General features: G+C 39.9%; 1 protein-coding gene across 1 annotated transcript; it reads right to left on the reverse strand.

Annotated features, from left to right (window-relative positions):
* Positions 1-235: 235 nt before the first annotated feature.
* On the reverse strand, positions 236-31,562 carry nedd9 (neural precursor cell expressed, developmentally down-regulated 9). Its single transcript, XM_062436217.1, has 7 exons — positions 31,335-31,562; positions 17,056-17,472; positions 5,403-5,501; positions 4,059-4,196; positions 2,053-3,240; positions 1,798-1,887; positions 236-1,199 (listed from the first exon to the last, which is right to left on the reverse strand). Exons 1-7 carry the CDS (start codon positions 31,344-31,346, stop codon positions 657-659), a joined length of 2,487 nt encoding a protein of 828 aa, XP_062292201.1. The 5' UTR covers positions 31,347-31,562; the 3' UTR covers positions 236-656.
* Between the last annotated feature and the right edge of the window lie 40,527 nt (positions 31,563-72,089).

Here is a 72,089-nt window from a genome sequence, read left to right on the forward strand (position 1 = left end):
TCTAGATTAACAAGGAGAGGTTGTGGTTGAATGTTTTAAATGTTGTTTAGTGAAAGTTCGATATCTAAAAGCTGCAGCAAATGAAACCGATCTGCATGACCAGACCAGAGAGCAGAAGTAACATTCTGCACTCTTTGTGCTCCACTGGAAATTATTTGTTTTCTATGACAAATCTGTTATGTCAGAGAAATTAAAAAGACACAGTCACATGATTAAGAACAACCCTTTACTTTGTCTGTGGAGAAACCACACACAAACACACATCGACATCAACACGATTTACAAGATTTACTGTCACACACCCAGCAGTAAAACACATCGACGACAGTCTACAGGTGAAATTTAAACAACAGGACATCTCATAAGGTGCTTCGTAATATGCAACAGGAATGTTATGAAAAATGTCCACATGATCCTACAGACACCAATACTGCATCTACATATATAGTCATACCATAATATAAAACAATCTACACAAAAATAGAGCAAATATTTACAGAACAGACAGTATTTACAACATTCAAAACAGGCTTAAAGATGTAGAGCAATATATATATATATGTATATATATATAAACTGTAAATATATATATTTATGCTAGATTAATGTACACATGGTGTCTGTGGTGAAATGTACACGAGCGAAACAGCTGAAAATCACAAATTAGACATTTGGAGCAACTGTTCTTTGAACTGCTGTGAGTGGTGTGAGAGATCAGTGACTCTGTCCACCATCTCCTGGATGGCAGCTGTGTTTGGGTAGTTCAGGGCAGCCATCTTGGTTGCAGCCACCACCGTCTTTAACAAGTCACACAGCACGTTACTGGAGTTCATGACCCTGTTGGCCACCTCGGGAGCTGTGGCTTGCCTGGACAGAGTGTCTCCGATGAAGACCAGTTTGTGGGCGCTGAGGATGACGAACTTGCTGTGCGCCACAAAGATGCGGGGAGGCTGCCCGGCACTGACACAGCTGAAGAAGGCGTCCACGGCGCTGAGGAGCGTGACGAAGTGCTGCTCACACTGCTCGGAGTAGAAGCCGAGCAGCTGGCGGTCCCGCGTGCACACATGAGTGGTGGGTGACAGGGAGGAGTCCGACGGGGAGGCCGAGGTTATACCTGAGTGTTGGTGTGACGTCCACTGTGAGATGTCGTTCTCCACTGGTTTGATCACTTCCTGCTCCAGCTTCTTGAACTGATTGATCTGTGAAGGGTGACAATGTTTAGATTATTTTATGACTTTGTTTCTTAGCATGTGTGTTATCTTGGATTTTACAGATATAGGTCACATGAGGTCATGATCTAAACAAAATGGAGCTAGGATTAAAAAGAGAAATCCATTTTAAACAAACAAAACAGGAACAAAAAACAGGAACAGGTTTTGGGTATTTGGGTTTTTTCTCCTTTTATATTAGCCCTCCTATTTAGCATGTATAAGCATACATTTACTTACCATCTAACAAATGGTTTATAACACAATACAATGTAGTTGATGGCAGACATAAGTGTTTATCAAAGTATTTTTCATCAACTATAACTGTGAGGACCCACAACTGGTATATTAACCGATAATTAATTCAATATTTCTGCTTAACTATTTATTAAATGTTTATATAGCCTATCTGCTTATGAATACTCAATAGGGGGACTTAAATTATTTGCTGTGTGTAGGAGTGTTTGCCCCCATGAGACCCAACATGTCAGCAGCTGTGTGTATCTGATATGGTAAATGAATCATGAATATTTGTGTCTGATACCATCTTCATCAGTGCATGACTGTAGATAGGAAGAGAAAACCTCACCTGTTCCTGTCCCAGCTGGACTTGACTCTGCTTGATGATGTTTTCTTTGTCCAACAGTTCCTTCTGCTGTCGTTCAAAGTCGTCTTTGCCCTGTCAAGGAAGATAAGGAAGTGAGAAAAGGCATTCAAATATGCTAACAAAACCCCCTTGAAACACCCTATGAGAATTACATATACTCTTTATTGTATAAAATTAGTGGGAATAAAGCAAACTTGAAATCCTGAAAAAACAGACAGGCTGTAGTAATATTCTTACCTGCAGATGTACATAGTCGTAGTCCTCCATCCAGCTTTTTACACACTTCTCACTGTTGTTCATGTTGTCTTTGTCTTGGCTGGAGGGCACAGGGAAAGGTTTAGTCGGGCCCCCGTAGTTGTCATTGTCTGAGGAGGGGGAGGTGAGTCGGTGGATCATGTTCTCATCAGGTGTGCTCCCGATAGAGAAAGACCCGTCCATGTGCGTCCGCCTGAACAGCAGCTCAGCACAGCTGCCTATCGTGGAGGCCAGCTGCTTGGCGTCATCCGGCACAGTCCTGGAAACCATCACGAAGCGGTCCAGGTCGTCGCTCTTGTTGTGATGCTTACTGCTGGTGGAGGATACCAGCATGTTCGGAGCCCAGTTGCAATTCTCCAGGACTTGGTAGATCTGCAAAAGAATCTGCTGTGAGTCCTCTAGGCGTGCCAGCTGCCTTCTCAGCTTGTTGTGGAGGCTGGAGTCTGATAGAGCTGTAGCGTTTGCTGCAGCCCCTCTACCAAACACAATGAAGTCCCCCAGGGTCGCCCGGACCCTGTCTAGCACTGTGCGCACGTCGTTAGCATGGCGCTCCATGAAGGGAAAAGTCCTCCAGTGAGGGGATGCCACCATGGAGTGTAAAGCTCCGACTGAGGCCTCCATAGCCTGCTGCAGGCGGTGCAACCTCTGCACAGCAGCATCCAAGTCCAGAGTCAGGCGGCCCTCAGAGCTGGAGCCCGTGGAGGACGAGGAGGTGGACATGCTGCTGCGTGTGCTGCCGGTGCTGGAGAACGACAGACGGTTCACGCCATCCGTCACGTCTCCGACTGCGCGAGCATCCTGAGCCGGGATGTCGTACACGCCTTTGCTTCCGTCTCTGTCAGCGTGCAAGGTTTTGTGCTGGGAGGGCTGCATGCCCCGGGGGACGTCGTATACGTCACTGTGACTCTGAGACCCTGCCCCTGAGGGAAGGGTGGGTGGAGGTACGTCGTAAATGCCTTCATTGCCATTGGCATTCGGGTGTTGGTGATGGGCAGCAGGCTCCACGGTGGGGGGGAAATCATAATGGGACTGGGGGCTCTGTGTGGACTTGGTGAGGGCAGGTGGCGGTATGTCGTAGATACCCTCCTGTTTGTGCTTGAGAGGCTGTGGGAAATCATAGTTTCCCTCCTGGAGGGCAGGGTTGGTCCTACAGGGAGGCACCGAGTAGACCTGTGGGCGAGGACGATCATTAGTTTTACAAGCAGCTCAAATTCACAGTAGCAATGTCAGCTGGTTTTTAGTGGACTGAGTTGGTACAGCAACACTGCAGTTAAAGATTGAGGAAGTGAAAGACCTTCTGGCTCATGTAGATACTATATTTGAAACCTCAAAGTTTCTGCTTTTGATTCCTTCCTCTAATGCAATGTCAGAGTGCAGCAAAGCTTTAACCTCCCACTAACTGTGTGTTCTGACGTACATGGCACACAGCATGTTGGGAGAGCAGTGGGATGAATAAAATGGTGGCCTGTAAGTGATTTCCATCAGCCTTGAATTGCACTCTTTACAGCTAGACAGGCTTGCCCAAACTGTAATTAGGAACGACGCAAATAACAGGTCCCAGCATATTTCAGGTTATTACAAACAAACTGATGGCTCTCTGCCTGGTTGGGTCTGGAAGTCTGGTGAAATTTTAGAGGGTCTGGAAAGCAAAGAATTATGTCCTTGACTTTTTTTTCCCCCTGCTGTAGAGTTCAGACACAGAACCATACTCATGGAGTTTTGGTTAAACACTCCTGGCAGGCAAAGCTTTAATTTCGTGCGGCCACAAGAATGTCATAAATATGACATTTGACGTATTATTCATTTATTACAGACAATTAAGAGAAATACTAGGAACTGTATCAATAAACATAAAATAACATTTTCCGGACACAAGCGGCTACCACTTCCTTAATTCAACTTTATTTGACTGAAATAAATGGTATGTTTGACTGATGTGCCTTTTCATTGTGGTGGGAGATCCACTAACTGTTGAAATGTTCTCTTACCCCTTGTGAGGAGGGAGGTATGTCGTAAATGCCTTGTGTCCTGGGGTCCATTTGAGACGGGGGCACATCATAGACTCCCTGGTTTCGGGCACTGCCATGCTGTCCCGAGAACATCTGACCAGGTGGGATATCATACACCTGAAACATGAAAGGGACACAAGATAAACACCAAATAATGAGCAACCCATGTACATTATAGTTGTTGTAAAAGTTTGTACATTTTTACTGTAGCCTTTAACTGTGCAGAGGCCCTACTAGTTTCACTGTAGAAAAGGATATTGTATGTAATGCAACTAACATCAAGACCACGCTGCACGTTTTACTGGTTTAACACAAGATGACAAGACAAAACGAAAACGGTGATAGATCCTTTCTGAGAAAATAAGGTCACACTGCAAAGAAACAGGATATGTGGTAGATAAATGTAGGAAACACTCTGTTACTGTTTGCATGAAACAGTTTTCGCTCTGTTGATTACTGGCATTGTTTGTTTGTTTGACTAATTGACAGCTGCAGCAGATGCAAACAAAAAGGTGCATAAGGGACATTTTCATAGTTTTATCTTACCAAAACTAAACGGAAATTATATTATATATTATAAATATTTTATACTGTATACATAGCCTATCAAGCTGTATTTCCTTAACTACAGATCATCTTTACATTCGTTTCTCTTACAATTCAAGGCAGCAATTGGCTTCCTTTCATTACAGTGAATACATATACTTTTGTCAGTGTTACACTATCTTTTCAAATTAATGCATTTTTATTTTGCAGCACATTATCTCAAAACTACCAACCATTTTTGACATGAAATATTAAGCAGACTTAATGTTTACTTGGTGCCATTACACCAGTAAAGCAAATTCAAGAGGCTGTTAAGGGATTATTTTGTGGTGCAGAAATGAATAAAAACCAAAAAGAAACTGGAAACTGAGAAAAGCATTTAAATTATTTAAAACACAGCAACATGGGAAATGTGTGGTAAATGGGCTTACACATGCAAAACCACTGGTATAAACCTTGAAAATGTAAGAAAAATGATATCAGGAAAACAGTGATTATCATCCCAAATTGTATCTTGCATTTTACTTTTTGCTTATTTTATTCCTTTTAAGCTTGTGATTACAAATGAATGCTTTAAGACTATTTTTAAAAACATATGCAAAAGTTAATTTAAGCCTAAATGTAACTTGCATCCATTTAAAATCAAATCAAAATGTGCCCTCGTGGTTATTCACTTCATTAGATTTACATCTTTATTATTAGATTTAACTTATTTTAAGCAGCCAGAATAGGTCACACTGTTATACTGTACATGCTGTGGAAATATGAGACACCTACCCCCTGTGATCTCATGGGTGGGACATCATAGAGGTCCTGCTGGTTGTGCTGACCGGGGCTGTAGGTGTAGGACTGTCCCACTCTGGTCGGGGTCACCACCTGTCCGATCACAGCAGGGAGAGAGACAAACAATCAGGGCTGCTGTCTAAAAAAACGACACCTGGGCCACAGCAGTGCTCGAGACAAATGCTCAGTATCACAAATTGCAAACACACTGCTCGTCCTGCCACCCATCTCTTAGACTTCCGTACATCTGTCCTGGATCTACGTTGCTTTGCCTGTTTCTCATTCCAAGTCCTCAAATGACCCGGCATAACAGTTAGTGAGTGCAGTTGAGGCAGACGCACACTGACAGCAGAGAGACATCCTCCCTGTTTCAGACTATTTGTGGAGAATCTAGCACACAGAAACCTAGAGCAACAGAGTAAAGAAGGGCCTTTCATCAGGAAGTTTACACTCAAACAGCCAGACTGTGTAACTTTTGCTAAACGGTGACCACAAATGACAATTACAAGACTCGATTCCCCTTCATTTATCAAGATTTTCTTGAGTGAGTTGCTTTGAGGACTTCAGTCGGCCTCAGGGTTTAGTCTGCTGACCATGTAATCACAATGTCCCTGCATTGAGTCCAGCTGGGAACTCTTGCTGCATTCAACCCACATATATTTCTCTCCCTATTCACTGTCTGCTCTACACTGTATACAGTCTAAATAAAAGGCAAAAACAATGAAATAAATACCACAACCATCTCCTGTGAAGTACTGTGTTTATTTATTATCTTATTTTTGTGATAAAAGCAATGAAATGTTCATCTGTAACAAACAAAAACAAAAAGCCCAGCAGCATTATTTATAAAAAAAAGTTTGCTGACCTAAGCGAGAATTTGTGCATATTAGCTCATGATCATACCAGACAGCAAAACCCCTGAGTGCAGTGCAGTTTTATTAGTTATTTTTTATGAGGAAAATTGTTTTTTTTTTTCCTTCTTTCAAAAGTTATAGTCTTGGTTTAAAAGGCCTAAAAGCTAATATATTAAGACAGTGGAAAAAAACCCATTTTGTGACTAAAGCTGGCTAACATTAGCCTGCGTCAGCTGCTGGTCATACTAGACAAAGTCAGACAAAGGCAGCAGCAAAACTCCTTTGTGTTTTGAATTGAGTGAAGGTCAGATTTATTGGTTAGGGGTTCAACTTTTCGGCAACAGTCTCATGAATACTCTTCTAGCTTGTTTTGTATAGATGTCTAATAACTTGTACATAGATATTATCTACTATTCTTATGCCATACTCAAATCGATACTGCTTCATTGTTTGCATACTTGCTGTATTTTAAATGGAAACACACAATACATTTCTTGTTACTATAGCTGTCACATTTCACAAACTTTAAATTAGTAATTTCCATCTTTTAAAATGTTACAAAGTCTCATTTAAAAGGCCTAAAAAATTAAATATTAAGCAAGAGAAAGTGATGAATCCAGAACTAGAAGCTGAGTTTGATGGGTTATTTTAACAAAGAGCTCTACTAGAAAACAGAATTAAGTCACAAAAAAACAAAAAAACAAAAAAACAAATAAAAATTAAGTGGTGCATTTTGAGCAATACAATTGGCAAAAAGTAAAACTCCAGCAGCTCTTTGTGAAAACAGTATTTTTTTCTGGCTAGCACAACCGTCATCTGAAGATGTTTTATGATTAAAAACATATTTGAGAGGAGTTTTCTTTATTATAGTACTGGCTGAAATGAAATGAAATTTTAAAAAATCCAAAAATATCACCACCTGGTGAAGTAATCACTGAGTCATTGGTGCTGATGAACAACCCACTTAAAGTCAGGCATTTTGTGCTGTAGGATTTAATGCACCTTTTAAATATTTTACACTTGTGGTGCAGACAGGCTACAAGAATAATGGAGCGATTACTGCTCGGAAAACAAAACATAAAACTCAAACACATTTCACTGGCTTCACCTGAGCCCGTGACATTTTCGCCCCTGTTAATTTCTTTCTTCACATTCTCCCTCCTCTTTTCCCGTCAGTGCTAATCAGTCCCTCCACACCTCCTAATCCAAATGTTTCCATCCCCCCCTTCCTCCTCTCCTGTCTCGTAGCCCCTAAAAGCAGAGCTGCAGAGCTCCTTGCTGCGTCAGACAGACAGAGGAATGCTGGGAATGTCCTTCCCCAAGCCCAGTACTTCTCTTCTGCCCCCACGCACCACTATCGCCACACTGGAACGAACAGGGTTCATTAACAGGGCTCGAAAATAGGAACCATACGCATGGCTTCCTGGCAGAGGGAAGCGTCTCAAGGGAGGTATAAGACTTTAGTCCCAGCATCCACTTTTGAGTCGCTGTATAGCCGAGTTAATATCCTAATACCATCTCTCATACTGCAGACGTTTATCGAAGCGTGAGCAGTAGGAGCGGTAAACTCAGCCAACTCAGAATAGGATTAATGTTTCTGAGGAAGGAGCAGAATGGGAAAGAGGGAGGGTTGGCTGGTTTGTAATAGAGATTTATGAAAAAAATAAAAAAGGTAAGAGAGGTGGAAGAGGGGAGAGCGAGGGGAACGGAAAATGAGAGTACGTCGCCTAGTATGGGAAGGAATGCCATTCATCTGAGCTGGAGTCTGACTAACAGTAGTCCATATGGTTCTCATAAGTCCAATCTGAAACAAGCCCTTGGTGATTTAAGGTGTTCATTGTTGGCATTCCTGTCCGTGCATGCATCATCCCAGCAGGGCCTGTGGGGTCAGAGCTGAAACATACACTGTAGGCTTTAAACGTGTCAACTCTGCTCTGAAATAAACCAGCGGAGGAATAAATAGCCTCACTGCTTTTGGCTCTTCTCACGCACTGTCGCTCGTACACTCCGGGCTGTTAAAAGCTCTCAAAGCATGTAACCAGACACAGCAGACAGGCAGCTAGCTGTTCACAAAGTAACAACAAAGTGATGCTTGGTAAAAGGTCACTTTAGACCGGCTGCTGTCCCCGCGGGTCGAGCCTGTGTGCTGACGATAAGCGGGATGTCTGGACTCGGCTGCCACATGCAGATGGCAGCGAGGTGTCTCTCAAAGACCTCAGTAACCTTTTCCACAGGTACATGTCATCGCTTTGAACGGCACTTTGCTCATCAGTGGCTCCTCTCAGCCGCCGCCAGATGCACACTGCTCATTTATTTCCCATCTCCGTCCTCTGTTTACCCAGCAGGCTGTTGCTGCGAGGCCGCTCGGCGCTGCTATAATTGCTGGTGGGTAAATATTTACCAGCGTCCAATGAGGTTGACGCTTTCGTGGCGGAGATAGAAAGAAAGGCACGGTGATGACATCATGAAGAGCCGCGGCGACTGAGCAAACATTTGTTCCCACTCAGGTGAGAGGCTCTTAGGATTCCTTCATGGAGGAGGCAGAACAAACTGAGTGAATGAAGAGGGATCAGGTTTAAACTTGTGCCCTGAGGAGCCAAATAGAGGCCTTGTTAACGCTCCTGCGCATTGCGGTGAGTGACTTGCAGATCTTTCAGCATAATACCGTGTTTACTTAGCATCCTGGCAGGCTCAGGTTTTGGCAGGTAGGACTTTTCAGCTTTACTTCAGAGTCATTTGAGAGGTGTCGTCATAATGTCAACAACTACCTCATGAGCTTGTTATAAACTTTTAGATTTTAAATACTGCACGGACAGCACGTCGTACCGTATATAATCTGAATCAATATTGACGTTCACTGGAATCATATCATAATAATATAATCTTATCTTATTGTTCAAAGTTCAAACTTATGACTGTGAGTTTTTGTCACGTAATGTGTAAATGTCAAGCTGAAATGATTCATTAATTACTAATTTGTTGGCCTAGAGAAAATGAATGAACTATTTTGATAATTGTATTGTTTATGGCTTTTTATATAAAAATCAATTTAAAAATCACTTGTTTCAGCTTCTCAATTTTGGGTACTTGCAGGTTATCTTCATCCTTCATGACATCCAAATGATTCAGTTTAGGTTTTGGGCTGTTGGATTAAAAAGCAATTTGAAAATGTCAATTTGAGCTTTGGGAGATTATAAAGTTGGATTGTTTTCACTTTTTTGACATTTAATGGAAATTATTAATAATAAAAAATAACTGAAATGAACCTGATTGTGAAAAGTCTTTGCTTTGATCATCAGTTTGACTGTTTTATGGATGATTTTGCTAATATTTACCATATCAACAGATGAAAAGTAAGCAAAGAAACATGGAATAAAGAATGCAGATGCTTCCATACACAGTTTGATGAGCATGGAAATTATGAAAATAATCTGTTATGGATTTTGTAGCCACCAGATCTCAGCCCAGTTAAACACTTATGTAAGATTTTGGACCCATTGCTCTCCACCACCATCATCAAAACACCAAATGGAGGGTTATGTTTTAGAAGAATGATATTCATCCTTCAGAGATCTATGCCAAGATGTTGTTAAGCTCTTCTGGAGGCTTCATGCAAGTTTTCTTTTACTTATCTGTATATCAGAAAACATCTCTTATGATATTGTGATTATAATCCGCCCAGCCCAGTGTTGGTAGATTTTTAGCTCGATTCTGTGTAGGAGGTATGTGCACCTGTGTGTAGCATGATTTTACAGGAAATCATCATTTCACACCTCTGCTGTGGTTACTGTAGCACACACACACACAACCACTTCCCCCCCTCTAATAGTTTGCTGACACAAATCAACAACCCTAATGAAGCTTTTCACCAAAAGATCTGCTTATAAAAGAAGGCGATAATGACACTGCCGACAATGTGGCAACTGCCCTGTATTGAATTTCATCCATCCATCTCCTTAGTCACACCTCCTCATCTGCTTTCATGAGCTGCCATCTCTTATCCATCTATCTGGACAGAGTCAACCTCTGCCTGTTTCTTCCTTCAGCTCTGTCAGCACAGTGCCGTTGGCTCACCTTTTAATGATTGAGGGTGGGCAGCAGAAAGACTCGGACACCCGAGAGTGCAGGGGAAATGAAATCTAAACCACCAGCTGCTACAAACTAACCAAGCTATCAGTCATATGTTAGTGTAGAGTGTCACTTTTTATGTGACTGCTTCTCCTAAATGTAGGGTGTTTTCTGCTCTGGAATAACCTGCCCTTCTTTGCTTTGCTGAATCACAGCACAAAGACGTCTCTTGCAGTGTTGCTCAATAACATTCCCCTCCACCACTTGGAGCTGCACCAACCTATTAATGTGCCAAACTAATTAATGCAGGTAATTAAGTCTTGAATCCTGCGAGGCCTTTAGCCTTCTCCATAACACATCCAAGTGGCTAAACCCAAACAGACAGCGAGCTTAATGAGGAGCATTAAAAGAGAACACACTGATTTTAGCACGAATGAGGATCATCTGTCATCCTCTCTGATCAAAGCGGCTTCTTAATCCTGTCGCATGATTATACGGAAGAAAAAAAAGACGTAATGTTAAAGAATGTCTGGGAGTCAGTGTTTACTCTCTAAGAAAACAATATCATGAGACAATCCCCTGAATACTAAGACAAAAAGAGGATAATGTGGAATGAGAAATCTCTTTAAAGACCCCTCAGCATAAATCTTATGAGTTTTTAGACATGACAGCAGCTGTGTGAGGCTTAACGTAGGCACAGCGATACTTTGAGCTATATTGCTAATGCTAAATTGGCAACATCATCACAATGACAATAGTAATATGCTGATGTGGAGCAGGTATAATGTTCATAGTCTTAGTTTAGTGTGTTAGCATGTTCGCTAAATGGTAAACATGAAACACAGCTGAGGTTCATGTCATTAGCTTTGATTTGGACACATTAAGATTTTGACCTGATGCTAATGCTGATGCTTTAATTTAGTTTGGTTTAGGTTAATCCTACTATTGTCATCCCATCAACTGCGCAACTTTGGTCCTCCTGGTTTGGATGTTTGCAGCATAAGGTATAAATTATCATCCAATTCTGTAATAGACCTTTTAGCATTCATTCCAACTTATTACCACAACTTTTACACATATTTCTGGAAATTATGTTCAATAGGCCTAATTAAAATAAATTATACCTAACTTTTGAGTTAACGCCTTTTGTCCTCCCGGGTCAAACAGAAGGAAAACAGGAGGGTTAACCTATCCTGAGAGGGGCATGAATGTGTTCACCAAAGATTTAACTCAAGACCACATAACCTCATGGTGGTACTAGAGGAAAAGTTGGGACATCAAAAAAGTAATTAGGATTCACTTCGTGGGCCATGAATGTCTATTTGATCCCCAGAGCTATGTGCTGCTAACATTACTAAAAAATGTCCTGTCCTTTCTTCTTTCTCCTACTTTGGTAAGTTCATCACAGTTTGTGCTCTGAACTTTCAAGGGGTGGGGGGGGGGGGGGGGGGGGTCTTCTCAGCAAGCAAACCACAGAGCAGATTACCTCTGGTGCAACTGATTTATGACCTTGCCCCCTCGGTCAGATCTCATGGGCCAGCGATTCATCACAACTGTGACAATGGTGGGCAGACGGGCGTCTGACAGAGTTGGCTTGCTCCAGGAAGAAATAACTCACTTATCTGTGGCTCAGATCGTTGTGTGGATGATTAGGTAGTGAAAATATGGCCGAGGCAAACAAACAAGCCATTCATTACATATAACCTGGTTGCTTTCAAACAGAAGTTTATCAAGGTAGATGACACACCCATGTAGGCCATAAACAGTTATCAGACTTCCTTGAGTTGTGTGGAAATCTATTAATTAATTGTACTTCTTTATGGCACTAATGGACAGATTGGATCTATAGACACAGTGAATGGAGGAAATGCCCATACAAGGAGCAGAGCTCATGAGCCAGGAAGTGAGGAATGAAAAGGCCGTCTGGTAGGAGTAGATAAGAAGCTTTGAACTCTGAACCCATCTTTGAACAGTGTGACCTCAGCGCCTGAGTCAGAGCGGGGAAGCACAGAGGAAATGGAAGCACAGAGGAGTGAAACAGACACACCTTTCAGAGCCTGGGAAGAAAGAGGAAATCAAGAGCGGCTCAGCCTATGGTGATAAGAAATGGGCTTTTAAGACCAGAAATATAAAAAAAGCGGTATAGGGCCTCCACGTGAGAAGACTCTTTGTGTGACTGAGATCTGTCCCACACTGTCCCAACTAGGAGGCCTTGAAGGGAGGGCAGCTGTGGAGCTCTTTAGCTCACCCTCCCAGGAGGGTTACCCAAGGACAAGGCCACAGCATCAAACCAAACAGCAAGAGAGGCATAGAGCGCCAAACCTCAGTATGCCTTTATATACCAAAGCCCCACACCACATGAAGAGAAAATATCCAGTCGCCAATCTGGATTTGCACTGTGGGGCTGGCATGCGAACCTGAGGACGCATTTTGGAGGATACGCGCAGACAAGAGTGCATGAATGTGTGACCGTGCACGTGCATACACACACATACATAGTGAAGGACATACAGGACCCTTTCTCTGGGAGGGGAGGAAGGCTTTAGAGTAATATGAGAGTGGATTATCAGTGAAGGAAGCCTGCATCAGTCTCCATAATCATTTGGGAAGCGAGTATGCGTGTGTGTGTATGCTCAAATGCACTTGACAACAAGAAAATAGTTGTTTTCCTTCAGCTCCATCGGCTCTTGGCACGTTACGCCGCACATACTGTGAGTCAACACTTTGAGCCTGTAATCAATACTGCTCCGCAAAGACAGGCAGTAGTAAACAAGACTGAGTTTGGTGTTTTGAAGAGCAAAGGTCAGGGTTTGGATTTCACGACAACAAAAATAATCACCTCAAATGCTATGATGCAGTAAAGAGTGCTTATAGAGTTACAACCCGGGAGGAGTGACTTGTTTGTTTGTTTTAATGATATCCTAAATATTCCTCAACATAAATAACTCAGTCGTCTCCTGGATAATTTAACAGTGCAAAGGTCTATGTTAAGACCATAAGTTTTCTTATTTTAACTTTGGGAAATCGTGACTGAAATTATTGAGATTATCTGTAAGTGTTAAAAGACAGAATACTGTAGATATGAGTATATATTGTGTTTTTGAAATTTAGATTTAAAGAGTAGTTAGAGTAGAGAGAGCTGTTATTTCACAGCTAACAGAGTGAACCTGTTTGCTGTACTAAAGCTCATGCTGTTCAGCACCGTCATGAACTGACTTTCAATGCTGAATGTTTTTATCAGGTTTCTATAAATCATAATCCTCAGCTTCAGCTCTCTCATATTAAAACTCTGTTTAGATGTTTCTTCCTGAAATGCCATTTGGGATATACTCAAGCTTTTCTCTTTGAGGTTTTAATCAAACAACCAGATATTTTCAAAAGCACTTTTTCATCTTTTGCACTGAAGAGTCAAGCTAAGGAGATTTATATCCATCCAAGCTGTGGAAGTGCTCCAATTGATGGTCACGCAACAATGTCTGTGCAGAAAAAAAAAGCAGGACTAAAGCTTGATTAATTGATTTGTTGTTTGCATCTATTTTGATAGTGTTCAAATATTTTAGGGATGCAGCTTCTTAAATGTGGTGGTTTTATTGTTGCTTACATTATAATAAACTGAATATTTGTGTCTTTTGTACTATTGGTCAAACACAAATATCAATGTGAAGAGGTCACGAAAGACTCTGGACTGCAATGTGAATTTTTTCACTATTTTGAATGTTTTACAGACCAAATAATAAATTGAATAATTGAGAAAATAATCAGAAAATAAGAAAATGAGAAAATAAGTCTGTTGCAACCCTTCTTGAACCCTGAATGCCTAAAATAACCTCCCATTTGGCAGCAGTATGTACCAACAATACTTGCTGAGTTTGTCTTTTCCTGTGTCACCGCAGTTATTGCTGTTTGGCTTTAACGGGACTGACTGCGTCCACAGGGACTGATGGTGCTTCTGTCCAACAGTCAGACGTCACTGGAAAACAACAGAGCCTTGTCTGGATTTCTAGAAACTCACATGTAGACCCACTCATAGAAATGAATGTGTACATTACACACGCACACACCCACACAGAGTCAAAATCTTTCTATTTAATAGACAGGAACAACCGCTGAAAATTGCACCCACTTTGATAACCACAGATCGGGGGGAAAGTTAAACGTCCCACGACTTAATTTAATCTCTCCAATAACATGATTACAGCACAAAACACACTTTCATTAGAGGCACATTTAATTTTCCATGTTATCACCAAAGCCTTTTTAATACCAGTCTTCAGTTAAGCCTTGCAGCCTGTAAGTGGAAAAGAGAGGTGTTGGTTGACAAGGCTGCTACGTGTGTGAGGTCTGTCATAACCTACTTTCAGGATTTTGGGGGCCAAATTTTGGAATCAAAACCAGTTAACTGTGGATGGCTTGTCCAACTGGGGACAAAAACCATATCTGCAGTTGGTAAAACGCTGATTTTTGAGTCAGTGGTTAATGTTAGGGTTAGAGTAAATCTTCGGGAAATGAATGTAAGTCTATGCGATGTCCCCAAAAGGGACATAGGACAACATGCGTGTGTGTGTGCAGGTTCATTAACAGGTCTCTCTCTTCTCAGCCCCCGTGGCTCTGACTGACTTTATCACAAACGTTCCCGTGCGGTGAATCCCGGTGCCCGCTGCCTCGTAAATACCTTCTAAAATGCACACCTTATCTCATTTCAAGCTCATTTCAATGATGGCTGACGCTGATTTGTTTAAAAAAATACCCCTAGGATATCAGAAGCTCATTGAGCATATAATTACTATCAGTCTCCTGGAGGGATGATCTGGTCTGAGGTGCTAGAACTAGTTAAGCGGTTGAATAAACAGGGAATTTTCCCTTCATGTTTGAGCATATTCTGCTATAGATGTCTGTTTGTAGTGAACGAGCTCACTTTTGTTTAACTGGTGAGTTAAAATGACCTTTCAAGGCAGCTAGATTCGTGATATCACAACATCAACAAGATCACGTGAGAATCTTGTCAGGCTTGAAGTTATGTGCTTGTAACCCTGATTTGCGATGCTAATATTATCTAATGTTAGCTAACCCAAGAATACGAGAGGTTGTGTATTTTCCTTGAACATTTATGGATCAATTTGTTGACAGTTTTTGATTACTTTTTATATTTGTTTTGTCTATTTTAAAATTTGATTTATTGAAATTTGATTTAATTTACATTTTTATCTCTTTAGACATGAAATACAGCTTCTGTTTTAAATGTCTAAATCATTGCCACAACATCACCCCTTCCTTTGCATTGTGTGTCTTCTTCTATGCCACTGTTTGATTTGTTCAAAATGTTTGCACCCATCTCCTGCCTGTTTGAGATGTTAGACTGTGACAATCACAGAGTCTGCACAGTGAAGAATGCGTTGGCTAAAGCATCTGTGCTTTTATTCCCCTGTGTTGTTAATAAATTAGACATAACACTACACTTTGTCACAATAATTCCTCTGCATGTGTTTCATAACCGGCTCATTGGGAAACTGGTCATCACTTTGTGCTATAATGGGCTATATTTACTAAAAAGCCTGAGATATATACTTTAAATGATATACCATCCAGCCAATAAAACAACACATATACATAATGGACACACTTTGTTGAGGATTGTATATATAGCTATACTGACAAATGACCAAATATGTTTGTGATCCTTTGCATAGCATTTAAATACAGAAAAACCTATTTTCAATGCAGCTGGTCTCCACCAAAATCCCAAAAAACTGCTTTGTGCTGTTTGCTTTTCCACAAGTTTTTCCCATATTCACTGCCCTTCTGTGGCTTAGACTGGCTCTGCTACACACAATGTGCCAATATACAACCAAAGCCAAATGGGAACCCAGCACAAAAACACTACCCTGCTCTGTGGTGAGCGCCAGGCCCGGCACACCCTGTCCACATTTCACATCGCAGACCCACAATCTCTCCGGCCTCTCTGGGTTCTGTGTGTGCAGTCACACTGACGAGAGTCGTGGCAGACCGGCAGGATAACAGGTCACAGTGTAAATGCATAAATGCCAAATCCTATCATATCTAATTCTGACACTCGCCAGCGCTGGCCACGCCCATCAGAGTTGATGTTATGTTTTAAATCTGCTTTCATCCCAAAGAACAGTCTCCAGAGGGCAGGGGAACAGACCAATCTTTTCTCCCTCTTTAAACCCTCTGTTTTCCTTTATTTTCGGCTCCTCTGTGCCTCAAACCTCATTTATACTACTGTATTTGTAGGATAATACTTTAATAGACCATTGGTTTTTAAACTCAGTCAAAGTAAATGTTAGAATATCTAATTACATGGAGATTTTCTGTTTTTACATCATTGTAAATTTAATATTCTGGGAATTTTGGACTGTTGCTTGAACAAAACAAGCAATTTGAAGCGGTTAACTTGGGCTCTGGGAAACTAAAATAGCCTTTTTTATTTTTGACTAGACCAGTGATGGGGTATCATGTGCCACAGAGCCAAAAGGCTGCAGGTTTTCATTACAGCCAGTCACCTCAGCGGGTGATTTCAGCTGGTGGGGTCTTGTTAGAATAAAACCCTGCAGGCTGCTGCCTCTCCATTGTGCATGATTTCCAATTCTGGGATTAATCGGCTTTTCAAAAATTTAATTGACAGATTAGCTGATAATAAAATGTAATTAGTTGCAGCTCAATGCAAATGTAAGCTAGACCCTCATTTCTTGCTTTCTTTGTCTCACCTTGCTCGGCGTGTTATCAGCAGCTAGAGCGCTCCTCGGCGGGACTTGGTAGATGTCTTTTCCTGGAGGAACCTGGTAGATGCTCTGCTGGTTCTGTTGTGAACTCTGGAGGGACGGTGGCACCTGGTAGATCCCCTGTGCCCCTGAACCTGCCTTCTGCTGATACGCCGAGCTCTGAGGAGGAGACTGGGCACCGGCAGCGGCGGCGGTTGGTGATTGGGCCTCGAACATCGGCCCAATCAACAGCTTCAGTCGGTTGCCCGGGGCGATGCCTTGGCGGCCATGCAGAGAGCAGAGCCACCAGCCCTCCAGGCCACCCGTGTTCTGCTCAATGACGGTCAGGATGTCCCCTTTCCGGAAGGCCAGCTCCTCCGGGGACTCCGGCATGTTGTCGTACAATGCTTTGGCCATCAGGTTCTGCAGAAAGAAAGATCAGACATTCATCAGATACATTTTTCACTTTCTCGCTTAAAGTTACAGCCAGACGCCGGCGGAAACAGGGTGAGAACACCTTGCCTGGCTCCACATAACCCAGATTTTTAAATTTTTAAAGAAATTAGATATAGTGTTAATAAATGAGCTTTGGAGGTGGATTCATACAGACCCAGGCTAACTGTTTCCCCATTTCTTTATACTAAGCTAAGCTAATCAGCTTCATATAGACCATACAGACATGAGAGTGGTACCCATCTACTCATCTGACACTATTCTAGACATACAATTCATTATTATTTAACACTCTGCACAACTCGAATCTACACACCTGCAAGCAAACAAATAAGCTTACTTCCAAAAATGTCCAACTATTTCTTTAAGACACTTGTGTTTACCACCATTAACGGTGCCCCTATAGCAGTTGAAAATGCTTTGGTGAATGACATGCTGGTGAACTTCTGTCTGCACATTAAATTACCATGCAGGATCACATTAGCCCTCAGCTCCACACCAGATGTCTTTCAAACCAATCTGAACTTGATGGGATTTTCTCAGCTTGTGCCCTGCTCCAGGGCACAGTTACCTAAAGGGCCAGTGAGGGTTGAGGGATAATGACTCCAAACCGCAGATTTTGGAGATAGGAGAAGCCCTGGAGTGTGCCGCTTTTGTGTGTGAGAGAGGCATTTACTACTAATTGCCTCAGTAAATGCATCAATCTTATTCCTAAAGCCTTTATTCAGCCAAGGAAGGAATTAACTGAGCATTAATACTCCTTTTCAGCGGGTTTATACTCCCACATAACAAATATCTTCTCCCGGGAGCTTCCCAGCACACAAACAGTCCTGTACTTTCAACTATGTACAGTAAGCCAGATATAAGCAATTAGGGATTAAGCACGTTGCTCAAGGGCACCTTAACATAAGATACTGAGGGAAAGGTGTGTTTTCTCCTCAGATTTACCAGCTTGTCTCTGTTTCATGCCACAAAACTCTATTCCCACATTTCTGCAATATCACCATCCAATCAGATGAGTCTTGTAAAGACAGAAAGCACAAAACACACCTCTTGTATGTTCAGTTATTGGCTTTGCTTCAGCAATAAAGTGGCTAAAAAATATCTTATAATGAAGATAATTGAGGCTGCAGGATTTAAGCCAAAATCTGCTTTTCATTTCGCAACAGAGTGAGCTGGATATAAATCAGATAAAACAGGATTCCTAATATAACTACACACTACATGCATATTTGTATCAAAAAGACAGTGTGGTGATTATTAGAAACATGTAAATACGTCAGCCGTTTAGGTGTCTTAGGCTTCTTAAAAGGAAAAGTAATGCCTGTCAGTTTCACTTCCATGCTATTAATGCCTCACCCTACTGCGGCTCAGTGTGGGAATCAGGAAGCCCACTTTGAGGCCACAACTGGATTGGGGCTTTCTTGAACAGTCTTTCGCCTTCCTCTTTCCTACCGGGCCTGAATCAGGCAGTTCCCATGTGAAACTCTCTGGTTGTGACATCGTTATCTCTCACTGTGGGCCTGGCCTCCCTGGCTATTGTCTAAGAACACTGTCAGTGCCATTAGCCAGCAACACACGCTGCACAATTACACACCCACAATCATCCCCCTGCTATCAATGAGCTGGCCTACAGGACCGCAACAAGTTTGATTGTGACCACAGAGGACACAGACCTGCATGTTAGCTCATTCCAATAATTTGATCAAGGCTGGCAGTCATCCATGAGGAAACAAAATGCTGATTGCTGTGATAAGTAGCGCTGCACCATTATAATTTGAATACATTTGTGCTGAGAAATGAGGGTCAAGTTCAAGGCAGCTTCCTGTGTGCAGTGATATCAGCCTTGTATTTGATGCTCAGAGGGAAAATCAACTCACTGACACAAGAACAACCACCTTCTTTGTCGTCTTCTTTGTCTCCCCTGATCACACCCCTCATCTAACTAGCAGTCAGATCACGAACACCAGTTTCACCAACTACAGGGACACACAATTAACAAGTACAAACAAGTGCATTCTCAAACACAAATGAAAAAGGTAACAAATAGCACCTTTATTTGAAGAGACCTGCGATGGAAGAAACTGTGAAATTGAAACTGAATTGACTAAACCACACTGCTTTCATGTGTCAACAGCTCAGCAACACATTCATACAAACATATTCACACTTTAACAAACAAACATGCAGACCCCAACTAATTTTAGCACTTAGGACATACAATAACTCTTGCTAAGCTCTCTTTAACAGCTCAAAACAACAGCCTTTACATCGCTGAATCACATTTTAATTTTACAAGAATTGGTTATAAAAGAAGATTTGACAATGATGCTTGAATCTGCACACAATGGATATTCATATGCTCTACATCTGTCATTGAATGTACTTTTTATGTAATCCAAATCCCAAATTAGTCCGTTTGGAATTCTGTTACTGGAGTTTTTTTTCAATAGTTTGTTCACAAAGGAATCTTTATGAGGTCTAACTGACCACAAACACTGCGATGCAAACAAAGGGAATGCACATTTCTTTATGCATAATGCCAGTCAAACTTATTCTTATATATGTATCTTATCACCTTCATAAAATATGCATTTTGTGGTGCATTTAAATTGTTTTTTGTGATTATTATTTATATTTTTATGGACACAGCAGTGGGATCTGCGGTAACTCCAACAATGAGGCAGCAAAGGTGATATCAAAACATGAGGTAGCTAAATGCTACAGCCATTATATTGTTGTTGTATCATAAATTATGATTACTAACACACTGACAAGGAGGTCAAACTGCATTTTAACCACTGTGACCACCACTAGCAGTCAATAAACTACTTTGAATCTGGACTTACACAGTCCAAAGTCTGAGTTTGTGGGGGGAAAAACTGCACTAACACACATGCACATACAGTATCAGCTGTTGTGGTGAGTCTTAAGACCACAAGGATCTCAAATTGGAATTGTTTGACACATTTTCACACACTAAACCCTCATTCTCGCTGTGGTTTACTTTTATTGGGGCTGATCTTGTGGGTAGGTAAACATACAGAAGATATAAATGGGACGTTTTACGGCACCTCTATCAAAAAGGAGTAGATGGGGGAGAGTAGAGTACAAACATTATGACTCATATTAAAATCTTGATAGTAATTTTTTTGAAAACCATACCTCAACTGCTTATCTGAAGGACCATGTGAAACACAAACATCACCTGTAATCATATTGAACAAACAGGTTGTTAGCTGTAATGGTTGACAAGAAACATGCAGATCCTTTTGAAGTGATGCAGAGAGGGAAGATTCAGCTCCTGTTTTTGTTTGCTTCAGTCCGCTGCACCATTGTAATCGGAGCAGGTGAAACTGACTATTAAAGCGGGCGTCAGATCTCTGGCATAAACACTGGTTAGTCACAACACAGTGACTCCATCACTTGCCATTGATCCTCCTATAAACACATGTGTTTGCCATTTGTCAGTGGGTAGGCAGGCAGCTCGGGGGGAGGGCCCCTTCTGCTGCACCCACAGATGAGCACGAGCTTACAGGAAGCTATCGGTTATAAGTCAGTGAGGCAACATGCGTTCTCACGTAAATATAACACCTTTCTGGTCGTGGCCTCAAATCTTAAATGAGATAATGCAGTTCCACAGTAAGGTATAGGGTTGGATAGACAGTTAAAACAAGATCTTACAGATTACTTTAGAGGCTCTCCATTTCCTCTTCTTGCTATATTTGACTCTTAACCTTATATGAGCCTGTGCCTATCTTCAGGTCGGAGTTTTTTGTTTGTTCCTGTGAGCAGACCAAAAAATTGGTGCCACAGACACACATAAAAATCCCCCTGAAGAGTGTCATCGTTAAAATGCAACTTCATCGGAAAGTTGATTCCGATAATGTATTATGCATTTTTTTATCTCTTTATTCATTTTGTTGGACTCCAGTAAGTGATGCGATGAAATCAGCAACAACTTCTCACTTGAACAAGAAACTCTCTTCTCAAAGTGGAGTTTCTTTCTCACAAATGATCTTCAGCTGAGTACAAGCGTCAGCTTGCAACGACCACACAAAACCAACAACAGAGTCGTCTAATTTGATTATCTTGATTAAACGGCGACAGCAATGACAAGCAATGACTAAAAAGAGAAACTGTGAAAGATAGGTGCTGCATTGTGGACTGTTGTTAAGTAGAGCAGCGCTGCAACACTTAGCAGACTGAAAAAAAACACAGTCAGAAAGGATCTGTATATGACCAGGTTCATTTTAGCCAGTACTGATCCATTTAAAACATGTCTGGATCATCCCTGATACAGCTTGTTTGGTCTGGCTCGGGACATCTCTGGTCACTGTGATCGATCAGTATGTTGGTGGAATATTACAGATGAAACTGGCCTATTTACTTAAAATAGATTCAGAAGAAGTCAAATCAGAGTTATAAAACTTTCAAATGCATGTATTTTTTTCGAAAGGGGTGTCCCCAGTCTTATACCGCCCTCTGCAACGCCTGGCTTCAGAGAGGCTTTCATGACCATGTATGTTTTTGTTGTGAGAAAGCAAGAAATCCTGCAAAGCTGAGCTGTCCAGATTCACACCTGGAGCCCGATATACAGCCTGAAGACCCAGCTGTTGGGCCCGTCCACTCTGAACGCCTCTCTTCTCTGGGACACGTTGATGACTCACACATCAACAGGCTTTTTCCACCAGCGTCTCGCCTGAAAACACAAATAGTACAAACGTCCTCTCATTTGTGAGGAGAGCCTGTGCTGACCATTCCAAAAATAAAAACAGGTCTTACGTAACTTCACCGCTTGCAGAAAGGGCCCCACCTTTGCTTTCAGTAAGAGCTCTCTGGGTGGTTTTGGCTTGGCCTCTCTGGGGTATACATCCATCTAATAATAATGAAGGTGGCTTTGGCTAAACAAGCTCACAAATACTGAAGTTCCCCTGCCACTGCGGCCAAAAACACAACCACATCACAGCAGAAATCCACGTCCCCACAGCAACGGGAGCGGCCTGCTTTCAAAGAGACGAGGATGTTTTCAACCCAAACAAACAAAACCTGCTCCCAAAAAAGTGGTACGCTCCGACTGTGAGAAACATCGTGCAGTACCTCGGCAGCAGGGCCGGTGTGAAAATTAGGGCCGTACCACTGCAACACGTGTCCCGGGGTGGTTCGGAGAATGGGTGAACCAGCACACTCATTTGGCCTCATTTCACATGGTTAAATATAGAAAATAATTATAGTAATGACGATAATGAGGACCTGATGACTTTTACGAGCCGTTCCTCTGAGTGCGGCCTGCTGCGGGTGAGAGCCAGTTCAAATAAATGGGCCGTGTGAAGGGCTCTGGGTAGGAAGGGCTCACGGGAAGCGGTTCAGAGCTCAGGGTACATGGTAATTTCTTCATTTGGACAGTTTTCAGGAAGGCTGACCCACTGATTACAGCCTCTTTATAAGCCCTGCCAGTGGCTGTGTATTAACATAATTACACAGCAGGCTCGGTGAAACTTCACCTCCTCCATTTCTGAAAAATACTTGGAAAAGGCAGCATGTCACAACTTTTCATTTTAATCCTCAGCACACAGGCAAACACAACCCAACACATTCATTACAGCTACACACTGACTGATTGATATCTTACGTAAGCAGTTGTAAATCCATACTTACAATACTGTTACAGTTGCGAGATGAGAATTGTAACCAGCTATAATCAATCAATAACTTATTCTAGCCTTGTGATCATCTGCCATTGATTGGTTACATCATAGTTTTCGTCTCTGGCAAGCAGAAATCACAGCATAAATTTGCTGGCTCCATTTTGTTTAGTTTGGTGTTTGGTAATTGTTATTTCTGTTTTCCTTTAACCACAAGATGCAGCAAATCATACTCCACCAAACTGGTGCACGTAGACATGGGTCTATTCATTCAGCCAAGCACTGCATAAAAGACTATTGTATTTGCAGTGTAAATACGACACCCACCAACTTCCCCGCCTCATTTGTGATTCACGAGCTGCAGCGCTGCAAGGAAATCTCCACACCCTGAACATCTCCAGCAAGAGCGTGGCAACTCGCTTCAACAGGATATGATGAGTGATGTGATGTTGTGTCTAACCACACTGCAAGCTGTCACAAACCACCGATGCCCTAACACATCTCCACTTCAGAGCTGACATATATGTTAAATGTGCATGACTAAAACTGTCTCATAATTGTGGAATTCCCCTTAAAATAAAATTTAAAAAACAGAACGTATAGATCTTCTTTAGAGATGAGTATCAAACCTAAAAACTTATCACAGTTTTTCTCCAGCTGCTTATGTTTGGATAACATTAAAATATGGCATTTACATATTTTTATATCAAAGCAAACTGATGTAGTTGGGGAGCTAACCACCAACATACTAAAGCCACACTATAAGCCACAATAACTCTCTGGTTTTCTTTCTATGCTATCCGTGTTTACTCCTCCCTGGCATATTTTTTTCTTGTAATGTACATGATTTAATCATTTAAAAGAGTTACTGAAGAGGGAAAAGTACTAACTGAAGAATAAGTTTAGACAGTTTTGTCTATAAACATTTGCAACATTAACTCCAGTTTCATAACCATCTGCAAATTGTTTTCCTTTTGTAAAGCAGGTCACACTTCGAAAACAAGCGCTAAGTAAAATGGAGAGTGCTAACCAGTTACGATAGCTTCCTCCATCACTCTGCAGTTCTCCTTGCCCTCTAATGTTAGAGCTTAGTATTCATGTGTCAAAGTTTACCAAAGTTTAACTTGATACAAAAAGGCAAACCCACCATTTAAATAATATGCCTTGTATTTTAACAGCTCATTGTTTTGGTTTTCCATTCACGACTAAACTTACTCACTGTTCTCACTGTTCTCGCTAACGTTGTTTACATTTTCCTCGGTAGTCAGTAGAGAGCAAAACGCAGCTAAAAGGAGAGTGAATATAAAGCATACATTATATTTTCATTATGAATTAGAACAAGTAACTCTCTCTCAAAGTAATGCTAATGCTGCTCTGTATTGTGAATAGTTTGCACTCATCAACGATGAAGGTGATAGTGTCTGTGTTATGTTGTGTTTTACCCATTTCATAAGCAGCCAGAACATACCAGTTAATGCATGTTTAACAGTTGAGAAGTTTGGCTTCTTAAAGTAGGCTATGGGTTACTGAAATTCAGTATCATATTGGCAGTGTATCAAAACACCACAAATAATAACCTCAGGGCTGCTTTTATTCCTGTCAAAGTCTGCATGGATACAACAGGCGGAATATTCCCATCACTTTGAATGTGGACTTTGCTTTTGGTGAATTACTCTAAAGCCAATAACACATCAACCACAGCTAATTACAGTTATAAAAAAAAAAACTCTGGTGAAATACAACGTGGGCAGGACACGACTGCAACACTGTACCACAGGCCAGCTGGTTACAGTCACAGGAAATGGATTTTGTAACTTCTTGGTTAAAATGACTGTTCTTGTTCAGCTCCTCCTTAGTCTATCCATTCATCACGGTCATTTTTATTTTTTACTGTCACATAAACTACCAGGTAACTTGACATGACACCCTCCTCTCCTTAGTTTCTGTCCCACTCCTTAGCCTGCAGCACTTCCCGAGAAACCCAGAAAGATCCAGGCTACGACCAACCTAGTCTTATCATTTCACATCTTGGACTCCCTCGCTGTGCTCCTGAACACCAAGTACAACCTATAATTAGACGTGAAAACCACACTGGAGATATTCTCTAAAAAGTGTATCAAATTCTGTGAACTGGAAGGGCTGCTAGGGGAGCATATTGTGCAACGTTGCTTCTCATATTCTGCCAAGTCATTCCAGGACTGCCTGAATGGTGTTAAGCTGCAGGAAGAGAAACTGTCCTTCAAACTGATAGCAAGGATCCACGCTGCTGAAATATCTGTGAGCAAAGCAAAGCAATGACCTCTGACCTGAAAGGACTAATTTACAGCACCTACAGGAGTCGCTGATGCATCAGCAACAACATGAAGGAACAAAAAACAACAGTATGGATGGTATTCATGGAGCTCCAGCCAAGCAGCACTCAGTTTTGGCAGGGGAGAGAGGTGGATTATTTCCAGCTCGGTGTTGATGCCAAATGAGGGCACATGAGTGTGTCTCGGTAGCCCCCGGAGACAGAGACTAAGCCCTCCAGGGGGTATTAGCCAAGACGTAAAATATGTTTCATGGTATCTCTGCAGGGCCACATTGCATGGTTTTACATATAGGAATAGCCAATGAGATGGAGATTCACTCCAATGTCCCCCCGATTTCACGCAAAGCAAAGATCTCACAGACACAAAAAGACAACAATTGAGCGTGCCATCTTCCCCCTTTAAAATATCTATGAGATAAAGGGAGAAGCTTTTGTTTAGTGGACGGGAATATCACATTTTTTAACACTTTAGCACTGCTGAAAATAGCTACTGATGATGTACATTGCATTTTGATTATTTTAGCTCTAATTAGTCATTTTCTCGATTAATCGTTTTTGTCAGTCGAAAACACAAAGTTAAGACACAGAAAAAGCTTCAACTCCTCATTTTGAGAAGCCAGTACTTGCCATCAATGGATTCATTGTTTGGTCTATAAAATGTTAATGAATGTAAAAAGTAACCATCAAGAGTCCAAAATGTCTTATTTTGTCTGACAAGGAGTCAAAAACCCAAAAAACTTACAATGATATAAAACAGAAAAAGCAGCAAATTGTCACATTTTTAAGCAGGAACCAGATAATATATTAAATGTTTCCTTTAAAATGGCTTAAATGATCAAGTTATACAAATAATCTACATATTATTACTTATTTCTGGGGTTTAATGGCAGAAACAGTCTCGTGACAGTAAGATTATATCTAACAGTTAGATATTTGTTTCATTTTCTCAGAAGGACTTCCTTGTCAGCACAAACATTCAAACATCAGACGAAATTCAAATTCTCCACCCACATTAGCTTTTTGTACACCACAACAATGTTTCTACCGCCATGTTTTCACCTCCACAAATGGTATTACACTACAGCAGAAGCAAGAAAGTGGTTAGATCAAAAACAAATACTTTATCATTCTCCATCTTAAAATAACTTCAGGAAATGGATAAAGATGTATAAATAACAGATTTGAAGAATGTGACAGAAGTTTCTTTCCTCAGTCAGGGTTGTAAATCAGGATTATAGCGCATTGACTTGGAATCAAATCTGTTTAGTCACTTTTGAGTTGAAGAGGTGCAGATGGATCATTTTGTCTATAAAGTGTCAGAAAGCAGCTAAAGTACTCATGTGGAGTCAAAAAAATATTAATTTTACTATCAAATACTGTATTTGACAATGAAAAGCAGCAAAAGCTAACATTTGAGAAACTAAAACCGGAGGATGACAAGATGATTTTTATAGTCTGTTATCAAAAGAGTTTCTGACTAACTTTCTGTCAATCATCTAATCAGTTAAATGACTCATGGTTTCACCTCTGACTTACAAGACTACATCACCTGATCGGCCATCTGATGCACCTGTGCAGAAGTTACTGATCTATCTGTTGGTTTATGGAGTGCACGAAACCTGCAGCACGCCCAAACCTAATCACTGACCATCCTCAAAAAGCACAAACAGCTAAGTGCAGGTTGCGTACTGTGGTATTAAATACTTTTCTTCCCCGGTGTTCCCAGCTGTCATGCCTCCTCTTATCTGCCGTGAGGACAGAGTCTCCACAGGGCTGAACAGAGCTGACAGAGGCCCGATATGTCTTTGAGAGATGACCCTGCAAAATAGTTGGCATTCTTCAGGGGAGGGAAGGGGAGGCAAGAATTATTTCCGCCAAAAGGTCAAACATGGAAATGATTATATGCATTGTTGCTGATGTTGGGCAGTCTCTGTCTGTCTGTCTCTCTCCCTCTCTCGGTCTCTCTCTCTCTCTGCTTTTTTTAGGGGGGGGGGGTTAAGAAATGAGCACACAATGTAGTCTGTCTCCCCTCTGACCGTTTTCAAATGTTAATGGCTGGCTCATGGTGCGAGGGTGCAGCAGGGGGGGTGGTGGAAGGACCTCTATTCATTGTCACTGGGGGAGAAGCTCTTCACACTCACTGATAATCTTGCACAGGAGCAAACTTGGGGTAAAGAGACAGGAAATTCTGCACTGAAAATGGTAAAAACTTCAAAAAGGTCACAGCATGATAGTAAGAAATAGATTTTAAACAGGCTGTTGAATAGTTCAATCTAATAAAATTACAAGAAAGGGGAAAAAAAGCCATTTCAGCGCTTAAATGTGGTTTCACAAAAGGGAGATCATAACAAGCGGGATTTCCCTGAATAAACTCTGTTCTTCTTTCAAGAGAATAAAAAGTGCTCTTTCCACACAATGCCACCCCCACACAAATAAATGTGCACACAGACACTGCAAAGAAAAGACGCTGGTATCCTGGTGAACTCCACTGCCAGACTCATTAACGACGTAAAGGGGCACCTTGAAACAATCATGTGCATCTTCTGAACAACCTTCCCATGCACATGCCTGGAATGCTCTCATTCTCACGGGGCACTCCTCGACCTCCCGGCTCCCCTCCCCCCCCATATACATCCAACTCTGTTTGCCCTCTTGTTCCCCCCACAACTTCCTCTCCCTTTCATTTTCTGCAGGCCCTTTCAGCATCAGGGATCCTCCTCCTCCTTCCCTCCCTCCCTTCCACTCAGAACAATGTCTGCTTCGCTCTCCTCCAGCTCCCTCGCTTTTTGGACCAGTGCCTGGAACCTGAACCCATAAAAAAGAAACACTGAGGAAAACACGCACACACACACACATATTGGCCAGAATATGGGTTCACCTAATCACTCTTCACTGTGGTTGTGAAGCTATTTCTGCAACAGTTACATCAGCTATGAAAGAATGAGTTGAAAGGTTGTGGAAGTCTCTGAGCGAGTGTGCGTAAGAAGCATTTTTCCTTATTCTGCACCAGAAAAGTTGTGTCTGAACCCTTTAAACTGCCTCAGGTATCATCTCTTTCTTTTCTTTGTCTGTCAGGCTCTTTCTCCTCAGAAATCACGGGGCCCCACTGACGCTGTAAGAGATCCATCTTGTGTGCGGCCCCATCAGAGGGATTATACGCATTAGGTGACCTATGGAAGACAAGCCTTCCCTTCACACCTGAACACCTGTTGGAAACCATCTCTGATGTCAGCGAGGAGGGCAGTGTTTGCGTCCAGACCGCGTCACCTCACCTCAGGGCATGTGAGCGGGCGCCAACCTCCGGCGTGACCTCGTTAAGCTTCTGTTGAAATATAACCACTGTGCGAGGAAGGGAGTACTTAATATAGCTGTAAATAATTCATTGCAGCTGAGATCAAAAGCAAATGCCGAGATCCGAGAGGGGCGACACAGTCAACTTTGCAACTATTTCACAAATTTAAAACAGACTGCTGATGTGCGGGAAACTCGATGAACACAGATGCTACGCTGACACATGTAGCAATGGGGACGAGGCTTCCATGGCTGCCTGATTTCCCACCTTCCTTCTCTCTTCCTGCCACCCTCCTTTCCTGTAGCAGTGTTACATAATGCAGATATGTTTATCATAAGCAAAGAGCACTGCGATAGGGAGTAAAGAAACAAACAAAAGAAGTAGAGACGCAGTCGTACGTGAGAGAGGTTGCGTACTGTGCTGATATCATCCCTAACAGACAGATAAGAGCCTGGAAACGCTGGTGTTGATCAGGTTCATCAATAGCCACTGATCAATCTCCATGTTTAGGATGAATACAGTGACCAAGGAAACATAGTAACAAGTGTTCCTTCACTATAATCACTGACTCCATGCCCAAACCATAAACATGACCCTCCAGACTGTTCCTGCTCTCTCTGCTCCATGAACTGTTTGTGTACTTAACAGGACAATGAGTCAGTTAGGACCATGACGCACATACACAGAGTGCACGCCCACCCATCGCAACCAAACCCTCCTGAACAGTAAGACCAGGCCCAGTAGACGCTGAGGGACAGGGAGGGAAACAAAACCCAAATTGCACTTGAACTGTGTCAAGTCCAGAGTCTGAGCCAAACTCCTGGCAAGCAGCTACTTCACACTTCAGAAAACAGCCAGTGAAAAAGCTGGAGCCGCTGCCCTCAAAACCCCTGAATCATCCAAATATTTTGCACAGCTTTGCATGAGGGAGCACAGTTTTTGCTTCCCTAATATGGTGAGACACAAGCACATGTAGTTAATGGTGAATGAAATAAAGCAGGGAGATGATGCTGTCTTGTTAAATTCTCCATGTTTGTTAAAAGCTCAAATCATTCACAAGGCTGGAGTCCGGAGATGTGATGGATCAACTTCCCACTGTCTGTGTCCATGTAAAGTCCTGAAAATCACAGTTCAAATCACATCATAAATCAATCCAAAGCTCCCCTGGGTCTCCGTATGATGCTGACACCGAGCTGTAACATCTCAACAGGCTGCCATCACAAAATAAAGCTCAATGACTGACAGTGAAAGACAAGACAAAGACTCTGATTGGCATTTGGAGTCAAAACACAGTCTGAGAGTTTCCAAAGGCCCCAATGAACAGGACACCAAGCAGATTTAATCACCATATGATTCATTTTTAAGTGAAAGTGTTAGTTAGAGGGCAATGTGATACAAGATGCTATAAAGAGGACTATTGAATCAGTGTGAGCGTGTACTGTCAAGCATTTATTTGAATGGATAACCCAAAAGAACAATAACATGCCTGTCTGGTTATTTTAGCCATAAACAGCTTTTCAATGGAGCTTCAAGTATAAGTAAGTAATATTAACAGAAAATCATATTTATCTGGTTCCAGCTACTCAAGTTCAAATATTTGATGCTTTTCTTTGTCATGATGAATGACAGTAAACTGAACCAAAATTTTGGTTTTGGACTGTTGACCAGATAAAATAGGGGACATCTGAAGACGCAACCTTGGCCTGTTAGTGTGCATTTTTCACTACTTTCTGACATCTTATGGACAAGACGATTAATAACTGATGAAAATAATTGTTTTTTGAAGACCTAAGAGATTTTATCTATACTGCCCAACTCCTATCTCAGCTAGAGCCATTAAAACATCTATAAAATGTCAGAAAATAGTGAAAAATGGCTGTCACACTTTCCTAAAGCAAAAAGTGAAATTTTTAAATTGCTATATTCAGTTTACTGCAAAAGAAAACACATTAAAACAACACATCTTGCTATAAGAATATGACTAAAACTAATCACCCAAAGCTCTCAGTGCTAAATAAATCAATAGCCAAACAATAGAGAGGCAATTGAAGAGAACATAGGTGACAGAGCCAGTGCCCATGTTTTGTCTTTTATGCCTACTACTTACTCATTTCACTCTCAGTCTTAATCAGCAGGAGGGGCACTGGATGAAATGAGTAAAATAAATGTTTCTGTTTTTACAGTTTTAAAATGCGGGGAAGGTGCAGTATGGTATGAGAGTGGGTTGCATTTTCACTCTACTTATGCCCCTTGAGTTGTAATGAAAGCACAGACACAGGTGTCACATTGCCATTAAACTATCTGCAGCCTCAAAAATCACACATCAAACCACACACATCTCATCAGAAAAGTGACAGCATCCTTATCTCAGTCTCATCACAACCACCTTGGATACATGTTTTAAAACCAGATCGATTATTTAAAGCCAACCCGGATGCTTTTATTTAAATAACTAACCAAAAGGAGGGTAAAAGTTTAGAAATCTCACCCACTATTCTGACAAAAGCAGCTGTGTTGTCCTAATATTTCCCTCAGCATTACAAACAGCCGAGTTAAAAGTCCAATCTGTTCTCGTCTCACTTACTTTGTATTTCATCTTGCAGCAATGTCAGCAGTGGCTTCTCTTCGCTGTGACTCCAAATATTTTAAAAAAAAATTAAAGAAAAAAAAAAGATGAAGAAAATATCCGCTTTATCGCACCAAAGAGGCGCACATCTGAGTATCTGCGGACTGAGAGGTGTTTTCTGCGCGCTTATAATCAGCCATCCAGAGTATTTCATAAACGGAGAAAACACTCAAGCAGGAATCTCTCTCTGTCTGTCCGCACTGTGTCTACTCTACACCGGGCTGCAGCTCCGCACACTCACGATATACCTGCATTTGCATAACAGGCCGCTGATTGGTGCAAAGCATCTTGGAGGAGTAACCCCACCCCTAAATCCAGCCTCCCTCCTCTGCGGGGTGACGTCATGATTACGATGAACAACAGCGGATTAGATCATCAGCTGAATATGTGGATGTTGGTAACTCCTCAGACATCTATCCATCCTCTGATTATCATGTTTTCAGTGTGACTCACTGCTTTCACCATATCCTCATACTGTTATATTGTAACTATGACAATAAGAGTACAAAAAAAATGGCAGATATGTTTATTAATTTTCTTAGTTTATTAAGAAACATGTTTATTCACAACCTTCTTTCCTCGTTTTTTTTAATTAAGTTTAAAGGATAAGTTCACAATTTTTCAAGTCAGGAGCCCCAAATTAACATTGAAACAGATGTTTCTTGTCATAATACTGATCATTAGAAGATCCCTTCATAATGCACTTACAAGGTAATGATGATGGGGGACAAACTCCACAGTCCTCCTCATATATTTAAAAGTTTATCTGAAGCTAATATGAAGCTTCAGACGTCCAAATGAGTCAAATCAAGTAGATATCTTCCAACGTTACAGTCTTTTTAGAGCCAAAATCCCTCTTTTTGTTTCTATACTTCCACCACAGTTCAACAGGGAAACACAACAAAGGAACTTTACTCTAAAAAGACTTTAAATGTGGCAGATATCCACATGATATGACTAAATCAGACTGCTGAAGCCTCATATAAGCTTCAGATAAACTTTCAAATGACTGTGTGGACACATTTTGGATTTTGGCCCCCCACCACTTACACTAAAAGCACATCTGAAGGGGGATCTTATAATAGTATGAAGAGGATGATCATCCACTGGAATTTAATTGGTTATTCGAAAAAAAGAAATGAAGAAACTTAAAAGAAGAAAAGAAAAGTAAAGTCTCTTGTTCATACAAACAATGTAAATAGCAACAAATCCCTAAAATATTATGTTTGATATAAACATATGTTTGATTAAACATCCAAGGTCAAATAAATTGCCTTTAAATAAATTATCTTTAGGAGTTTTTATGCATATAATTATTTACCTTTTTTAAAACTCCTTTCAGTCTTTTTTGAGTTTGTCATTTAACCAGTTTTTATACTTTATAATAATATAATACTTATATTATGAATATATTATCACCAGCCCTGTATTGCTTGTTTTGTGCCTGAACTACTATTTATTATTATTGTTTGAATAAAGTTTTTAAAAATCATCTGTTAATTTTACCATAAGAATAATTTAAAACGGACTGGATTTGATAAAGTATAAACACTTCAACATTTCAGGCAGGAAGTTCTTGTGGCTATCGATGGAGGAAATAAATGTGCTGGTTTTTCTTTCTGAGAAACACGCTGAGTTCAAAGGAAGTCAGATTACGCAGCATTTTCTTCTGAACGGAAGAATTTTTGCTGGTTTAAAAGAAAATTATAACATCCACTTCAAGAGTTTCTTCTTTTACCTCATACCTACCTACAGCTTCCTCTTGTTATATGAATAAACACACAAATAAATCAAATCACATAAAAAGGTGCTGCACTCCGGCCTGCACAATTTTCTCACCTGCAGAGCTCTGGTGACCTAAACATGTTTACAAGTTTACATGTGAGACTGATACGTGTCAAAAGTAACAAAAATAACAAAAATACTTGTTCCCTGGTCTTTTATAAAATATATCTATTTGAAGGTAAGCAATGCCAGATTTTTAGGATTGACTTATGTTCATTTATAATGTCTACTTTAAACAAAGAACTGTATCAGATTGTATCATATCCCATCGAATCGAATTGAATCGTATCGTAATCGTTCCATTTTAAAATGTATTTTTCCTGAATCGGATCGTACCCCATGTATCTAAATACGTATCGGATCATCTTGTATTGGAGAGATGCACACCCCTACCAGGTATACAAGATGAACATGAATGGATACAGGAAAAAGTAAGAGAAAGGTGTGACTTGTTGTCTAGGAGCTGTATCTATTATTGCTGCAACATCAGAAACAGACAAAATAATTGATTTTGACTCAATACTAAAGGTGCACTGAACCCCAATGATGCAACTTACTGTTCTAGACATATCTTTTAAAATCGTTCTACTACTTTAAAACTGCGTACCTTGTTTCTAAATTCAGCCAACAGCTGCTTACAACTTGGTTCGACTTGATAAATATGAAATGTATACCTTTAACTGGTTCAATGCATGTTTTTCATTGTTAATATATTAACTACAAACAAGACACTTACAGCCAGTGATGGGAAGATATAAATATACAAGAACCACAATGTAAAATCTGAAATGTAACTTGGGTAAAAGTACTGAAAATGTAATGTACTTAAGTACTCATACACTGTGGTGTCTTACAAAATGTTAAATTGTTAAGAGGTATGAGCAAGATTTTAAACTGTTTCTGGTCCACATGAGTCTGTTGGAGTTTTAAAACAACAACAGTGATTCATATCATGAGCTTATAATTTGTTTTGTAACATTAAGCGCTGCAAATTAAGTAGTTTCTAAACATAGTGGAGTCACACAAAAAAGACAATGAGCTCTCTAGCATCCTTTTTTCAGATGACTTCATTCTCCAAAGTGCGCCAGACAATAATTACTTTGGTATTCATGGAGTAAAGTTATGATGAAACTCACGTTAATGTACCGCAAATGTACTTTGTAACTCTAAGCCTCTGCATGAACGTAAATACTGTGATAGCATTTTAATTTAGATCACGTGCAGGAGTGAAGTCTACTCCCAGGTAAACGTGTCAATGCAGCTACAGGTAAACTGAGTCATTTTCAACATGCTGACATAATAATTTAGGTATTTAGGTATGATATCTTCTCCCCCAGAAAACAAAAAATTAAAAGTTATTTTAGAGGGGCTCACCCTTACTGCAAGGAAGACAGAGCTGATGATAGCAGAGATGTCACCTTCATACGCTTGGCTCAGCGTCTAATCGAGGTGACAAGAAACACCCGAATCATTCTCAGAAAAGCCCTCCTCTCTCTGCAGCAGCCTGATCACACCTCCTCAATGCACACGGCTCGTCTGTGCAGAGTATCAGTTCTGCATCTCATAAGATACAAACACAAACCCACCAGAAAACAAGATGAGAATCGTGGCCTGCATTTATTTCTTCTTAAATATTGCTCAAATACAGGCCCGGCGTGGGTTTACCTGTTTGTTATTGAGCCCCTGCCTGCTATCACAGCCGCTTTAAAGAGGCATACATCGCCTGTAATTAGCCTGCCTCTCATGTGTTTCCGAATGCTCTAATTTGTGTCAGCTCATTTATCACAATCACAGGGACCCTAACGGCTCTCATTGTCCCTGGTGAACAGTCATATCCTCATATGAATGCCTCTTGTAAGGGCACTCAAAACACTCGTTTGTGTAATATACACCATGCCCAGCTGGAGCCCATTCTCTAGGCCACAAGTGGGTACGGGGGCTATTCTTTTCTGTGTATGGCATGTGATTATGTGCACACGAGCACCTGTTTCCTATGACAAACACAACTCATTTCCCCATCTGTTTATATCAGTGCTTGGAAGAAAACAGCCTGAAATAAGCCAAAAGAGGTTGTTTATCCCCTTTTCACAACATTTGGCAGGATTGGATCGGTCCATTAGTCTTCAATCTCCAGTGGCGTGTCATTTCGAATGGTTTCAACTCGAGCCTGACATGTATTATCAGCTCGTTGGTAAAAATGAGAGATTTAGATTTAGAGAGCCTCTTGAAGGGAGCACCAGCACTGCTAAAATCATCCATGCCAGCTTGAGTTACAGCCCCAAATCCTTCTTTTGAATCTCGGTGGAGAAGTCAAACAATCAGTGGCCTGGGGAAGATTTGTATTGGCATCTGGGCTTGAGCAGCGAGCACCCCCGGTCGCCATGACAACTGCCACCATAGAGGCAAAATCCGGGGCTCTCACACCTACTGTATTACATGACCAGAAAGGTGGGCTGTCTTTATAGGTGCAGAGGTCTTTCAGTGTTATTATGGCACATTTCAGCACGGAAATAGCCGGTAATAGCGCGAGTGAAAAATGAGCCGGCCGCCTTTCATCTCCGCCAGGTGTCTGTGATGTTTGAGTTACATAAGCGCCCCTGCAGATCTGACCCCAGGTTTAACAGAGGGCAGAGCAGCCATACATCTTCCATAAGTGGAGATCACAGGGCTCTGTGAGATATGACAGCGTGGCCTGAGGCAGAGATCCTTACTGGACGGACAGAGGCAGGAGGTGGTGGCGGCGGTGGTGGTGGAGGAGGAGAAGCCTGACAACAGCTCCTCTGTGCAGACTGAGCCGGAGGTGGCCCCTCACCGCTCCCTGTGAAACACTGTCCCTCAAACTCTCGCAAACCAACTCAGGCAGATTTATGGGCCCACACCCCACCCCCACCTCCACCTCTACTACCACCCTTGTTGCCTAACTCCACAGCCAGCGCTTAAGGCAGGCGAGGCCCCCCGCTCGTCCTCAGTGTCTCCTTCTTTGTGCCCTGTGACCTTGTGCTGCCTTGTGGCCCAGCAGCAGCAGAGAGGAATGCACTGAACACACAAGGAAAGGGAATAAGAGTGAGAAAATATGAGTCTGACACACAGTGGGGGTCATGATGTTTTTGTACCCCATTTGTACCCTAAACGTCGAGTAGAAACACTGGTTCAAAACATCTTTGACTTGTGGATCCTTAAAATCAGGCACTTGACCCAGGACAAGAATGTTGAGCACTTCAACTGAAATTAAACAGTTTTTTCTATGAGTTTTTCATGAGTATGTTTCTTGTTTTTTTTAAAAGAAAAATGCAAAAATCAAATCAATGTTAACATAAAGCAACATTTTGTGTCGACTCACAGGTCGGTCTCAAAACACTTTTTTTTATACAGACTTGGGACAGTCTCCCAGGTTTCATTGTTAAAACTGGGTGGAAACTATTAAGAGTTTTAAGAAAACAGCTTGCAATGCAGAACAAATCCAAAGTCTTTATGGCAGCTCTTTATACTGGGGCGGTGATGTGTAGTTCACTATGGAGCAGAGTGTAGGGAGAACATTGTGTCCGGTAAGGCGTGTCGTTGACAAAATGTGAAGGGGTGAAGGTTTGTTAGCGGTCGTTCTTGCAGACTTCCTTAGGCGGAGATCTCAGATTGTCTGATATCACAAGACTGCATTTTGTGTACCAGATATATCAGTATGACACCAAAAGAAAAAAATACTTCCTCTTTTTTTTACCAGCTGTGGTATCTAAACATATAGATAGATTTAGTTTTATGTGTTTATATTTTGAGAAATCCGAATCTTGGATTTCTGCCACCAACCCAATACAACAGAGGTTAATTGAATTTTGTTTGTCGTGCTCAAAAAATTGAAATAGGAACATCTGTTTGCAGAAACAATGTTCTCATTACTACTTGCCACGAACAGCTGTCTTGACTTCCAAAGACATAGCAGAGTCTTCATTAATCACTCGCTACCTCCAGTGAACAATAAATTGAGATTTTGGACTGTTACTGATAATTGTCATTTTGTGTCATCACTGCCAACTGCAATAGCGACATAATTTTAATTTATAAAATAAAGCAAATTGTCAGGAAACTCTGGAAAGAGATGTTGGTGTTGAACATTTTTACCAAACTGGTTGCCAGACAAGAGTGTTGATGACAAAACCCTGGATTATGTTAAATGACAGTGTTTACTTTTCACGTCCATTGCTAACATTTTTTTTGAATGTTATTCAATTCTAAATCTTTTTCTTTCTTTTTTTAAGATATTTTTTGTCATCTTTGGTTCCTGTGGTTTCCCACGTTAGTTGATTTCCTCATGTGTTTCACCTGTGTCCTCTTTTACTCAGCTGTGTCCCTTTTGTAATTACCCCTTGCGCATTTAAGTCTTGGTTTGAAGATCAATCTCTGTTTAATCCACTGTTAAGTCTTGTCTTGTTTTCGTCAGTCTTCTTTAAGTTTGTTCAGTTCAGCTCTGTACTTTTGGTTTTTGTAAGCACGTCCAAGGGCATAAACCACTTTCTGCAGCCCCGCTTCAATCTCCTGCATTTGGGTCCACCTGCTCAGCTCCCTTACATGACACTCTCAGCTCATAGAAACTATGATATGGTTATGTTTAGGGAATGATCATTATTATGGCAAATAAACTATAGTTGATGCAGTTAAAGTAAAATAAACAAATGTAAAAAAGATGAAAGTTAATGGGACATCTGAGATGGGACAAGATCTCCAGCCTCCTGCAATAAAGTCTAACACTTATCCACCATCCACATCTAAAGGGTACAGTACTCCCTGTATTGGCAGTGAATGCTGTCATCCGATGTAAACCGCGAGGTGCCGAATCGTTCAGTATTTATGTAATCCCCTGTGATACTGGGCTGCATTTTTTCAATACTGAGAGCTCTAAAAACCAAACCTCATTCACATTCTTTGTATGGGGTGACGGCACAAATCTCAACGCAACACATCAGAGAGCCTGGACACAAAATGAAAACTATCTGCATGACTCAATACCACAAAGTTAGAGAGAAACTAATCTGAGGCTAACTGAAACAAAACCAAACTTTTATAGCCACAATAAGTGTGAGACACACTCTCACCCATGTACCTGAAACAGAAATGAAAAGATAACGTGTTTATGCAACTGGAACAAGTCTGGTCCTCCATCAAACTCAGAATGGTTTACTTTTCCTCTTCCCATAAATTCTGAGCATTTCTGACAAAACACTGTTGCCCAATGCTTTGAAACGCCAGACTTGCCTCAGGTATTTATTTTCTTGTCTTATTCTTCTGAAGAACAATGATGCAGAGCGGTTTAGAGAGAATATTTAACAGCGAATCCCCAAACTGATCTGAGTGTGCAGTTGATTGAGTCATGTACTGTGTGTTTTAAAAGCTTAATGAAAGCTCATAAATCCACAGAAACATTGTGATGCAATAACTCTGCAGAATTGGCTGCTGAACTGTTAACCTTATAGAGAGCCGAAGTCATGACATCACGTCGGGTTAGCTTCTGTAACTCAATGCAATCTCTCTTTCTGTGTTTTGTTAGTGTAGTCTGCCTTTCTGAAAAAATGAAGTATAATGTTGCTGGAGTTTACTTTCTAAATTGTAAGACCACTCAAAATCCACTGCAGTAGTAGCTGTCAGAAATTTAAAACATGGTTATTCTTAGCAAACTTAAAGAAAAACCAACAGTCACTATTAAAATAACTATAAGCACGGCAGCGTGGGTACTTCCGTGACTGCAACTTGGTTTTGTCCATGAAACTCCCAAACACATGAAATGTTCCTCCAGCTCTGTACTTTATTCAAACTCATCTAACTCTCAGCAAGAACGTAAGCGTATATTCCCACAGCGATTTTTTTGAAATGATCCTAAATTGACATCAGGCTTTTCAAGACATGATTTCCAAGTCTAAGTTGTAAAAACGGCTCTCTGCTGTGCTTAATGTTCTGAGTCGCACCGCTTAAACATTACAGTAGATTAATTTCCTTCTGCATCATTAGCTGCATTCACCACAGATCAGAGAAAACAGTCACAGCACTATAACACCGCACTCTTTAACAACCACTCCGAGGCTCCAGTTTGACCGACCTCACCAACATGAAGGGTTTCATTTACGTCTGATTGTCACAGTTGTATTTCAATGACCTGAATAGCTCCTTGTACATGGCTAAAGGCTTTGCTTTATTTGGCCTTCAACTTGGCAGTGATATAAGTGATCCACAGCCGCTGAAAAACAAGGCCATAAAAGTCTGTATTAGACTTAGATTGTGCTGCACACGTAAACGCTCACTGTGAACGTGAATTACTCTTAACTGGACGCCAAAGCCATCTTTTTAAAGTCAAGAGTTCAATGTTCACTCTGTTTTCTTCTCTTCTTACCCTTCTCACTTGTTCATTCATTGTACATTGCCTGGGCACACCTTCCCCTGTGAGTAATTTGCCTCTGGATTGGTCTTGTATTCTGCTGCAGAGCCCACTGTTCATCATTCTGTCACCAGCCACTGCAGGATAATGCTTCAGTGTCAAGAGCAGTTTTAAAATTCAGACGACATACAGATCCCTGCATACAGCAGAGCTTTATTAATGGAAACAAGAGAGGTGAAAAAAATCCCTATTTCGCACTTTAAACGTGGGGACATTGGGGTCATACATATGATATTGACACAGTATAGTCTCTAGGTCTTGCTCCCAATCATCTACTCCACTGAACAATGAGTCTGTATATATGTCACTCAATCCACAGCAGGAACACACTTTTCAGCTAAATATTCGGTTCCACACATTTGGTGACATAGTGGCCACTTGCTTGGCTAGTTGGTGAACACATTAGCCAGCTAGGAACATGTTAACTTCTTTCTGTATTCTCTTTACTGCTTTATTAACATTTTATCAGGATTTAAAGCTGTTTTTTATACCAATCTGGCAAGGTAATATCTCCAGTTTTTTATTTACATTTCAGTACTATCATGGTGTAGAGCTGTTCCTTGTGGATGAGGGTGTGGAAGTGGTTGGAGTGCAACTGGTACCGGCAGCCTGGAAACTAGTTACATTACAGCGTGTGCAGATGCAGCAGGCTCAAAGCTTTGCAGCTGAGCAAGTATATTGCCTTGTTTGCTTAAAATTATTTCACCAATTTTCTGCATAAACACCCCTTTTCTTTGAACTAGGGCCCATAATTACATCAAAATAGCAGTATTACCTCTGGATTGACACTGGCTCCGCATGCAATGTGAAAACGAATGTATCTGGTCGTAATAAAATGTTAAGTTTTAACCGAGTCTGCACACAAATGACCACATGATTGCATTGTTGTTTGGTTCTGTTATGTTTTTCCAAGGTCTTGTGTTGAACTTTGGAATGTAATTAACACAATTTACACCATATTCATGCTGTGTTCCACTGAGCCTTTAGGGGGGACTTTGAAAAATCTTATGATAACAAACAACCATGTGTCATTTTCATTATTTATTATAAATACCTTTTTTAACAAAGAGAACAAGGAAATAAATCAAATACAAGCAGACAACACAAATACAAAAGTTAGGAAAAAGAGGGGAACATTGCCCACACCCTGCTAGGAATGTAGCCTGTGCAGCACATGATGAGGTCACATATATAAACCCATAAACATGCTATTTTTATTGTTAATATGTAAATCAAACCGGCCACATTTTGTTTGTTGTAATCACCTAACATGTTAAATCTCCTCGGGTGGTTTAAATTAATAGTAATATTCTTATTATTTTTTTTGTTTCTGATGATACTGGTTTGGTTGATGTGTATCAGCTGGTTTTAATCACCAGCAGGTTCCTGGCAGCTGTTTAATAGGGTGCACACCCACACTTGTCTCAGTTAGCTGAGGAAAGCCTTTGGTTGTTTTCTTGCTGCTGTGCATCATTAAAGAAGTTGTATACACTTATCTGTGAGTGCTGACTACTCTGTTTGTTAATTCTGTGATTTTTCTCTTTTTTTGGGGGGGTTGGCACCCATTACTCTCTTTAAGACTGTGATTTGAGCATGCCAGTTCTTTTGTTTAAGTCTGTGTGCCAGACTTGGGGATCTGGGTAACAATCACAGGACTTCCATACACAGCAGAATGGTATTACCACTCTATGTCCATTACCAAGTGCTCGTTACTGTCTACAGGCTGTGTGTGGAGCTGCTGGTTGCTCTCACCAGTGTTTGGAAGGTCACGCACAGCACTGATATTGTTCCAGATCCTCCTGGCCATTCTGAGGACCTCTTCCTCCAAAATGTACAAATCCATGTGCGGCACATGTTAAGGGCTTGGCCGCAGCACTTCCTCTCAATGTCAGAGGGCATCTCCCTGCATCTCTGGCAGACACACCAGGTTGGCTGACCCTGGACACAATGGGGTTGCGGATGTAGGTTCTCCAAGTGATGAGAGCAGCAGCTGATGCTGATCACTCAAGGTTCAGGACCTGAATTCTCTCCTGTAGTGAGGAAATTAGGTTTCCTCGTTAATCTCATTGTTTAAATAATTGTACAGCTTGAGTCTCAATGAATACCTACCTCTCAGCATTTTGGTTTATTGCCGGCGGTGACGGGAGGCTGAGGAGGCGGCCAATTGTGAGGTTGAAGAGGTCTCAATAAGAGGAATCAAAAGCCAAATGTCTGCAGTTTACCTCATCTTTCGAACAAAGACTCAAAGCCAATGCTTGACGTGAGCGGTGGATATGGTCCAGACATTTCCGCCCTATACAATATGCAAGCCGGTTTTTTTTTTCTTATAGCTAAAACTTCAGTGACCGAGGAGAGGACTGTGGGTTTGTTGCTAACAGAGAAGGTAACAACATAGCATAGCAAGCATCAATCCAAATAATCCCAATGTGCTAGTAGATTTGTGTATTTACGTCTTCATGGCTATAATACCCTTTGCAAATCTTGTACAGACAAATACCGTGATATAGAGCGAACAATGGCTAGTAATGTAACTAATGTTAGCTAAAGAGTACAGAAAACGATGCTTAGTTTCATCTAAAAGTCAATTGCTGAAAAGTAATGGCTGAATATGTTGCTGATTTCAAAAACCTAACTCTTGCAAGATTTCAGAAGGAGACCTTGAGTGAGATTTTGTTGGACACACTAACAAACAGCTCAGATCAAGTGATTGGTCAAGAAAAATGTTGTGGTATTAGTCAACTGGTGGTTAAATAGTCTACATAGGTTGTTTAATAAACCCAGTTTGGTCGAGTGGACGATAGATGGAGTAACTGTTTTGATTCGTGATGGTAAGGCTTTGCTTAAGATTTCTGTGTCTATGTTGATTAGAGATATGGGGAGGTGTGGTTTTTTTTCAGGTTTCAGTAAGAGATTATACCAGTGCTCATGTCTATTTAATGTCAGCAGTTAATCTGTTAAAATGGGTGTTACTAATACTGTTTAAATTGTTGGACCTGTCTAATTATGGGTTAATGACTGTATCTGATTATTATTGGGGAGTCAGGCAGATTGGGAAGATGGGTGAAAAATGTGTGGAGCAGTTTGTACTCCAACAGAGGAGGATATAATAAAAAAGTGAACTTGAGCAACACAGCTAAAAAGTTCTGCTATAGCTTCCTCCATGTTGGCTCTTTGTTGTATCAAAGGTCAGAGCTGTTGAGACAGCGGTGGGAACCTTTCAAATGAAAATCAATCAAACTGCAAACTGCCCTTAAACTACAGTCTCTCATTCCCCTTGGATATTTTAAAGCTTCATTATCTGATGTTTTTATGACTCTTGTAACTGTTTTTATTGAATCTTTGTGGATTGTGGCTGTCTGACCTTTGTCGTGTTGTTTCTTTTTGTTTGCTGATTTGGTTTCTTGTTTTTTTTTCAGGTCTCTTTTGAAAATGAGATCTCAGTATCAATGAGACTACCTAATTAAATGAAGATTAAATAAAAAATACAGTTTGTGTATTTGTGCAGATTTACTTTGTCTTCACAAGCGAATCCATTAACAACAACCAGCTGATTTTGCTTCGCAGTTTCACTTGGTATACTGTATCTGCCTCAGCTTTCATGAATCATTTCTCCTCCTACTATGAGCCCTATCCCTGTGATAAGACGTCGAGGATGTAGAGCCAGGGATGTGATTTGAGAGTGATGATGCCTGACAACAAGTTGACACTCACGTTCCTGCTGCGAGAGGCTTCCCCAGCTGGTTGGGAGCATGATAAGACCTCTAGTTGGCAAGGTGACAGACTGAGTGTATTGACCCCCTCCGCTCTCTGTCTGATTGGAGCATTTGTGTTATTGTGCGCCTGTGGTTGTGTGTGTGTGTGTGTGTGTGTGTGTGTGTGTGTGTATGCATGTGTGTTTACTGTATGTGGTGTGTGTTGTAGGATGTGTGAGCACATGCAGCTTTAATCAGGCTACTAATCCTGGGGTGCTTTCAAGCAGCAGCATTGTGGGAGTGAAATGAGACCCTAAATCAAAATCTTTGTCATTTTAAAGAGGAGCTGCAGCTAAGCTTTAGTTTCATGATCAATGAATCACTCAGTTATTTTTGTGTTTAATCCAATTGTTTAGTCTTGTTACAACCTAGTGGTCTAGAAGAAAGCCTGATTAAAAATATGAGGAAACAATTGTTTTGTTGATGAATCTTTTACAGATGCAGAAACCTAAATCAGTATTGATTCATATTTTCATTGCTTCGAGGCAGCAAAACCTGCTGTCCACACAACATTAACATTTTACCACCTTACATGGTGAACATGTCAGCAAACATTGGCTAATGTATATACTGGGCTGACTTTTACCAACATTAGAATTCACTTTGTGTTTCTGTCCACCTGATAACTGTAAGTATGTAGTAATAATCATTCTCCTTTCAGCTCTGTTTTGGTCTCCACCAACTCATGAGGACGATAGCTTGCTCTTTTACTTGCTAAATGCTCCACTATGTTCAGCAATGAGTTGCTAATTTTTTCTGAAAACTACTTCCTGTTGTGGCCAGAAATGACTCAAGGTGTGTAGTGAAAGTGAAACCAAACAGTAAAGTTGAAGCTGTTAAACCAAAACAAAGGAAATGCTCTGTAATGCTGAGGTGAAAATTATCTGTGAGTTTTTCACTACTTCTTCACATTACACATAGTCATTTAATCAATTGTCAATATAAAATATTTATTGGAGCAACTTTAAATTATTTACTAATTGAGGGAGATCCCAAGCCAGAAGAAAAGAAACAACTAAACAATGTAGTTACAGTTTGTTTTTTGTTTTTTTACCAAAAACAGGAAAAAATATAAGGAAGGAAAATGGTAGCTCAGTACCACAACCTCTGGCAGGGATTCAAGTAAGCAAAACGATATAAAATAAAAACTCAAACTGAGCAATTGTGGCAAGAAAACAAGAAACCATTTGATACAGAAGTAAAGGACCATATTCCTTTTCTCTATTTCAGTTTTAGTTTATTATGTTTGTAAAGAGAGTAATATACAATGTATATATTTATTTTACTATGTATACTAAGCATCTTTGGCACAGAAAACTCCAAAGTGAATGAAGTTCTTTATTATCTTCTCTTAATCAAATAAATGTAAGAAAATATTTTTTAAAATGCTGTTATAAAACAGAAGAGCAATAAATCCTGACACTTTTAAAGATGAAAACAGCACATGTTTAATTCATTAATGACCTAAAGACAATTACACTTATCAAAATGATTTCTGTCTTGATTATTTTGAAGGACTAATCGATGATGGATTCATAAAATAAATAACACGCTCCATGATACATTATATAAACATGTTCTGACATTAATCAGTGTTTGTAATCTTATTTGCAGACAAATCTAATCTGATCCTATTCTCTATTCACTGAAGTCCATGCTTGTATTTCTTCCTTTATTCAAATGTGTGCTAAAGGTTTATCTGGCCGTGTGATGGATCCAGCACATTTAGAGAGCTACTTTCTGGAGCGAACTGTCCGGGGCTTTGAAACAAAGCATGGAGAGAAAAACATAGTGGTTTTGGCTTTGCTCTGGTGGTTATTTATGGAGAGGATCCATCCATCCTTTTGTGCTCTGCGGGCAGGGGCGATGCGGGTGGGAATTCTGGGAAGTGAAGGATCTAAACGCGGCAACAAAACCCCCCCCTTCCCAACATGTTGGTGGACAGTGAGGACCGCCAGTGCCTCTGGCTTTCAAAATACGGCGCTCTAGAGTGCAGCCGAGCACACACACATGCTTAAATATGCACAAAAACACACACACACCTAAACAAACGTGATTTTAAGAGGGATTCCTGACCTTTGCCTCCTCCTCCGGTTCTGTTACTCACCATTTTGTTACAAGACAAACGTTTCTCTGCCAACTGCCCTACTTTTTTAGCTTCTTCTGGCTGTACTGTACACATGAACCTTTCCTCCTTTCCTGCTTTATTTAGCCAACACGTCTCATGTTCACTATGGCTTTGCTGCCCTGCGGCCATACCTGCATGCAAATGCTTTCACAACATAATCCTATCAAAACACAATCAGAACAAAGCACGATCATACCAAAGGGCTTGAGCAAATATCTGAATATGCAGGAAGGAAAGTCAATGATACAATTCAAGCCATCCGTGGTGGGGTCTTTGTGTGTGTGTGTGTCTCTGGTATGGCTGGCGGTGCACTGAAAATGGGGTTCTGGTTTCCTGCATACCCTGCTGACTGAGATGAATGGGTGTAGTGTGGGTTGTTTCTTAATGAACTCATAGCAGGGTGTAGTCTGGGCTGGCGGATTGCTCAACACCAAGTCTAGAGCGAAACTCTACAAATGTAATTGTGGCTGCAGAGAACGGGGTCTGACTGCTTTGATTGCTTTCTGGTTGCCGTTGTCAGGACACGGAGCTCTGCCCAGGATCTGCGGCTGAAAAGTAAAGCGAGTTTTTGGCTTACATCTGGATTTGGTGTTGGCCGTGGGCGGAGGAGACATGATGAGACACGGTGAAATGAGGGACATTTCTGGTATTAACTATGCAATGTTTCTTCGATGTGAAATAGAAGCAAACAGATTACATCAACTAGCTGTAGGAGTGTATGCTTTAATAACATGTCTGGCACCACCCAGCAGGTCACGCTATCTGTTGAACAACAAAAACAGAAAGAGAGACCTATCAAAAAAGATTATTTTAGAAACGTTTAAAGTGAAACTGAAGGATTTTTTCAGATATGTGCCCACGGCCCTGTCAGATGAACTCAAGTACCCATTCATCAACACCACCCGTCATCTGTCTTAAATTGTGGTGAATGGATTTTGGATTTTTGTAGTTTTTATATTCAGTGTTCAATGTCTTGTGTTTCTTTATGTTTTCTTTGTCTTTTAACATCTTGGGACTTTGTTGGAAATAAGTCTTTTCACTTAAACATATTATTTATGTTTTTGTGTCTGTAAACCATAAATAAATCATATCATTTTCATATACATTTTAGTAGTTTATTTGTCAGGGACAGTGCAAATAAATAAACATTACTGTAAATATGACCCTGGCCAGGTGTGAGTTGGCAGCCTAAAATCGATTAAACAGATTTATCATATCCAGTATATGTTGCAAATGTGTTCAAATTTATTGGAAACTGAATGTGATTTTACACAACGGCTATTAACTGTATACAGTATTTATTTTTAGTCAAGTTTGCATTTTTTCTACTAATTATAGGAGCTTGACATTTCAATCATTAAACCAGTATTTTCACTTACTCTCAATCTCAACACTATTGTCTGTTTTCAAATTGGCTCAACTATGGAACTATCTTTCCATCTATCCTCTAGTAAATCCAGTGCTGGTTGGGCATCACTGCTATAACAGGCTAGCATCACAGTGGCCTCCAATTTGAAGACAATGACCATTTAATAACACTGTGTCCAGTTTGAGTCTGCCCAGATACAGACATTAAACAGTAGCCTTGTAAATATTGCGGGACTCCTGCCATTATTTGCCTACGCCAAACACATTTTTGAGATCTGATACAAAAACCCCAGAGTCAGCGCAGAACCTGTCCCTATACCCGTTAGGACCGAAGTTACCGAGTTTGTGTGGTTTAGTGTCTTGAACTTGTGAGTGAACCCAGCTTCTACAACGAGTTTCAAACGCAAATCGAAAAACAAGATATATTTGTAGTTCAGGCACATTGGACAAGAGATGAAGAGTAAAAAAAAAAACACAATACCAGGCAAAAACACACGTTTTCACTAAATATCGCCATCACTCCTAAACTGGAACAACCTTATATTTAGTAAGTTGTATACATCTGTATCAACAAAAATGTATTGTAGTGTTTTAAGACATTTGAAGTCTGCAAACTGGTTTTGTTTGCAAACACACACACTAGCTTATTCTCGTTGATGTTACTGTGAGGGAATGGATATCCTTCTTTTCAGTTTCATTGAAGGAAAACATTTCGTACATGTTCCCTTTTTGACCTCATCCTGATTTTGGCCGAATCCTCAGTTTTCTGCACAAGTGAGTTCCATGAAAACACACAGTACTACAGCACAGGCCACTAGTACATTAGCTAGCATTCAAAACAGATGTTTACAACAAGGCAGTGACTGTTAGCACACAATAATCAATCTGATGTTCCAGTGAGGAAATCTCAGCATCAACAACTGCACAGATACAACGATTCAATTCAAGATGGCTGAGTTTTATATTTAGAAAGTCAATCAGCTGCTCTCTGTTGCTGTTGCACAAAAGCTGAGGACATCCAATATGGCTGCCATTACCAGAAATTTATTTTTTTGTTCCTCTGTTTCTGAACCACACACACACACACACACACACACTCATATGCACAAACACAGCCAACCTGTGGTCAGCAGTTCGATCCAGTTTCTGCTCTTGGCCATCCGGAGCGGTTTCATCTCAATGGCATGTCCCCCCATGCAGTCAGAGTCAATCTGAGTGAAACAGCCACACATACAGTGGGTCTACACGAGACTTCAGATTGAATATGTATAGTTTTTGCAGAGTTGGGCAATGTGGCTGCTCCACAAAATATTTTTAGCCCAAAGTTTGGACTTCTGCACGTTTTCATAGTTAATTTGGCTGAAAAGAAAGAAAAAAACAAAACAACAAATCAAAAACTGGCATCAGTTATTGTAACAACCAAGTTGAGCTTTACTGTACAAACATGTCGAATTAAAGACACACAAGTAAAAAAAACAAGTTCTTCAGTGTACAAAAGATCAATTACTTTAATACAATCACTGTCCTGTGATACCAGTTTATCTCCAAAAATTCAACTTTTAATGAGCTATGAAGAACAGCTCTGCTTTTAGCTCTGTGATGATGCATTTTTTGGATCATTTGTTCAACTGGTTTTTTTTTAGAAGAAACCTTGTGGTGCCAGTAACTTGTAATAGAAACATATAATGTTTCTTGTTTCCACATATAACAACAAAAACACTATGCATAAACACACAAAACAAAACTTAAACTGGGGTAACACAAAACCTCAAATCCACTCGTGCAAACAACCATTTTGTGGATAGGTCAGTGAGCTTTTGAATGTTTTATGAAACACTCAGCGGTGAAAAAATACGACAGAGAGCAAAAAGGAACCATCAACACAGCTTACAACAGGGTGTCAAACTCATTTTAGTTGAAGGGCCACATACAGCCCAGTTCAAACCCAAGAATGTACAAAAAATGTATAACATATATATTGTAACTTACTGTAATAAACCATCTATTTACAAAACAGATGAACAGTCTGATTAAGAAAAATGAGTGCAATTTCTACATTATATCTCAGTCTATGTATTCATTGTTTTTTCAGAGAATTGTATTCTGGGCAGGGTAGAATAACCCTGACGCAGCAGAAAATTTGGAATTACTTTTCTGGAGTTGTCATACCGGATTGGACCTCTTGGTGAGCCGGTGCTGGTCTGTGGGCCATATGTTTGACACCCCTGACTTATAACTTATTAAGCGACAAGACAGGCAGCGATAGCATATCTGAAAGAAAATAATCAGCAGGTGTCTTTCATCTAAACATTAGCCAATTGAGTATGGATATATAAATAATATACACAAATATATGAACTCCTATTACAGTCCTTCTATGTAGTAAAAATGCATGTGTGAGTCTGAAAATGAATTGGATTTTGAGATATTTATTGTCTTTATTGTCATTTCTCTGCACTGTAACAAAATTTGACCCATCCTATTAACTAGAAGCAGTGGGTAGCTGTAGTCGGTGCCCAACTTGGGGAAGCAACTTGCAGTTCATTGTCTTGCTTAAGGACACTTGGACCCATGGACAGGAAGAGTCAGGGATTTAAACCGCCAACCCTGCGGTTATCAGACGAGCCACTCTACCTCCTGAGTCACAGCAATCAATGTTTCTATTAGTAATTATCAGTTGTTTGTGATTAGACTACCTTTCTGATTAGTTGTTGCTTCCTGCGACTCAATAAAGATGTTTTATATTATGATTTATTGCCTGTTGAAGGACTATGACAGGAACATGATTTAGTGCTGACAGTATGCATGAGTTCACTACCCTGTTTGTCTGAGTGATTCCAAAATGTTTGACCATTACCAAAATAAAAAAGGCCTTTTATAACAAGTCACCACAATCACATTTTTCTAATTTCTTTTCGCTATGATACTCTAAACTCTCCACTTACAGGAATAATGCCTGCCAGGTTTCTGTACCCTCACATGACAGGAACATTTCCAGAACTTCTACCACCTCGGATTGTTGCTGTATTCACATTTTTAAGTAACAGATGCTGAAGAAAAGAGACAAAACCATCGCAGCATATGAAAAACCCATCGGTGGAAGAATGTGCAAAAGGCTCGCTGCCTGACTTAACTGGCCATTTGTTTTTGCTATTGAGTTCATCTGGGCGAAGGAACTTTAAGTGATGTTTATATTTGTATTCCTCTGGCTCGTGGGAGCAGCTCCGAGTTTTAATGCGGGTGAAAAATGTGCCTCACTGTAAATCATTTCATATTCCAAGTCGTGGACGAAACAACTGGAACTTGAGTCAGAGATGTGATGTGTTGTGATCCTGGGAAACAGTGCTTTTGTAACGTTATTCTTGCATGAAACACAGTGTTTGGAAATTTATATCATGACCCATTTAGTCAACTTCTTTTTTTTTTGGCAAAGCTTATTTCAGCCGAACTGCAATGAATATAAACATGTGTATAGTTGTTTTTTTTTTAAATGAGGAAAGGTATATCCTGCATAAAAAAGGACATAAAGAAGAATGTTAGTTTCTACCACTGTTGGTGAAGTTATTGCACTGAACAGCGGTACAGATTTCCCTATTTAACTACCTGGGGCTAAAGCAATTCCACCGGAGCTGCTCCCTGAGCGCACGGCTGGAATGAAAACAGGGCAGGATACCAACTTGTACATACAGTCGCTGCAGGGTATCCATCTCCGCTCCTGACCTGATATAACCTGCCTGCCTGTATGAAGCCCCCCCCCCCAGAGGCTTTCACTGCTGCTACTGAACTCTGCCCGTATCAAACCTCACCCACTTATTCAGACCTTGTTTCATCTCGTTATAAACACACAAACTGAGTGGAGGCCAGAGGAGAGCCACTGTAACGCTGTAAGGAAGGCAAGAGATGCTTGTTTATGAGTGAGAAGAGTCCTGGGGTCACGCTAACGAAATCTCTAGAGGACTGTCAGATGTTTAGATTAAAAATGGCTGCAATCTGGATTTACTCTATTTTATTTGAGTGTATGATCATTTCTATCACGAGACTACACACTAGCTTTCTAATGCTGTAATAAACTGATTTTTAATGTGCTAATTAAAACTTTTTCAACCTCTGTACAGTTAAACAGTCAGCTTAATATTATGTTTTATTAATACTTTTACATACTGTAATTTTGCGTATGTCTAAACACATGAAACAGGTGTTTAATTCAACTCAATATATTTAATTTGTACTAAATTTTACATGTACTTTATTCTTTTTCTACAAATTGCTACTCTACTCTGTATACTCTGTACACCCCTACATGCTGTAAATACTCTAAGCCCTCACAATATCCCATCGTAATTGGTCTTTAAACCAAATTTCTGAACCACAAATCCATTTTTCATCATAAATACCTCATCAGTCAGAAATAAATGGATGATTAATTCTTAATTATGCTTTCAGAGAGCAGTGTATTCTTTAGGATTTACACTATTGTTCCATGGAGACAAAACATCCACAATCACACTATATTGTGGTCTGATGTGACATGAAACGGGAGAACACAACAACCATAATGATTTAAATGTGAAGAATGGTGATTTTAGAATAAATACAGGTCAAATTTAATCCAGAACACTCGCTATGTATGCAAATGTGTGTCAGCTACTATTTCCATTTAGTATATTCTGGGTCACTTTAGGAAAAACCATAACATTTCTGCTCTCATATGTAAAAATGGGTCAATTCTGACCTGAACAGTGTGAAGGGTTTTAATGTGAAGAGAAACAGCCAAAAAAAGTCATGACAAGAGAATTACAATCCACCTTTATAGCAAATATTTCATGGTAAATCATTGCATGAACCCTTTCATGCTTCTGTGTTGTATTTTTCTCCATCTTTTGTTATTTTTGATTGTATTTGCTGGTTTGTTTGTTTTTTTGTATTGTGAATGACCTTGTTGGCTTCCTTCCCATTCACAAATGGAGCATGGCCTTGTTCAGGCAATGCACCTTTCTCACTGCAGACATCTTGACTTGTCATTGCAAGAAAAGCACAGGTGGAACTAATAGCATTAACAATGGCTCCATCATGAAAGCTTTTCCTGTGCTTTTCCTGCTGTGACATGTCAAAACGTCTGCTTTGTTGTTTTTTTGACTGTGATATTTAAAATGTGCAAACAGTTAAACAAAGAAATACACTTATGATTTATGAAATGAATTACTGGTGATACACACTGCACCTTGCCTTCACATTACATCCCATGAAGCCAGCGTTGTTGTTTGGACTAGCTGGTGGACAAGCCCATGTTATGTTTATTTTGTTGGTCTGCTTGGCACATTGGAACAATAGAAAGTTTATCAGCAGAATTTCCTATTCTCATATTATGCAATTCTGGAGCTGGATGTGTGCCGAGGGGAGCCACAAATGGCCACGTCCTGTTATAATAACAGGTCTGGTGAGCCATTCTCTCACATATCACTGCCACTCTCCCGAGCCCTCGCCTGTTTTTTAGCCTGCAGGGGCGTTTACTGTATATCACTGTCACACCGCGGCTGGATTTGTCTGTCATTTGGGATGCAACATTCCCATTATGAAATGACCTGATTTAGTTCAGAGCCATGAACATGATTTAAGCTTGTTGACCGCAGGCGTTTTTTTGTCTGAACCATAATTCATGTGGTAAAGCCTTTATTTGAGCTTTTATACTTTCCTATCATCTGTGCATTCAGACCAGCTTGCTGCTCCCTTCTCCTCTTTCTCTCGGTTTTTTGTGAGGTGAGGTGAAGGCAGCTGTGTTTCATGTTGACAGCTCTGTCGAGGTATGGTACAGCAACACCGCCACGCCCTGCAGTTAGCTCGGTCCCACACAACAAAAGACCTCCGTTTAGGGATTATACTGTACAGGATGTAGTTGACTCTAAACAGCAGGGTTAGCCTTTCACTCTCCTTGTTTGTTTGCTGTAATACGTCTCAGTGTGAATAAACTCAGGGGCAACCTGAGCTCCTTTATTACCGAGCTCCACGTCAATGGTTGAATGTTAAAGTGGATCTCAAAGAAATTCTCAGGGTAAAAAAGGGAGGACAGAAAAAGTGTGTTTGCAGTTTGTGTAACAGCAGCCTATCTTCTTTATCTATACTTCACATCTTTATAACACCCCACTTAAGTCTCTTTTATTTTGCTTATAGTGGTGACAGCATGTAGTCTCTATGATGTGTTTCGATGATGGTGGTGGACCAGCAGCTGAGATTTAGTAGTCGACTCTAACGAAGAGACGACAGCTGCAATGTCGATTCAATGATGAGTTGTTTATTGCTTACAAGCATTTTGGGATCTGGGGGATACAAGCCCGGTCTCAGTACACTTATTCTGTATAAAATAAAATCATAATCAAAGGAAACTTATAATAACTACGAATGATTTCTGTAGCCTCAATAACCATTAACTGATAAGACAACTCATAGGGCCAACAGTCCAACCTTGACCAAGATAAAAGACCAGGATCAAAGAGTTGGTGTATTATAAACTACAGATACTCTTGTTACAGATGGGTCAGTAGACATGTAATCAATATAAATGGTTATAGTTAGTAATAAAATGTCTCACAGATGCACTAAACATTAACATTTACAGGTTTTCATTTAACAAACACACAATCACAAGCCCGGTTCCCACGCTGATGACGTTTATAGCTGCATCGTTATCTTAAATACTGTGTCTAGTATTAAATATGAAATATAAAATAACATAAAAATATGAAAATCACACAAAAATGCACACCGTACAACTACCAAACAAAGGCAGAATTACTTAAAAATGATATTCTGTTTTAGAAGATTTTGCCATAAGATATGGTTACCATTTAAAGCTTAAATTATGTATTTAATATAACACAAAAGATACATGTTACATGTTACAAACTAAAGAACAAATCTGTACTGTTGTGGATGTCAAACAGCAAATGACAACATCTTACAAAGGTTTTCTTATCTTATCTGAACGTTCATGCTCATGACTCTCAGCCTTTTCTGACTAGTAAAAATCAAGCTTAAACTATTAAAACACTGAATAATAATAATATTTTTTATTTATATAGCGCCTTTCACAAAAAAGAAACTTAGCAGAGTACTTGACGGAAAAAACGGAACATCCGTCCCCTTAGAGGATCTTTTCGTAAGAACAAATGCTTTTGAACTTTTTTAGGTGACCAAAATATTACGGTAACTTTCATGAACTGAAAACACACTGAAATAGTGACGGCTATGGCTACATCTATGCTCTGTGAATCTGGGGTGATACCATGGTTACATTACCTGACCAACGTTGTAGAGATGGTAGCAACTTGCCTGTAACCCACCTGTCACACAGAGCGGTCACACCCTTAATTATATATAACTTTGAGACTTTATGAAATTTAAATGGGTGACTTCCCATACAGTTGTCATTAATGGGGAAACCAACTTTAGACACCAAAACCGTTATTTATTTCTGCTGTAAAATTGAGCATTTAAACATGCGGGTCTGTAGGCATGGACTCCATTTTGGAGCCAGCCCCTAGTGGACATTTGAGGAACTGCAGTTTTTGGCCCTGCCGTATTCGCTTCATTTTTCAGCCCCGGAGGTTGCTGCTTGATCAGATGACAAATCAAATCAGCTTTGTTATTGATTTAAAAATAAAAAAGAAGGGCAGATTAGAACAGACTTCACAACTCACTAAAGTTAGTCATGTTAAGACTGATTCATATAATCAAAATCAAAGCCCATTTGTTCCTACTTAGACAGGACTACAAACATCTATTGTAGCTTCATGAGAAAAAAAAACAAGCTAAACAATTTCTTTTCTGGGCACTGTAGCAAACGATTCTCATTCATACATTTATTATTTTCTTCTGTAGATTACAACACATTTGGTGCTCTGAGTTTTCTTGGCAGTCGGACTGTGTATGTGGAATTGGCTAATTTGTTTTTAGTACTTCTGGACAATATTGAGCTCTAGGAATAAGCTCTGTCTGTACATTATTCTTCAGCTGCACAGACAGGACTTGTTAGAAGGGTCATTTCATTTTTGTGTTTTGGTATTTTCCTGGGAGCTGTTCACATTGAGAAAATATAGAAAATCCTTTCGTCATTTTTTTGAAAGCTTTTATGAACATTTATTTGACACACACATACTAGCTTAGCACTCACGAGTCATTCCTGAATCCAGAGATATCAAACCACAGATGTTCAATCAACCTCATCAAACTGGACTGACAGCAGTGAGGGGGAGAAGCTTTCAAATACCGCTAGTTTTAACTTGATTGAAGCTATAACTGAGTCTTTTGAACTGAAGTTCAAGGAAATCCAGGATCTTCACTTCCAGGAACGGGGGAGCTGTAGAAAATCCTTGATCCAGTAAGGAGGTTAACTGAAAGTGTGTGGCTGTTACTATGGCAACTGGCCTCTGCTCCATTAGCTTCTTTAACTTAGAGCAATCTCTCATTCTGCATTTCTTTCATCTGTCTGTCTGGAAAAAAATTAAGTGTTTTCCTGGGGTTTATTACCATTTTCTAAGACTATTCAGTTCCACTACATCACTATCACAAATGAAACATGTAATTATAGCAAAGTTAAACAACAATTAGTTTGTGGGCACACAAAAAAACAACAGCTACCATGGAAATTTACCTTGGATAAATTTACATAAACCTTCTCAATTCTAAAATGCACTTTTTCATACAAATACGCAAATCCCATGTCCACAGCAAGACTTTTAGCTTGTTTCTTCAAATAACAACATAAATAATATTAAAAATGCTCAGTAATTATTCTCTCTATGTGCAGTGGACCAACCAGCAAGTCAGAGTCAGAAAACCAGAAAGGAAATGGTATACTCTTTCCATATCCATGGTAGTTTCCTGGCATATTGTTTATTGCAAGCAGATTACAAGAATTTCAGCAGGAGAAAGTTGGTAGATAGCTACATTAACTCTAAACAAACTATCAAAGTAGACAATAAAGAGAGCAGCGCTAACGTGAAGCCGACCACCATTGTTATTGTCGTTGTGTTTCCTCTGCGTTTTCCAGCAATGAAAAACAATAAAATGCAGCGCTACTGTCACTATTTGTTATGTCACTGATATCACAGCATTTCTACAAAGCTCAATTTTCCCATACTCACCACAAGGCCAAGCCGGCCTTTTCAGATTAACACTGCGGATGCCATTTTGGAAAAGCTGCGTTTACAAGGGAGCAAAACATTTTAGGCTGGATAAAGGGGAAAAAAGATGTTTACGAATTTAGCCAGCTTAGTGTGGACATGGTCTTGGTACATAAAATTCACCAAAACTATCTTCTGCTGAACTAATTTTTACAACTTTTTTTGTTGTAATCTTTGCTGTCTAAAAACATTTACAGAGTTCAATCCTGTGTGTCCTGCTGTTGTTACAGAAATGTCTGAATTAACCTCGACCCCTCGACTCACCCACGGACATGCATCTGTCAAGCTGTTAATCTGTGATTGTCTAGGATTCATGGGAACTGTTATTTGTAAAAAGCCATGGAAAAAACACAAATACGGGATAAACAGGTTTAAATAAATAATGAAAAAATAACTATCCTTGTCTAAAAGTCATATGGAGGGAACAACTAGACATACTGTTGAGAAGTGATGGGTTCAAAGACTGGATTCTTTAGTTATTTACATTACTAGAAATGTCAGTGGGATTTTGCGGGAGTTTCCAGTTTCACTTGGGCTCTCTCTGGTAGGTTAGCTCATCTTTTACTGCAGCCTTTGTTGGGTTTTTTGGTCACTTCGATTCATGTTTCCTCTTTCAAGCACACAAATTAGAAAACGACACCAAATGGCAAGCATGTGCACATTTCTATTGTTTTTCTAGACAAAGATGCCCTTTGTATACAGCCCCTCTTAGTTCACAACATCACAAAGATAAAACCACCTTTTGTTTTATGTCTGCTCAGCCCATTCCACCACATCAAATCCAGAGACAAGCTATACAAGCAGAGGAGAAGTGGGTCATGGCAGCTGTTTCCTAACCAGACGAGCCCCTCTCGGCAAAGCACAGCCAGACTTCAATCCCACCGGCACGACAACCTCAAGCCTTTTCCACTGCTGCTACATTTGGGTTAGAGCTCTGAGGATATGATGTCTTTGAAACGTATTCTCTACGTTGTCACAGAAATGGGGGGAAAATCAATGAAATATTGGTCAGAGGTTTAACAGGAGGGAGCAGACCGAGTGCGTGGAGGCCTGCGAGGATTCATACCTGCTCCCCTGCTGTTTGCTCTTCCTTCTCCACAGAACAGAAGAACAGATGCAGCTTTGTTTTACTGAGCTGTCAGGAAGTCAGAATTTTTTTGTTCTCCACTTATTGACTATTTATTTCTGTCTACATTCAGTTTACAGTTGTCCCAATCTGTTAAAAACTCATAGGTTACTTAATAACTTATCTTTTTTTTTTATTTTACAGTGTGAAACCAAGCTTGAAATTAACTTCTGTCTCAGAAAACAAAGATACCCAAAATGTCATCCCATATTCTGGCAGAGATTCTCATTCCTTTGTGTGGGTAGCCGTTGAGTGACAGCAACCAGTGTGAAACATAATGAAGTGCACTGATACAACAATGCAACTTGAGCACAATGACATGAGATGATAATGGAGGAACCAAATGAAGGCTTTATGTTTATTATGATGAAATGGTTAGACCATACACAGACTCTGGCTTCAGAATTGATTGGTAAATATTAGGGCTGCAACTAACTATTATTGTCATTATCGGTTGATCTGCTGATAATCTGGTCTATAAAATGTCAGAAATGAGAAAATCACCCGTCACAAATTCCTACTGCCCAAGATGATATCATCAAATGTCTTGTTTTGTCTGAGAAACAATATAAAACCCAAAGATAATCATTCTATTATCACATGTAACAAAGAAAAAGGAGAAAATCGTTAATCGTCAAAATTGTTGCCGATTGATTTTCTGTCAATCAACTAATTATTTCAGCTCTACTTTGCACACAGAGACAAACTGTGTGTTTTTTGTCTTTTCATAGGATTTGTTGACAAAAAGAAAAGCATAAAATATCCCCAGGTACAGGTGTATCTTTTTATTCTTGTGATAATCATAAGTTAACAATATTAAACAGAGAAAAGCAACAACTCATCACATTTGAGATACTCAATCATAAGTAATGAATGATTGTCACACTTTGTTAAACAAATTCTGTTATGACCCTGAAAATGTCTAGGGAAAGAGAAAAGTAATAACTGTGATGACCGGGAGAAAAACAAGAGGACAACTGAAGTAAATATAGAAAACCAAGGATTTATTTATGAACTTATAAAAAAGAAAATCCAGAAACACAATGAACAACAAAAAAATTGACTTCTCTAAAAAGGAAGCCGATCTAAGAAAAGTAGCAACAATAACTGAAAAACATACCACTACTAAAACTAATCGCTAATCGGGAACACTATCTCAAAGACACACACAGCAACAGTCGCAACACTGCCAGATGGCCCACTGACACCAGGCTAGGAGCGGCTGGAGCTTTTATGCTGAGGCTGATGGCAATAAGGCACAACTGTTATCAAAACATCTATCTGTACTGGCTAGCAAGCAAGCTCAATAGCTCTATCGCAAAAAGTACACTCTTCGTTTCATCCTTTTATGGGGCAGTTTTTCCTCTGACGGAGGGTTAAATAAAAGTGAATGGTGCAGCACAGTTAGTAGGCTACATTAGCTTCCTTAATGGAAATCAATAATGACTGATTGTGTTTGCATATCAGCATCACTGGAAAGTGCAATATATAGTGGCTCAAACCTAAAAATGAATATAACAGATTTATTGGGAAAATGCTGGTCGTGTTTTACTCTGACTTGCAGTAATGACAATGAATTGGATTTGTTCTGGACATATGGCCCGTGCAGATGTTTCTGTGAACCATTGTGTATAGACTTGGAAATCCCCACGGCCTCGGGCTTACAGCTGAGGTCACTGACCCTGTACTGCACAGTCGCTGTCCCAGACAACATGAACAGCACCCAGGAGACAGCTGAGGTTAACAAAAATGTTTTCACCGTCAACAAACTGAAGCGTGGCGCCTTCACACTATGGCTTCTGGATGCAACATGCATACAGGTGATTTGAACATTGACCAAAACATCCAATCCTGCTAAATTGTTTGATGATGCAACAAAGTGTTACATCAGTGTCCTTTCTCTGGATTATGGTGATAAATCATCTCTCTGTTTTGATATAAAGACACATTTGTCTTTGTCTCTGTTTCGGTCTTACCTGTGGCGCCTCTTGTTATTTAGAAAACATCAAGAGTTTCAGTGTAAACTGCAGGTGTACTGTTTCTGTCCAGGTACACCAGATTGACTATCCAGATCCTCATTGACCTTAGCCTTTAGATCTGATAAGAGAGAAGAGTGTGTCAACCGTTAAATCAGAAATACATTTAGAGTTTGAGATTAACAAACCACACTTTTATTAAAATATTAGATTATTGACATCATTTTCCTATGTATTATGTTAGTTTACAAAACAATCATGTATCATTTACACTGAAAAGGTGGCATATTAGTCACTTGAAATTCTTAGTAATTGTTAAAATAATGGGTCCTTGATTTGTCAGCTGAAAAGACCGTCATTGATGGAGTAAACAGTCATAGAGCTACCCAGCTATTAAGCTACTGGTAAACTGGGATGTTTCCGGCTGACTCGATGAGGAAAAATGTAAGATCAGGTTCTAACACGACCCTTTGGTTTGTTTGCTTTCATAGTTGTTTATAGTTTCAGTTTTAACTTTAACTGGCTGGAGTGTGAACTGCTGGGAATGTTAGCCTAAACACAGCATCCAGGACAGACAGTGGGGAAATACTACAGAGGATGTGCTAGTTGTGAACCAAGTTTTTTATTAAAAACATCTATATTTCTATTCTAAATCCATACGTACGTGTACATGAACATGAATTTTCCTTTTTTATGTGCCTGCACTATGTTTTTTTGCCATCTGTCTATCTAGCCATCCACCCACCCTGACTCCTCCAAACATGAACATTTGTATCTTATAAACACATCATAGATGGCGTTTGTCACTCAAACAAGGTCTAGGCATGAAATATACTTCCAATTCAAATACATTAATTTGAAAGTTGTACTTAGTGGCACAGAAAAATTGCAAAATTCGTGTCCATGTACACTAAATTATAGATTAAACATTGCGACTATTCCACAAACTGCCGTGACACTGGGTTGTTGTACGTATTTAACGTTGAGCATTATGAGCTTATACAAAGCACACAAACAGACTGTTTAATCAATTATTTACAGTTTTGCTCGTGTTTTTGGTTGTTGAAAGGCTAAAACAAGACTTTTTATAAACTCATTGAATGGTGGTTTTAGTGAAAAGTTAATAGCTTGGCTAAAGTGAAGAGACATTTCTTAATTGAAATCTAAACACAGAGGCAACAGTACACTACTTCTCTCCTTGCCATCATCTGAGCTTTAATGTCTATACACAGTGTGAGGAATGTGCTTCAATTACTGGTTGGTTTTACTGCAGAACAAAACCAGAGAATAAGCAGTTGGTTTTGTGTTCGACCCCATTGTAACATAAGAAAAGCCCAAAGAATGAGTGCTATAAGATGAATTAACAAGCTCGTTTCCCATGTACTCCTCTGCCCTCCCAGCAGCCCATCAGCAGGAGCAGGCAGCACTTAAAGAGGGAAACCAGGAATCCTTATGTTCATCCAGCGTGAGTTCATGCTGGAAACCAGTAGCTTCTGATAGTAATCCATGGCATGGCTTCATGCCTGGTGGTGGGAGTGTGTGGTATCATTGTTTTTGTAGGAGGAAGAAATTATGGTGCAGTGCCCTGCTGCTTAATTATGGCCTCTGAGTTTTGTAGATATAATATCCAACAGATTTAACTGCATACTTACTCTGCTGTTGTTTAAGTTTTAATTCATCCTCAAGATGAGCTAATTGTTCAATTATGATTAAAATTTGCTTTCGAATGCTACAAAAAAATGTTGGCTTAATATTAAAATTTGAGCTAAACCTATTGATTTGTGTCTGTTGGATAAAATTCAAGGAATAATTATATAGACATCACTATTGCAGGAGAATCAAATAAATAAGATATCTAACCCTGTCCCTGTTGTTAAAAAAATTTACAATTCAGTGGTGCTTTGAGGTAAAAAAATGAAAATCAGCATTTGCGAATAACCAATATACACAATGAGGCTAATAGGAATGCTAGTTTCGGATAAGTTATTACAATTCTTCTGGTAGGGGACATGGACATTGGTGCCATATTTCATGGCAGTATATCCAATACTGTAGTTATTGAGACGTCTACTTTAAAACCAGAAAAGTGAACCTCATGATGGTGCAAGAGGAAAAGTCAGTGGATAACCAAAGTCAGTAGTATTCATCCTCTGGGCGTCATGGATATCTGCATCGAATTTCATGGCAGTTCATCAAATAAATGTTGAGATTTTTCACTTAAGATCAAAGTGGTGGACCGACCAACCAACACTGCCATCCTAAGAGCCCTGCATGGCTAAAACATGGTGCCTCAAGGGTGGGTGTTAATGGGTTAACCAATAGGTTGGCTCCACAATAGAGACAGTGTCTATTCAGTCTTTCTCTGGAAATACACTCCCATCTGTGACAGTAGCTCTGTCAGAGGTACGTACCATAGCAGCCAGTCACAGCGTCAGGATGACTCTGGCACGCTGGTGTTAAGAATTCAAACTTCCACAAATCCACTTCCTAAACACTGTCTTGTTTCTGTTCTGGCCTCTGGTGTTACAGTGACTAACACCTGTTAATGTAAGTATATGCACACCCTCGCACATAAAACCCCCACACATACGCAAGCCCTGTGAGTCTGCAGCTCCACTGGAAAATAAAACATCCCCATTGTGCTGAAACATAAGATTCCTACTTTATATCAAGAACCAGACTTCTGGTGTTGTGCCAGGGGGGCTCATTAGGTCCCACTTGACTGAACAAACACTAAAGCAGAGGTTGTAAATCCCCCAAAATGCAATGTCAGCATTGATGCGGTGGGAAATAAGAAGATGGTTTAAATTATTAGCTCCAGTTCTGATCATCAAAAATAACAATTCAAGTATAAAAGAAACAACCCTTAATATCTGCAGAGTTGGTTAAAGTTGATTTAAAATACGCCCGTTCTTTCTTATTAAAACAAGAGTGAGCCATTTTAGTTTCTTCTTGTCCTAAAATGACAGAAATTGAGTAAAGTTTGGTTTAGCTGTTTCTACACCACTGAATGTATGTTTAACTGTTAAACACATGTCTTGCAGAAGAACGGAGCTTCTCTCAGGTGAAAAAATATTTCTGTTGTGGTTTCTGCTGTGAGCCACAATACTGTTCAACTAAGCAGAGGTTTACTGCGAGGGACGCAGCAGTGCTGGTTTTAAGACCGAAATGTCTAATGGTAAAAACACCTGTTGAGCCGTGACGAGCTGAGCTGAACTCAGCTGAACTGAGTTGAAGGCCAGCTGTGTGTCAAACAAGAAATCTATCCATTTGAGTCCAAGTTGACTGCCTTTTGTTGTACTTAGTGGTCTCCACAGTACTTTATTTAAGTACAAAAGAAATCGTATTTAGTACGATTCGATTTTTTGACTGTGAATTACTTGAAGGATTTCTGTATTTATTTGCATGCTAATATTCAACTGTTGTCCCTTGTCCAGATGTTGGATTAGCCATTAAAACAACAATGAAACAACATATAGAATTAAAACGAGCAGGAGACATGCAAAGTATGACAATGCAAGCAATGAATACAAAATAGTGTTGAGCAGACAATCAAGCAGTCAAAGCTGTAATTACTTTATATTACACAAGAAGCAAAACAACATGTAGTATCAGAACAGAAGAAAGCAGGCAACAAAATGAAGCAGCTGAAAGTGAGGCAAGCAAACAGGGAAAATATGTACAATGCAAGCAATTAACACGAAACTATGTGAAGCAGACAATCAGTGCAAGCAGTTAAAATGACTTACTGCTTTTGACTGTCAGCAAACAAATTACTATATAAACAGGCAGGGGGCAAGAAAGTACATGGGAAATATAGAAACAGACAGTATATGCAGTACACGCCAAGAGAAGAAAACAAAGGCATCCAGAAACAAGCTGGAGCACAGCACAAAGAGACAGAGAGCAGAAGGAAAAACAGCAGATGTAGAAATAAAGAGGATAAATACTGTAAGTGCAGCATGATGAAGCCACAATCAGTCTGCAGAGGGTACAAATGATTGCTGATCACTACTTATAACACAGTGGTGAGGCTATCAAAACTGATTTCAGCACCTGATTTTAAACAAAAGCTTCTCACCTACTGACCTTTTTCAACCAGCATAACAAATACTGACTTATCATTGGTGTTAGTTGCTAATCTTTAAATATGTGACTCTTATTTAGCTTTACTCAAGTTAGATGTAGTTCTTATTACGAATAAATATTTCCATAATTAAGGTCATGTGATGACAACCAAGCTATCTCCATGACAACTGAACTTAAGTTTCATCCTCTGAGGAAAACTATGAGATATTATTAAAAGCTTTGGAAAAAGCTGGTAAGTAGGCCAAATATATATGGTTGTAAATATACTGTATATAATTTACCATACTAGATACTATGATATCATATCTGTTGCCACTATAATGATTACATTTGCCAAAAAAATGTTGTCAAGCAAAAGAAAAATCTATATTGACTTGAATGCTGCCACAAACTCAGGCGTATCAGGCAAACACAGGTTGGTAAAGGTCATGAATTAAACCACCTGAGCTTCTAAACCTGCATCTCCTCCTGCAGCACCTACAGTAGTGAGCTGACAAGTCTGAACCTGGCGTGGCCCTTTCAGGTAAACCCCCCTCCCCCGTGTCAGATGTGAGAGCTGAAAAATGATCTACCTGCGTGCTCCAATCCCTTCAGCATGAATTGAGGAGAGAGGAGTGTCCGGTTTCCAGTGTTTCATGCAGGACAGAACGTACCAAGGTCTCTCTGCTCAGAGGTTCTGTGGGAAAACATGGAACAAAATGCAAGAGCCTCACCCCCAGCGGAGAATGTAACCTGAGAGTTAACCACTTAAAGCACAAGAAGTATCAGGTATTCCCTCACCTTGTTAAAATAAAGTCCTTGGGGAAAGTGTCAGGGTGACAATGAATAAGCATGACATATGCCACTGTGCAGCTCAATGAGACGTTGACTCATGTGGCCAAAAGACAAAAAAAAGGTGGTTGGTCAGGTAGTGAGTCCTTATATGACTAATAAACACGTAATAATGACAGTCATTAAGCATCATGACACACAAAGACTAGATTCCTATTCACACCTCTGGCTTCAAACCACAAGAAAACAGAAATAAAAGTGTGTTTTTAATGGTTTTCTATTATTTTTACACTGTTATGATGTCAGATATTTATGTTAACCATGGTTAAAGTTGAAGAAGCAAAACTTGAGGTTAATGCATGTACAAATACATTAACCTGCAAGTCTAAAGCCCATTAACCTGCTATGAATGTTTTGTTTGCAACCATTTTTTCCTACCTTGCCGATGAGTTGGCTCATCAAGCACACCCATATTAAGCCGTCCGTTCTGTAGTCTTGGTTGCTAAGGGTGTTGCTAAGGTTGTTTCATGTTTGCAGTGTCTACTCATATTTCCAACAGGATTCTGGCTCAAACATGTACATACAGTATGTATTTGAGAAGTAAAGTAAAGAACAAGAAATCAATTACGGTGTTTCATGGTTTGTTGACGTGACCTCCAGAGCAGCCAGAAGTCAGTCGTGATACAGCTTGCTGAAGCCAACCAGAACCAGAACCAGAGTTAAAACAGAGACTGAACTGAAGGGCTGCATAAAATCTCAGTTTAACCCTCCTGTTGTCCTCAGGTCAATTTTGACCTTTATACCTCAAAAATGTGGTATAGTTTCATTTAAATGAGGCCTCTTGATCATAATTTCCAAAAAAATATGTTGTGATAAGTTGGATGAAGTTGGCTAAAAAGGTCTTACACAGAATTGGGTGATCATTTATACCTTTCCTAAAGACCTAAAGTTCCCTCTAAAAATGATTTTAAACCTTAAGTCATTGTCTGAAAACAGCCTAAGACTTGCTGATACCACTCAAACAAACCAACAAACAAAAATGCATCCCATTCTTGCATTTCATTCGTAACGTGTCTTAAAAATTATGGTATCATCTAAAAGGTGCTTACGTTGCTTCTGGCTCTAAAGGGAGAAACATACACAGATCTTAAAGGGATGTATACACAAATATTGCATTTATATGTTGCTGTCCAGCTGTCTGCAGGTCAGTATGACTGAATCTGTGGTGTCAGAGATCAGCGCAGAAATGCAGTTTAAGTTCAATAATGCAACTAACTGCTGTAAAAATCACGCTTACTCCCGACTCTCACAGGCTCCCCGACACCTGACCTCTGCACTCAACACGTATCTCACACACAGCTCGTCTTCCGGACAGTCCCCGGGGATTTGTCCACAGACAGACGGACAGCACAGCATGTTCTCAGAGCTGCTGGGGGACTGTAAAACAAACAAGAGCTGACAGCGTTGCATGGGAAGAGTGTTTTTCTTAAAGGAATGTGTTCTGTTCGAGAAAAAAAACATTGCATACGTTCTTTCTGTGCCTCAGGACAGTTCAGTCAATACTTGTGGACATGCATCAGTCTAAAAGCGCGATACTAGACACCTAACCCTTGGTCCGATGTCACTCAGATGTAAAATGTGACACAGCCCTGTTGATGATGACTGGACTGCTAAGCTTGTTTACTCATGAGGTTTTTGTTTGTCTAGGTCCTGCACCCAAATGGGGTTTAAATTCTGGTTTCTGACGGGTCCCACTGAGAGGTTCAGCAGGGTAAAGTTAACAAGCTGATTGGATAAACAGTTTCTTGTGTTTTGTTACATTTTCTTGAAGCTACAAATCCTGTCAAAGTGCAAACAACAGATTTAAGATGGAAATATACGAGTATCTTATTTTTAAAAGAACTTTCTAAGGGGCATTTGTACATCGTACAAACTAGTTCTGATAATAAACTGACCCCAAGTATGGAGCCGGAGGAAGGAGATAATTAGCTCCGCTTAGCATAATGAATAGATGCAAAAGCCACCTACCCGCATCTCTAAAGCTTACTAGCTTACTACCTTACTACTAAGGTACTACTTACTACCTTGTACCTTATTTGCTAAAATAATACACAGTTATGTAAAACAGCAATTTGTGGATTTGGACATATGCTGTAACTACTTCTACAATATATTGACCTAAAAAGTAAATATTCTTAAGAAAGATATCACTAGGTAGTGATAGAAGAGAAATGACAGGGTTAGAGGGATGGAACAAAGGTCCCGGATCCGACTCAACTACAAGTGATTCGAGGTCCCAGCGGGTCCGACCTGGACTAGCACAACAAATAATTTTTTCTTTTTCATATTTGGCAGATAGGACCATCTTCCTGTGTTTGTACCCTTGCTCCCAACCCAGACTTATATCTGACCAATGAGCGGTGTGAGCGTTCTCACGTGGCAGTGATGCATTTTGGTTTGCTTGGATTTTTCTCTGTGTGAAAACCAAACCAAGCAAAAAACCCAGTTTACCATCTCAGCCACTGATTTGGACCAGAGCAAACAAGCAATAGTTTTGAAAGTGCCCTACTAGACAGTTTTGTATCATCACTTCACAGCTGCATACAACTTTCTTTGGTTGATGCTTCTGTAACTGTGCTCTCCGTTACCTCATCATCCAGCGTTTGGTTTAGTACTCACAGACTACCACTTACCCCAGTAGACATTACACATGTGCAGTTTATCATTTGACAAAAGTCTAGCCAGTACTTCACTAGATTTAGTAGGTCTAGGTTTAGTCATTGGGGATTTAACATGGAGCAGGATGTGCATGGAAAGCAGCGAGCCCTGTGGGGTAACTGATGGAAATATTCAGTGTTGGAGGAGTGTCAGAAACGTCAGGAAGAGAAAAATGATTATTGAGGGGCTCATGTCTGTGTTTTTTTTCCATCTGTGTTGTGGTTCTTCCAACAAGCTCTCTTCAAATACTGACATGATTCAACACCCCTGGTATTTAGCAGCGAGAATAATTAAAGGGGACCTACTATGCTCATTTCCAGCTCTATGTTTTCTTTCTGTGAATCCACTAGAGTAGCGGGTTACATGATTCACAGCTAAAAAATCTCCTTATTTGTCTTACACTAGCCCTTAATGCAGGTCTTCACCTCAGTTTCTGTTTCTAAACAGGCACTCTAAGCTCCTGTCTGAGGATGATCTGTTCAGATTGTCCAGCTTTCAGAATGTTTTATGAAGGGCAGCCATATCAGAGTTATGCTGAGTTACTGGTGATGCAAACCCAACATTTCCTGTTTAACTGCATTAAATTAAAAGCATTTAAATGACTAAATATCAAAAGAGAATTTACAGGAAATGAAATGTTCCTCACTGAATTAGCAGAGCTTCGTTATCAGTAAGAAACAACATGATTGTTTGCCTTGTTTGAGCTTTTGAGTTTGGTGACCAAAATAAACAAAACTAAAGACAATACAAGGAGGAATAGTACAAACAGAAACAGCCATAGCGATGATGATGTTTGATGAAGAGCTGCATACCTTCAACAGGTCAACTAATTATTTTACTTTCCTGTTCTGTGAAATGGAAAAACACTGTGTGTAATGGCTCAGAGTGACAACCCCTAAAACAGTGGAAAGATGCCATAATGTTAGTGTAGCAGAGCAGTGAATTGGTAGCACTGCGTGTGGGGCAGATGACCATATAAAGAAATCCGTCACAAGCCGACGTTGGCTCGGGCTAAAGAACTGTTTAAAACCAAGCTTTTTTTTTGCTCACAGGAATGACTTCTACATACGTTTATCATTATTCAACACATGGGCCACATTTAATACGAACATCAGACATTATGACATTATATATATAGATGACTGAAAATAAAGAAAAGTCTGAATAGGTCCCATTTAATTATTAATCTGCCTAAAAGTGAACACACTCTTGTGGTGGGAAGAAAACGAAAGAAGAGACAAACAAACAGAAGCTGCCTGTTGATTCACATCACCTTTAGTTTCTTTGGGTGGAGAGACAGAGTGGGTTTTGACCATTAAGACCACCCACAGGCTTGTGTCATCAAAGTGGCTGCTCTGAGAGGATTATCTCAGCTCCCTGAAGTGTGTTTGTGTGTGTGTGGGTGAGAGACCCAGACAGAGAAAGAGAAAGAGAAAGAAAGAGAAAGAGAGATGTGGGCCGGCTGATAGCAAAGGCAGAAAATGACAAAGTGTGAATGCATGTGTCTGTCATCACTGACTGGTTTAACCCTCCGGAGAGAAATGGGGGATCTTGTATATTTAAAGTCCTACTAATCCCCAAACCAGTGTTGGTTATAAAAATGTTTCCATCCCCTAGGTCTGCTATCAGTAGCTTTATACATGGTGGTCAATTGATGTGCATTTTTAAAGACCAACACCAATCTTTCATTCTAATATTAAACTCAGTCTTTAGTATAGAATCAGTATATATATTTAAATCGGTCTATTTTCATACATGTTCAGAGAAGCTGAAACTAACTTACTATTTGTTCACACGTTTTGAAGCGGAAGCAATGTAGACTTTTTAAAGTATTTTTTTTAAAGTATATTTAGGCCAATCAACTCTTGAATAGTAAACATTTAGCACTTTAAAACCTGCAACAACTGATATTTTGGCCACTTAAGGGCAGCAAAAATTTGCTGAAAATACAACATTCGCAAATTATAATTGTGAATTGATAAATATATCATGCCAGACAAACAGTAACTATGTGTTTACACAAGAACTGCACTCCGGTCAAGGTGAAAAAAACTCTGGAGCAACATTCAGATGAACAATTTTCCACTGATATCCACAAAAACAAATCTGTTATTCTAGAAATCTTCATAGGGTTGATTTACAAATAATTATTTAGCCATTAAAAGACAAAAAAGCTTAAAAAAATATTTACAAACTCTTCTCTTGTACAGAGAAACCTATATGATGTGAGAAGACAGCTGCACTGTGAGGCCAATATCCAACCAGATTTAAATCAGATTATGAAGCGATGCATTGATAATGTTAAACTCTGCTGGGACACAAGAAGCAGGACAGGAAGCAGCAGCGAGTGCAGCAGGCCGCCGTCTCTGTCTGACCTCAGCGACTGTCTGTGGTTCCACCTGAAAAAGCAAAAACCCGGCCATTAGCCTTACTGCTAGACTCTGAGACAAGCCTGTCTAAACACGGAAGGAGGTTCATCTCTGTCATCGACTGGGCGTGCGTGTCACACAAACACTGACACACATGTTGGCTCTATTAGTAGTTTAACTAAAAGTCGCGACGTAAGTGACATCTGTAATAAACAACTGAAAGTACGTCTATAAATGTCACGCAGCTCTTTCCACTCTTATAAACAACACGTTGAAACTGTCTGCAGCAGGTTTACATACACATACAGGGAGCCCACTGATGATTATAATGTATTTTACTACTTAATTTCATTTATTATTTCTATGATTTATAAATGTGATTTCAACTTTCTTTTTACCGGCTGAATCCTATTACTTTTAAACTTTAGTACTTTAAGTAGCGCAAGATTCATGCTGTCAAGTATTTAAAGGAAACCTGTTTTAACTATGGTAAACTGAAAGATAATGCATTGATTAGAGGTTGAAAAATACTAAAAAAAACCATTTAAACAACACAAGTGATCTAAGTTTTAGTTTGGTAATAATAGCATTTGTAACCCTGAAAGATTTTGAATGATCAGGAACCAATGACAAAAAAAACGTATTTTCCCATGCAGTTACTATAGTGGTACATCATCATGCAGGTATTTTCTCCCAATACTCCTTCCCCAGATCAAGGGTCAGACGATAGAGTGTACCATACGTTGAATTAATTGTAAAAAAAAAAAAAAAAAAAAACTTTGAAGCACATTTGTGATTTTTCACTATAAACTTTGCTTGATTTGAGTCATTTGCAGAGGTATCAGCTACTGCTTGAACACAGTGGAGGAGATTGCAATTTTTTTCTGGTGTTGCTCAAAACAGATAGTTTTCATTTGAAAAAGATATCAGAAATGTCTCCAGAAACAGAAAAAAACAGGAAATCCACTCCAAAACTAAAAAGGACAGCAACATATAAGTTGTAGTTTCTTGTCACCTCTACATGCTCCTTTTTTTGGTAACTCTTCTTATGATCAACAGCTAATTTGTATATTTGTGATTTGGGTGAATTGACGCTTTAATCAAGTTTTCTTAATGACTTAATGTATTTCTTAATATTTCCCCCCTGTACCTCTCCTGATATCACCTTTAAACATCCTGAATTATAAATCATAAATTGCTTAAATGACGCAAATCTTACATGCATGATTTATTTTGGATTACAGTGATCAGCATCTGCCGTTGGATGGTTTGAGGAAACATCTGTGTGGGATTTGAATTGATTTTCACACCAATCTGTTAAAAAACATTCAGCTGTGATTCACAGTTACCGAAGGTTTACTTTAACAAAGACGAGCTAATGACTAGTTAATGAACTTTCCTCTTAAAGTAAACATTGAATTCTGGAGAGAGTTAAGAATTGAAAAAGAGGCAGAAAGAGGTTTTGCAGACAAGACAAAAAAAAATAAAAAATGTCCCAAACTATTTATTCTGAGTGATGCTATTAGCAATGCAAAAGCAGCTGAATGCGCGGCACATTTATTTCCCTGATTTGTAATTATTTCTACGATTTGCATTTCAAATTCAATTCCCTTGCGCATACGACAGATTACTTTCACTTCTATTTTTCCTGTCACAGTGTAAATAATTCCACATGTCGTTGCACAGACGGCGGGATAATGACATGCAAATGAGCTCATCAGAGTGAGAGAAGAAAAAAAACATGATGAGGACCAGATAGCAGAAATTTTCTTCTTGGCACTGCAGATAATTTGGGAGACTGATGAGTTTGTTTTACTGTGACGGACGGAGACTAAGGGAGAGTTCCAGTCCAAAATGTTTATCCAGTTTTTGGGAATACGCAAACAATTCAATTTTAAAAGAACTGTGCGGTTTCTTCATTACTCTCTGGGGACATTTTCAAAATTACATCCAAAAAAACACGTCTGCTGTTTTAGATAAGGTCTATCTTTAGCAAGCAATAATATTCATATTTAATGGTGGATATCTAGAGGAGAAATGCATTTTTAAAATTCAACTTTTCAATTTCATCTTATCTAAAATTTCAACTACTTTCTGCAATTAGACTTCAACTAATGTCAGGTCTTGAGGTCTTCATAGTCATACCAGTTACAAACAATGCAAATTCATGGTGAAGTAGTAACATTTTTAAAGGAATTTTGGGCCAAGTTCAACTATGAAACCCTAATTTCAAAACAAATAAAAGGTCTATAATAATAAAAGCCAGCTGGTTGCACCTTTCATTTTCATTTAACAGTTTTTATACCTTTTAGTCTCACAGATTATAAATAAATAATAATAATAACTTTATTTATATAGCACATTTGACAGACAAAGCAAAGACAGTACAATACAAAAGCACTACAATCCACTTCAAAGTGTCAGAGTCCAGCTGTGATGGGCATGATGTGTTACATGTGCCCCTAGTGGATTGTTTTTTCAATGTGCTGAACACACACACACACACACACACACACACACACACACACACACACACACACACACACACACACACACACACACACACACACACACACACACTCACACTCACACTCACACTCACACTCACACTCACACTCACACTCACACTCACACTCACACTCACACATACACACACACACACACACACACACACACTGTAGGTTAGCACACGGATGATATCAGGAACACAGCTGGACAGAGACTCAAACAGGAACTAATACACTAATGATTGGCTTTAATTGAAAAATTAGAGCTTTTGTAGCAGGGGCACGTTCAGGTTAGAAGGTGAATGACGTACGTGCACATGACCCAGTTTGCTCTAACACGCATCACCTGCTCGTTGCAGACAGAAATAGCTCCGGCAGGCCTGATAATTAGGCCTGTTTTTTATTAAACGATGACTGAGGATGTCAGTGCTGCCTGGCCTGCTCTCTGCACGCATAAATGTCCTTTTACATCTTATGTATAACTCTGGGCTTTGCAGGCCCACCAATGCTTCCAGGAACAGTATGTG

Source organism: Scomber scombrus, chromosome 16 (assembly GCF_963691925.1).
Source record: "Scomber scombrus chromosome 16, fScoSco1.1, whole genome shotgun sequence".
In the NCBI taxonomy this organism is placed as follows: Eukaryota; Metazoa; Chordata; class Actinopteri; order Scombriformes; family Scombridae; genus Scomber; species Scomber scombrus.

Coding starts and splice junctions, on each gene's coding strand:
- nedd9 (XM_062436217.1), bottom strand. Junction 5,502..17,055: donor CTGATAACACGCCGAGCAAG/GTGAGACAAAGA, acceptor GTGATCGGACAG/GTGGTGACCCCGACCAGAGT. Junction 4,197..5,402: donor CACCCATGAGATCACAGGGG/GTAGGTGTCTCA, acceptor TTCATGTTTCAG/GTGTATGATATCCCACCTGG.